The sequence below is a fragment of the Helicoverpa armigera genome, chromosome 8, assembly GCF_030705265.1.
Source record: "Helicoverpa armigera isolate CAAS_96S chromosome 8, ASM3070526v1, whole genome shotgun sequence".
In the NCBI taxonomy this organism is placed as follows: domain Eukaryota; kingdom Metazoa; phylum Arthropoda; class Insecta; order Lepidoptera; family Noctuidae; genus Helicoverpa; species Helicoverpa armigera.
Genome location: NC_087127.1, coordinates 12,736,752 through 12,808,840, shown reverse-complemented (window position 1 = coordinate 12,808,840; position 72,089 = coordinate 12,736,752). Strand labels below are relative to the sequence as shown.

The 72,089-nt window shown below is 35.4% G+C and overlaps 4 protein-coding genes across 4 annotated transcripts in view; all 4 read left to right on the top strand.

Annotated features, from left to right (window-relative positions):
- The first annotated feature begins 31,533 nt into the window (after positions 1–31,533).
- On the top strand, positions 31,534–38,854 carry LOC110379700 (O-acyltransferase like protein). Its single transcript, XM_049838155.2, has 13 exons — positions 31,534–31,761; positions 33,384–33,735; positions 33,987–34,175; positions 34,290–34,369; positions 34,702–34,901; positions 35,067–35,181; positions 35,453–35,667; positions 35,751–35,941; positions 36,178–36,313; positions 36,419–36,605; positions 37,693–37,835; positions 38,092–38,197; positions 38,384–38,854. The coding sequence occupies exons 1-13, from the start codon at positions 31,581–31,583 to the stop codon at positions 38,470–38,472; spliced, it is 2,184 nt and encodes a 727-aa protein (XP_049694112.2). The 5' UTR covers positions 31,534–31,580; the 3' UTR covers positions 38,473–38,854.
- A 2,725-nt stretch (positions 38,855–41,579) lies between these two features.
- Positions 41,580–47,392, top strand: LOC110379709 (putative inorganic phosphate cotransporter). The gene is made up of 11 exons (XM_021339470.3): positions 41,580–41,738; positions 43,167–43,306; positions 44,049–44,228; positions 44,913–45,051; positions 45,300–45,520; positions 45,718–45,870; positions 46,105–46,237; positions 46,344–46,468; positions 46,560–46,682; positions 46,777–46,921; positions 47,007–47,392. The coding sequence occupies exons 1-11, from the start codon at positions 41,672–41,674 to the stop codon at positions 47,066–47,068; spliced, it is 1,488 nt and encodes a 495-aa protein (XP_021195145.3). The 5' UTR covers positions 41,580–41,671; the 3' UTR covers positions 47,069–47,392.
- A 2,808-nt stretch (positions 47,393–50,200) lies between these two features.
- On the top strand, positions 50,201–59,968 carry LOC110379707 (putative inorganic phosphate cotransporter). Its single transcript, XM_064035992.1, has 11 exons — positions 50,201–50,419; positions 50,690–50,829; positions 51,170–51,349; positions 51,807–51,945; positions 52,544–52,758; positions 53,265–53,414; positions 53,738–53,882; positions 54,214–54,338; positions 56,736–56,858; positions 57,236–57,395; positions 59,811–59,968. Exons 1-11 carry the CDS (start codon positions 50,356–50,358, stop codon positions 59,888–59,890), a joined length of 1,521 nt encoding a protein of 506 aa, XP_063892062.1. The 5' UTR covers positions 50,201–50,355; the 3' UTR covers positions 59,891–59,968.
- A 3,268-nt stretch (positions 59,969–63,236) lies between these two features.
- LOC110379706 (putative inorganic phosphate cotransporter) overlaps positions 63,237–72,089 on the top strand; it is an 11,836-nt gene continuing 2,983 nt past the window's right edge. The window contains exons 1-5 of the mRNA XM_049838160.2: positions 63,237–63,394; positions 63,925–64,157; positions 64,404–64,583; positions 70,968–71,106; positions 71,980–72,089. The exon at positions 71,980–72,089 is cut by the window's right edge and continues 114 nt beyond it. Coding sequence (XP_049694117.2) covers positions 63,340–63,394; positions 63,925–64,157; positions 64,404–64,583; positions 70,968–71,106; positions 71,980–72,089 — 717 coding nt within the window. The 5' untranslated portion in view covers positions 63,237–63,339. The remainder of the gene's footprint in view (positions 63,395–63,924; positions 64,158–64,403; positions 64,584–70,967; positions 71,107–71,979) is intronic.

Genomic DNA, 72,089 nt, shown 5'->3' with positions numbered 1-72,089 from the left:
GCCGACACTAGCAAAACTTATTACGGCATTAGGCCAGAGGCCGCCAGGGCGCTTACCTACCCACCTAACTGTACCTACATACTGCGTTTATTAAAAGAACCATCGAAATATGAGAAAATAAGTAGGTCCATACTATAGGTAATACGGCAGGCTAAAAAACGACAGTTCACTGTTTATTGTTGTATTAAAACAACCGTCCACTGAACAATTACATATAATACGACTTTTTTTGTTACTCCATTATTACTTTTTCTTTTGTTATTACAATTAAAAATATTACAGTCAAATTACAGTTAGGTAGGTATCAAAACGCGTGCACATTTATCTACCTTGTGTGTGACGCGCGTATCTCAAGAAAACGGCAGCCCCGCTCGCACTGTTTTGAGTTGTTTTGAGACAGCGCGTCTGTGAACACGCACACATAGACACCTATGTCTGCGTGACTCGAACGCGCTTTATATGTAGATTGACTTCTGTACCTATGTATTTTGTGCTTCGGGGCTGAAACTATTTGTTCACAAATTGTGAACATTTTTAGCTAACGATGTCTACGCGATACTTATCAGTATTGCAACCATGTGGCGCAAGGCGGGAGAGGGAGGCTTTTGTAGTTTCCTTTCCACGTTGTTCCATACATGTTTGTTTTCCTGTTGGTAATAAAGCGAACCTGTGAGAATTATAAGTAGACAGATTACCGACTGGTATTTTTAATTACAACTGTTAAAATAAAATGTGATGAATAAAAAATACAGTCGATAGACCCATAAACATATAACTGTTTATTATTTTTTTTTAGGAACCTTTTATTAATTACGCCAAAGTTTTGTGTAATCTAGAATCTGAAAGAGGTGTAAAGGTGCGTACGGATTGCGCGTTCCTGTGTTACGCGTAGTTGGGAAGCACTGTCCACGCGTACATTGGATACGCGTACAGCTCCTGTACGGACCGCCGCGAACCTGTACGCGAGGTCAATCGATCCAGAGCGCTCCGCGAGCCCCAGTCATTCGCCATGACTCCGACAAGAACACGCGTGTTTATTCATTTTGCCGTCCAAATATAGCGTAGCCGGCCGCGTGCGTCCTCTTTGACGCGCGACCAAAAACCGACAGACGGTGGCTCGCGCTGCGAGTTGGCTCGCGCGGTACGCGTGCCCCAAGAGTGAACGCGTAGCTGCAGGTATGGACTAGGCGTTCCGGATACGCGTAAACTGAGTACGCGTACCAGGGTACGCGCAATCCGTACGCACCTTTAGGCTGCATTTTATACGGGTGCGGGTAGTAGTCCACACTCTTGAACTCCAGCAATAGGATTTAAACGGAAATTAAATGTTTTGTTTAAGGCTTAAGGCAAAAGAATAATTTCACAGATAAACGCAAGCCTGGCTCGGTTTTAGCGCCGACCATTCATAGCTGTAACAGTGCCAATGAACTTTGTTACACTTTTATATGAAAATGTTATTGTTATACCAAACATGGAAATGTATGAATATGTATATCTATAGACTTAGTTAAAGCGGTTCTTTGGACAAACACTGACCACATTGTTTTTATTCCGACGCTTAGGTAAATGATGTTTCTAGATTTTCCAGCAATAAATTGTCAAAAATAGCCTTATCCACGTCTATACATTGTGATACCTGAATTATTGCATGAGTTTTCATATAAAAGATTGATTCTCGAGGATTTCTTTTTATGTATAAGGGTTTTTATTTACATAGATATTTACAATACATATAAATTAAGGAAATGAAATGTATTTATGTATTGCATATCCCGAGCATTACTGGATAAGTTACTAGTATTAACTATCATAAAATCCTTTTTACGAGCAGGTACGCAACATAAAGTAAAATAAACTCCGCAATACCCATACTTTCTAATAACCACAGCGAGTGTAAATGATATTAGTTCTGCAGCCATGTTGAAAAAGTTTCCTACAAAAGTTGGTATTATTGCCCGCTGTGTGCAGCGTACAAAGAATTACTTGTGCTGCAGTATGTATGCAACTGCATATAAGCGCAGCTACATTACTCGCTGAAACTTTTACGAGTTACTAATGGTCCATGTAGGTGTGCTAGATATATTGAGTACGTCGATAAACTGTTAATGCGGACAATAGGGGAGACCGGGGTTGGTTGACTATAGGGGTAGGTTGACTAACTAGCAAAAACTCGTCCAACGCAATAGCCTTGAGATAACCAGTGAGATACGAACGTTCGACACCTCCCCCCGCTCAGTCACCGGGAACGCGGCGTCGCGCACGCACGTCGTTTGAGAGAAGGAACGGCTATTGCGTTGGACGAGTTTTTGCTAGTTAGTCAACCTACCCCTATAGTCAACCAACCCCGGTCTCCCCTACTCGGAGGAAATCTGTGTATTTGTAAGCAAAAAATTATAATCCAAATATAGAAGTTAGCTTTCAGATTTGAATTGAAAAATCATGATGAATGAAAAATAAAAAATATGGAAGTTATTTAATTACAACGCAGAGATACAAGATACTCTTGAAGTTAGAAAAGTTATGAGCCGCCTAGTACGTCGAACTTTGTAAAAATCTGTTTGCTTTTAATTTCAAACTCATCCGCGATACAGCAGACTGAGGTAAGTGCAAGTTTTCTAGGAATAATTAATTTTTAGTGGCTTCCTCGAAAAATAAAACTCTACGGAACCTCTTCCGGTGGCACACAGTACTACCAACTTTCAGGCAGATATTGAAAAATATGTAAATCGTTAAGCCCTGAGGTTGTACACTCAAAATTGGAATATAAAGTGGGGGAATTTTACCGAAACCGCTTCAGAAGTGTAGGCTTCTGTTTAACCAGTTACATATGGTACGTGGAAGTTGGGGACAGGTAATTGGCGTTTGGGCCCTAATATGGCGAAGTTTATTATTTAGATTAAAATTATATTGCGAGTATTTTTGTCATTTTATGGCATATCAAAATAGATTTGCGTACGAAATTGGTTATTTGTATTTATTTGAACGTTACAAGGACTAAAATAAAAGTAAAGATTAACCTCTAAGCTACGCAGATTAAGCAAATACGACATCAATTCAAAAGATAAAAGAAAACAGATGTCAAACATAAAACTTGTAAAAGCGATCCAATTGAGATTGTATCAAATAAACCTGCCATATATCTGTAGTGATAGTATTCTCAATGAGATTGCCTGAAAACGTAGCTAAACGGTAAATAAAGGTAATTTGAATTCCTGTAGGTACTCCAAGATCAGATTTACTTCACAATTTATTGAAGAGCTTCCTTTATAGGTCTGCCTAAAATTGATCGCTTCTCGAACTTTCTTTTCAAGTTTTTCTTTGTGCTTATTTAGGCACACAGCTAAAAGTTGAGTTTTGTAAGTCTCGTTATAATACTCGCGGAAATACTTAAACTTTGTATCAGTTCTCTTCGACGGTATTTTTTGTGTAAAGGTACTTATTAAATATGGATATAATATTGTCGTTACGTTTTCACTTCCTTAATATGGCACGAATATAAGGCATATTTTTATAATACCTATGGTAACAAAAATGTTCATAGAAAACTTACGTAGATACTTTCTTCATCTTTTCTTTCAACGATAAACGTTTCTTTATCCTAAGACGCCAAAGCTAGATTGATAGTCACCCTTCGATACAAGATCTCACCTTTATTGCATTCTTAACGCGATCATTATAATAATAATAATAAATAATTCAGCGTGTTGGCTTCGGCCCCACGTTCGCCTCCCAAAAATCCGGGACTCTATAGTCCCGAGGTCTGGTAGAGACATACAAGATAATAAATAATAATAAAGTTTATTGATCCACAGTTACATTAATGAGTCACGTTTATAAAATTAAAGTAAATTATTACAAATGTTCGCTGTAACTTCTCTATTGGAGACATTTTCATAGGTTCTGTGGTCCCCAAACTAGGCGCTGCCTGTATCTTGGGGACCTACGTTGTGATCACATGACAGTTTATACATTGAGTTTTTCTCTAGGTCAGATAATGTTTACTTTGTAATGTAAGAAGTGGACAATTAGAAGCTTGTAAAACTATATAACGAATATAAAGTGAGATCAAAAACTTAAACATAAAAATAGTTGTCTTTCTCTGAACAATTAAAATTAAATTAAATGAGATCAAAAACTAAAAACATAAATTGCTTTTTCATGCAAACAAATTGTGTCTCTCTGGACAATTAAGTACAGGATAGGAAAAAATCTTAAAAAATAATAATAATCAATAAAAAACAAGTTCTTGTATATGTCTGTTTTATAGACATTGAGATTTATTTGTGTGGGCTGTGTGTGGTGGTTGGTGTTTGAGTGTGTGTAGTGCGTGTCTGTGGGTTTTGATAGTAGTGTAGAGTTGTTTTTGTGTGTGATGATAGGTGTTTATGTTGGTGTGCGTGTACGTGTACATTGACACAGCTGTCGACCACAGTCTAAATAAATGAGAGCACTCTACGCCAGCTTATCGGCAGCGTGCTAAACTCACGCGGGCACTAATGTTCCAGCTATAATTAAGGCGAATACACTTACTGAATGTAAGGCAGTATTATGATTATTGGCGTGTTAAGTTTTATGTGTTAATTTCTTGGTCTCTAGGTTTGTTATAGTGTGTATTAAGTTAGATGGTTATTATTTTGAATGGCTAAGTAGTTGATAAGAATATAATCAAGGTAAAATTGTTTTCAGGTATCTGATGGATGGCGAAATGACATTTGGTCGCAATCCATATCAGTGGGAGGACCATAAAGAAAAAGTGAAGAAAATATAGATCTGACAGAAATTACCGGGATATTAGAACAGCAAAGTATTATAAGCACTAAAATTGAAATTATTTTCCTTTTCCAAATGATGGATTTAATTAATAAAAGAGTAACACAGTTTAATAAATCATAACGTGCTACAGTTTGCTAATTAAATTGATAAGGCGTTTTGCATTGTAAAATTTCTTAGTCTTGCATCTTTATACCGAATTCCCTACCATATAAAAAATTACATGAATCAATATAATTAGTTTTTGAGCAAGCAAACTGTGCCTTAACCGGTTGGGTAATGTCCGGATATTGCGGCCACCTCCGGCCCGTAATGACGGCAGTTTGCCCGTCATCCCTCGCCCGTGTGTCGCGGTCACAACACTATGCCATGTGAATAGATCAACTGTTTACTGGTTCTTGTTTAGAAACGTGGGAAGTTTATGTTAGTTTTCTTTTTAATGGTGATTTATATTGAAAAGTTAATAGGCTCACTTTTAGATATAAGTAGGGCTTTAAGGTTCGTACAGATGTTGTTGAGATCTTGCTTATGCGACGGTGGCTGCTTTAGACTCCATAATAGTAACAAAATGTATTAACAAAAGACTATTGCTGATGCTATTGATTGCTATTGAAGTTGTCAAATAACTGTTGTAAGTTGTCATTTATGTAAAGTTAATTAGCATGAACTACATAAATATTTATTTACGTGCATAAAGCATCCAACTTCTACATTGCAACACGTATGTAATTCTGTAGCGTAGAAATATTAAAGAAGTTTTAAAAGTAGGAGTAGGTTTGCAATTGTTTTGTTTTATGTTCTACTTACGTCATATTTAGTTACATAGTGGTACAGTTTGGATCTTAATGTTCTCTATTCTAGCCTTATTAGACGGTTACTATGAGCACAAGGATCTGGAAAAGTACAGTAGTTTTATACTCCCTAAGACTAGAAAGAAAGCAGTTCTTTTACTAACTTCTACAATGTAAAGTTATGACAAACGGAACAAACATTGTTAGTGCACATTAAAAGAAGTCGTAACAGGTAACAGTTTTATGTTACTACTGGTTAACAAGACGTAAAAAGAAGTCGTCTAAAAAAGTTTTGATTATGTTTTCTGCACTTAAAATATGACTTAAGCACTATCCGTCTTACCACAAAAACTTTTAAACGTCAGTTTATGCCTTGTCTAAAAAAATGACAAATTATGACGTTGACATATGGTTCATTTTGCAGCCAAAATTTTATTAGACAAGTGTAAAACAGGGTTTAAAGTTTTTGTAGTAAGGCCCTTAATATTTGCACTCTCACTGAAAAACTGTCGTAAAGTATGTATGTTTATACACACTTTTTATTTTTTCTCACAAATTCACCCGCGTCGCCAGGGCACTACTTTCCGCACTTGAATAAGAAAGATAGCTTATGTCACTCATAATGACAGTTTGTTTCAAACTTAATTACAACCTACAACCTACATATACAAACTATTGAAGTTGAACGAACATTTAATATATATTTTAATGGAACAGTTGCCTAAATAATAAAATAAATCCGGAATTGCGGATTGTGTCTTTAATACATTTTAGCGAACTCTGTATTTTTGCCAAAATATTATGAGATATAATTCCGAGTGTTACTTTGAGGATTAAACAAAGTAGGCCAGGGGGTTACGTGACATAATTAATGCAAAACTCGTGAAAATATACATAAAGTCCGTTATACTTTTATCTGTAACTTTTTAAGGGGTATAGACCTAATCTGAAAGGATTGTATTTTCTGTTTGAACGAGCGCATTAACTAGTATTATATTGAGGAAGGCTTTAAATTACTTTTTTATTTATGTATGTGCTCGGAATAGTCCCCGTGGGAAGTGGGTGACACTTTAGACCACTAAAACAAGTCTAAGCTCACCTAAAAGTGGCTGACCCATACAAATACAAACGCGGTTATGTCGAAAGTGCCAAAAATAAATGGATAAATCTAACCACAGATTTATTTGTTTCTAGATAACGCTGGTGCACCTAAGTTTAGTGAAAACTTATAGAGAAGTTTAACTAAAAAAGTCATAGATATTCTTTCTTTTGATTTTATATTTCTTCACCTTCACAAAACAAGCAGAAGACCATTATTAACATTTGCCCTTTCTAAAGCTTTCTAGTTCTATGTAGTGACGGTGTACAGACTACAGAAGCCACATCCGTAAACATTCAAAAAGGATTCATTACACGCTGCAATGGGGCCCATTCGGGGCCCCGCATAATTTCAACCGTGCGCCCCACTGCGGCCTAACCAAGGAGGTAATGTGCGAGCCATATATCCTCTTTAAACGAAATTACATTCTATGTGAGCTTGCTTTTGTATTTTACGCTTTAATTTTTCCAGAAACGAAGTTATCTTCCAGATTCATAGAGAAAGATTTTTCAAATAGGATCACACTGAAAAGTTATGGAAAGTAATAACTTTGATAACTCATTTTAGTAGGTAATAAGTTACGTTGTGTTTTGTCCCATAAGTAAACAAGTTGTCAACTTTCAGATCTTTGCTACTAATTTAAGTAGTCTCTCGCATTTTTTGCAATAAGTGCCTCAAACATTCGATTTAGCAAAGCACACGCAGACTTAATTCAATGCTCCATGAAGCAAGTATTACTCAAAATAAATCTCTCAAGCCTCCACAAAGTTTGATAGTATAAACTATGTGAGTAAACCGTTGGTGTAATGTGTCACAGCAGTAAGTTTAGGACACAGATGCAGCAACAACGACGAACACTCGTTATGATCTCGGAGTGCAACTTTACAAGTATGCAGCTCCAGACATGCACTGAATATATTGCCGCTTTAAGTTGTTTGCTATTTGTCAGGCTTGTCTACACTTAGACTGATTTTTAAAGAAGTGTATCTGATTTTGTAAACTAAGGCCATATACTGCAAACTTTTGGTCGGCCGATAGTATGATTCGACGCACAAATCAGTATGGAGATTAATATATTAGCTAAAAGAAACACAAGAATCAAATAGATCATTATGTATTGTGTGCTGTGTTTCATATATTGTTTTATTAGGACAGAATGCCTTCCTTTTTCAAAACATCTCACATTTATGTAAATTAATTTAGCACCGCTTAAGCCGACCTAAAAATGGGTTGCGAAAGTAAGATTAAAAGAACTGACAAGTGAAAAAGCTTAAAAAAGATCTCCCTGACGTGAAACCAACTGAAATACTTTTGTTGAAACAATTCGGAAAGTCCGTAGAATATAAGTATGACAACCAATTTGTTTATGAGTACAATTTGAGGGCGCTAGACATAAATCAGTTTGGTGAAATGTAATCATGGAATTCTCATTTGAATTCAATCAGAGTGGCTTATGTGTGCCCAGTCGGGACATGGAAGTAATTGCTTTCAAATTAATTTTGTTTGGCTTTTTTTTCAATTTGGACCTTTGGATACCATGGACTGCTGACTGACCTCTATAAAGCAGATTTTTTTATTTACAAAACAAAAACAAATAACCTTTTTCATATATTTTTATAGTTTTTTTTTTTTTTAAGACATTTAAATAGAATCTTATCTTACAATTTAGCCTACGAAAAGAAGAAATATTCACGAAGATTTTTTCCACATCCAAAAATTATTAACAGAATCTTTTACAAAAGCAAGTTATACATTGCATGCAGTTTATTGCATCTGCAGACTATTGTTTGCAAACAGTCTCATAACCAAAGACTATAAAACCACTTGACTGCGCATACAGTGCCCCGACGCTCGCCAAAAGTTAGTGATTTTGCGCGTACTATAAGGCTACGATCAGTACGATCCTTTAGTAGCGACCGTGAACTGACCAATAGTAGCCGCGGATTATGCCGCGTCCCCCCGCCCGCAGTGGTGAGTCGTGTTCTTAGAAGAAATTGGCGAGTGCGCTCTCTAGTGGTTATTTACTTTATGCTCATAACTTAGCTCAACATTTAACATTAAGAAACAAACGAAATTCAATTCCGCAACTCCTAGCGAATCATTTGTTTAGTTTTCCAAATAACTGCTTACATCCTCCACTAAGTTCAGATTTATTTCCTAATTTAATACCATTGGCATCTGCGCTTGCAGTCCATTGCCTGCTGAGCACGTAGTCTTGCAGCTGCCGCGGAGCGCAACCAGCGGTGTATATCGAACAACTTGTATTGCCAGATGCGGCCCAATGTGCTGCAGTTCGGCAATATTGCGACACTATTGGCTCATATATTATGGGGAGTCTTACTTTATTTAGCATCTGGGAATTTTCTGGTTTTCTCTTTAGTAGCAGGAGATTGAATTTCCTTGGGAAAAAGCTTTTCATTTTCGTCGGTAGGATGCAGGTGGATCCTATCAACATATTTTAGGTTGTGCCTTACAGATACTAAGTAAGGTTTGTATAAAAATGCACTGTAGAACGAAAGAAGGTAGCCTCAGAAACTTCTAAAAGGAAATAAAAAATAATTTTGCCACAACAAACAAATACATTTCATGTAGAGAAACAAACGTTTAGCAACACGTCACCGTTTATCTACATAGTTAAAACTTCGATACATATAAAACGTGTCACACGAACATACGATAATTGTTATTATTTGTTTGTATATCAACAAATTGAAATGACTTTATTTATATGCCAGTATCGACTGCCCATTACTTCCAAAAGATCTTTGTAATTTTGCTCACAACTTCATACACGCGAGCCCCTCTCGTCTAGTTTACGTTATCATGTTTTGGGTGAATGCTTTTCCTTGTCATCATTCTTAGGACTTCCACTACCTATCAATATGTGGCCCTTTCTCACTTATCAACAAAATGACATACAATATTTTGTTATTTTATCTCGGGCTAAAAATAAGCCTGTTGTTGTCAAAAGGTCATGCAAGAACGCATTTTTTATGTTATTTAAAAATGTTACATTTTAATGTTTCAATTAGTTAAGAAAAAAAATCTCCTTCAAAAAAGGCATCTGAAAACATTCTGAAAGACCGTTTAATTTTCCACAACAATACTCTGAAGGAAATATCAAACGCATTAATTAAATGAACAATCTCCCTCGTATCTTAAACATTTCCTAATTTCATTGTAATTCAGTTTCGTTAAAACTGAAACGCGGTATCAGACCAAATTGTATTATGAAGTTTTTCCTTTGTATGTGCCGGTAAATTAGCAAGCAAGTGTAATGGATTAACAATATCAACTTTGCTGCGTTAAGTGTAATTTTAATTAGCTAATTACTTTGTGTTTTTAATTAAGTTTTTGTCTTGAAAAGTTAAATAACATCAAGGTAGCCACTATAATTCTTACGGAATACTTGACGGTGTCAATAAAATTAGGTATATAAATAGAAATCATATATTAAACTAGGTGCCTTTACATACTAGACCTATTGAACTAAACATTAATACATCCCAGATTCAAGTTCCATTTAAACAGGTAGCACAATTACCGGAGTTACACAAGTACTACTCATTAAACTTCCTCAAAGGTATCGAGCCATCAATGACTGCTCGTCTCAACTGCGAGTGAAGCTGGGAACTCAAACACTAGCTTGTACGACTGGTAAGTAAACAGCCACTCGCGCCAGTACTCGACTCCAGTGCTGTATTACAGTACCTAATGTAATGTTAATGTTTTCTGATGTCCTGCGTGGTTTATTGAAGCTATGAAGATAGATGATGCGATATATAGCGGAAAGAAATAGGTACCTATTGGCTATGCATCTAAAGAAAAAGTTGTTTAGTAGAGGTCAATCGAGGAATGTCAATATTCAAAATAAGAAATCAACATTAGTAGTGTTGGTCACACATCCGTGAACGTAATAAATAACATTATCTTTATTTATCCCTCTTAATACCTAATTGCCTATTCAGACCCGGATTGTACGTAAATACATGTCATCACCTTTTAGCCGCTTGTGATCGCATCATATGGTCTACCTAGTCACGTAGGCCAATAGTCGAGCCGTGTTAAGTACATGTAGCACGTACATTGTATACGATAGCAAGTTAGTTCGCTACAGGTTCAAGATCATTCGCTATTGATATCTGATATACATAGTTGCTTGTTTGTTTGTTGGCAGCTATATCTGCTCAATGTTTAACTCTTTGCTTATTTAAGGTTTGATAAGATTTGTTGAATAAAGAAAATATTTAGTATGGCGTGCAAAAAGTACTCTCAAAAGATATCAGACTTCGCAGTTTGCAAATTACAGAAAGATTTATGAGATTTATAAAACAAAAAAACACGCTTGTCATGTATTGTCATCAGAACTCAGAGCGTGTGCAAAATTTCATCTTAATCGAAGACCGGGAAGTGTGTCAAATTAAGATTCCAAGATTTCCTTACATACATAGTTACGAGTGAAGCTAATACCTATAAGCTTGTTAAAACACCACATTCCAGACACATATTTTGTATTAAAATGTTGTATAGATGGATAGATTTAAGAGTAATTTAGATAAGGGCCCTGTAGATTTATGCGGGAGAGTGAAGTTACTCCCACAGGAGACGCCAAAACAAAAACCGTAAAAATATAAATTAAAACTCAGCTGCGTCGCTGCTCTTTGGTTCAGAAAAAACTTTGAAAGTCTTTGCAAGCCTCATAAGGCTGATGATGGATCCCAATTACGTCAGGTAAAAGTTTACGCAAAGTGAACCGAAATTAAAACTTGATTAAAAAACTCAAAGTTGTTGAATATATTACAAGGAAGACTTTGGATGAAAATTTTACTTAAAAATGTGCCGGAGATTGGAGATATAGCTCTTTGAGGCAAGTTTACGAGTTTTCTACAAGTGTGTAAATATAAAATGTTTTAGTAAGATTTTCGTGTATTGCTAAAGGAAATTCATAACGTTCATGAACTTTGTGCAGAAATATTTTCTAATATTGTTTCCTCGTAACAATAACTGACAAGATCTTTCAAAGAATAGTTCCTAGATAAAATATTCCTTCACAACAAAATGAAAATCTAACAAACACACCCTTCCAGATTTATAATGTAAGTATGACTATAAGCTCAAACATTTTCATATTCATATTCATACTTTCATATTCATATTTTTTCATATTCAGCTAATGTCCTGAACAAACATAAACTACTATACTAAAAACTGTTTATTTACGCAGCCGTGGGTGTAAGTTGGTCTGAGTTCCCAACAACACACAAAACACTATTATTTTGTTCTTTAGCAAATGTTTTGTGAAGTGTGTCTCACTGCATTGTGAGAGCTGTTGGCGTTTCATTACAGGTTTCAATGGAATGACAATACTTTGGTTCGTCTTTACGGGTCTTTACAGTAGTGTTTTGTATTTAAAGTAAAGCTGAGTGAGTGTTTTATTAGACAACATTTTTGTCATTGCATACTGTATGTGTGTTATACCATATATAACTGCGAGAGCAAGTAATTGCAGTACTTTAAAACTCATAAAGAAAGTTTGACAGAAATACCACACGAAGCTTACTGACTCTTTCAACTAAATATAATCCCTTATATCAAAAGTGTATTCATGACTTGTATTGTGGCTAATTTACAACAACATCAAATCCAAATTAATAAAGATACAACAGTTTACTTAATCACAAGAACTGCACAAACCACTACAAACAAACACGATTATTCAGTAGAAAATTAGCGCTTTTAGCCGAAACCGCAGTCTTTATACAAAATGTATGAGACGGGGACATTAAACCGGCTTATTACTGCAGTCGACGCACATACAGACGGTATTCATTAACGTATATATTTATTTATATGTATGTATATGTTTTACGAGTACAGTCGGGTTAGGCTTAATGCGACGCTTTTAGTAAGTATAGTCGCGTATATTACTTAATTCAGCGGATGTATGGATGGGGGTGGTTGGTCGTAAAATTTTAGATTGTTTACTGAAATCTTTTGAACAAACGAGGAAAGAATTAATGAATTTAAATTCTTGGAAAACTAATTTGCCATTGATAACCTTCATAGAGAGAGTTATTCGTATTTTTGTTACTAGGTTTTACAAAACCGCTTGAATATTTCAGTTTTTTTTAATTCTGTAATATTTTAAATTCTAATACATCTACTTAGTACCTATTTCTCTATTCCGGGTTGAACCGCTTGAAATCATTATCAGATAATAACGGATCTTGTAATATTAGTTCTAATCCAGGCTATTTTAATAATCTGTCAACAAATATGTTCTAACAAGCAACAAAATCACCAGTCATGCTACATAGTGTAATTTAATGTTCTTTAATATTAAATATTTGTTTGCAATATCTTTCAGTATCGACGTCGCTTTGTTCAAATATTTGGCATTATAAGCTATTAATAGAAGCTAAGTCAACATGACGAGATAACGTAGATAGTAGAAATGCACTTAGGCACGTACAGACATAACGGCATTGATTGCAGATTAGTTGTTTGGTGGATTACCTCGAAATACTCGAAGGTTATTTTAAGTCTTACTTAAAAGTTTCAGTCGCAGCTATTTAGATAGAAGATAAAATTGTGTTTGAGCCATCTTTACATTTCGTGGCGTAGTATCTTATAGATTTGTTGTATTAGTACTTAAAAACAATTACTGAGGTAGTATTAAATAATTAGAACTTACCAAGGAAATCAAAAAAACATACAATAGAAAAAATAATCCTGTTGCTGGCGCAGTAGGTTAAAAAAATATTTTTTGATGAAAACATTCGATGCTATAAACAATTACAAAAATAACTGATCGAATTATAAACAATCTACCTATGTAAATACATAACAATCTTAATTTAAGCGTAGAAGAGAATGTAGGTCAGAAAAGTTAATATCTAAAGTACTGCGAAATATTAGGCCTTGTTTGTGGCGTCCTCCATTACATCTCTATCTCGAAGTTCACGAAGTTATCTCACACATTAAACATTTCGTAATGTTGCTCATAAAAGCCTGAAAGCATTCATAATTAATTCTGTTTTATTAGCAAACCTTTATTATTTTAACTTCTATAAAAGTTCGCAGCAAATACGTAATGTATGCTAATATGCTTAGTTTTCATTTTGTGGTAAATATTTTTCTTTTACTTAGTAGTAATATTTTTCTTAGACAACAACAACAACTTTACCAACTTATTATTAAAGGTATTTTTTAGTTCTCGCTCGTAACGACTAATCTCTGGAGATATCTTAAAAGTAAACTGGTTTCTTGTGGAGAAAATTGTTCTAGTATAAGATTGTTACAATAATCTTGGCTAACCCAGTAAACTTGGAGTTACCATAACACCTGGGCTTTTCTCAAACAAACGGATGAATTAAATTAAATATGAAATTCAAATTTCAAAAAAAAAAAACTTCGACTTATTTCAAAAATGGTTAGGTCATAGGTTGAGAATTCAAAATAAAACCAAGCACATGAGGATGCTGTAAATAGCGATAAAAACACCAAACATATTTTACAAATATGTAACAATTTTTTCACAAAATCAACTTCAATTATGCGACCAATTCCTCAACTCTATCAACCGCGTCTCATAAATCAGCACCAACCGTCAATGGTCATTGTATCCATTAGGCATCCATCGCTGGGTATTATCGCGGCTAATGACCCCGTCACTCACAGCAGCGGGTGATGTATGGCGCGCAATTTTTGCGAGCCACAGATTTATTCTTGTCAGCACCACGGTTTATAAGACAACTGCTACTGGTTGCTTGAGACCGTGCGTTTGATTTGTAATAGATGGATTGGTAGAAAAGGCTACGAAGTAGAGAACAATTTTATTGAGTCGGATGTTTGTGAGTTTAGCAAGTTTTTTTTTTGTTTTGTGCACTTATGCTTTGATTCTAAGCATTTAAGGGTGGGTTGTGCCATTTAACTACAGTAATAATCAAACCATAACCTTGAAATAGCGGCTCATTAGCGAAATCGACTGTAATAATGATTTGGTTGTCATTATTACAGTCATATGATGTAACTCGTTTCAGAATTCTGCTCATCCTTGTTAGTATTATTATACAATAACACATACAACAGTACTGTATTAATCTGTTAATCACCAGCAGCCTCATCAAGCAACAATTATGAACAACAGTCGCAGCAGTAGTTAATAGTGTCATTATTACGAACACATCTTACAGTACAAACTAATCTGTATGTAAATCAGTAGCGTTACATTTGCATACTGATAGCGATAGTTGCAAGGAATGCATGATGAACTTGTGTGATGGTCGTGCAATTGTCGCATGATGATTGTTTTCCGTAGTTGAATAATATGGTAACTGTGGGAAATCGTTTTTAAAGTTTTTTTTTTAATAAAATTCCGTCGTATCTAGGTCTACTATTTTTATACATCCTCAGATTATTTCTATTAATAGGTTATACATATGTAGCTATTATTCAAAACATAGAAAACCCGGAGCTACATCCGATTAGATAATACAAAAGTATACAAATGTAACTACGTCTAATTCTGTATTTAGAATCTTATCAATAGCTTTATTATACCACTTAATCCTGCCCTTAATTCTACATATGTATGTAAAATAGTTTTTACGACCTACAATTTGCTCCAAACGTGTGTATATGACAGTAAATTGAAGCTACCTCATGAGTTCAAAGAGAGGAACATCAAAGTCAAATGCAACGTTATTTAGTCCCCGCCATATCAAATGTTAATACTGCGGATTTACTCGGCCCCGAGCACTGCAACTAACGACACTACGCAGATCAATTAAATGCGGATAAGGAACTTTTTAAATGGTCTCAAAATAATTTACATATGTTTGGCTTGTATATGATTATTTTAATTTGATAGTTATGTACCATTTCAAAAAGTAGTCAATAGTAACACTGCTGAATAAAGGGCTTCTCTTCAGAATACAAAAACAACCAAATCTAATTTCGGCCTCTTTTCAGTATTTTTGCAATGTTAGAGTTGTGTCTGGAATTTGAAAGAATACAATAGAAAATATAATCTAGTTACTTAGTAACAAGACCAAAGTTTGTTATTGTATTGTGTGCAAAATAAATTATGTTTTTATTATTCAGAAGTAGTGTGTATCATTTATCAATGTCGATCTGAAAAGAGATTGATTGCAATCGAATTTTACCCAAACAAAGCCCAATTAATTCATGAGATAACGCCTGAAAAAGTGGGTAATGAACACAACTATTGTCTGATTTCAAAACAACTTGTTGCCCCCCTTGATTTTTGTATCAATATTTACTAATTGTAGATACAAATCTTACTTATTGTTCAATTTGATAATAAAAGGGACAAACACTCGAGGAGGCTCTAAAATATTTTATTGTTTTTTTTCAGTATTTGTCCGTATAGCAGCAATTAAATAAGTACATCAACTGTAAAAAAAAATTGTCTTACTAACTGAGATACAGCGTAACTATGATGATAATGAATGATAGACAAATGGACAGTGTTCTTTTTTACCCTTTAACACCTAAAATTATGGCTGTAAACTAAACACAGTCGTATCCACATTTACATAATCTAAGCAGGAATCCCTTGAATTTCTTTGTACGGCAAGTTGCGCAGTGTGTTGGTGTAGGCTTTCAGGCGTAAGAGGCGTTTATTTCGATCTCCGTTCAACACACGCTTTGAGGCTTAGCGTTTCACCCACAGTTGAGTTCTGAGACCTGTAGATTCACTACTGTTCAACGAATGCACTTTAGAATAACTGAATAATCATTCTTCTTCTTCTTTCGAGTCGATGACATGTCATATGAGACTACACTATGTCAGCCCAATATTCCGCCACAGCGAGAGCACGTGGTATATCATCTGAATAATCATGTGGTATTGTTTCTGCTTCTGTCATTGAACACTTTTGGCAGTCACAAGACAGTAAGCCTGACAACCAGTGTTACCTAGGGTTATTGGGTAACTGTGTTGATGTGGCTCTTTAAAAGATACTGGTACTCTGCTGCATCCGGGTAGACTGGCAGCCGACCCCAAAATAGTTGGAATCCCTGAAAATCCTTGGCAGTCGTTACGGGTAGTCAGAAGCCAGTAAGTCTGACACCAGTCTAACCAAGGGGTATCGGGTTGCCCGGGTAACTGGGTTGAGGAGGTCAGATAGGCAGTCGCTTCTTGTAAAGCACTGGTACTCAGCTGAATCCGGTTAGACTGGAAGCCGACACCAACCTAGTTGGGAAAAGGCTCGGAGGATGATGACCGGCTCTTGAACTGACTTTTACTAAATGAATTCCATCTACCTTATTATCCTATATGGTGTAAGGGAGCAAACTAATATCGCCCTATGCCAATTGTCAACCGTACCTGTCCGTGGTGCACCCTACTGAAAAACGGCGGAAGCTCTGGTGGCTGGCCACTTTGGGGGAGCCCTTTGTCTGCATGGAAAGATTTTCAGCTGATAATGCTTATCATACCTTGCATGTTATTGATTTCCTATTTTCCTTATTTTAATTCGAGACAGAATATAATAAAATTATATATCATCACACGCAAATAACGTAAAGTACAAAGTTCGTTATTACAATGAATTGTTTTGCGTCATAATCATAAAGATCAGCTGATGTATTAGTTCAATGTTTAGTTTGAAGCTATGGACTTTGAATCCTACACTAATACTCACTGAAAATTTTATTGCTACAAACATACGTACTTAAATAATGGCGTACATATATGTATAGAGTGCAGGGAACAAAACTACTGTTTGAACAGTTGTTCTCATGCATGCGCTGCCACTTTTTGTGCCAAAAACTTTCGCAGGCTTATACAAAATAGCTCACCCACAGCTCACCACAACATATTTTGAGAATGCTTAGATAAAAACATACATATACCTACTTTATTTTTTAGAAATAGTATTTATTGGTCGTCCTTTTAGTATTCGGTTAATGTGTTGTTAAAGGTGTCGTAAATGCATTGAATGTACCTAAACGTTACTGAAAATCAAATCAGGAGGCCGTTAACATATGATGAAGATAAAATATTGAAAACCTGAACTTAATATATTTATGTAGATCTCATTAGAATATTTTAATAGCCTAGCTCATTGAAAACGACATACGTTATACCAGTAAAACCTGTATAATTATCTAGAGAAAAAATTTTAAAATCTTTTCAGTAAGTAAGTCCTAGCTTGATAGCTAAGTATTATGTACATATTTTTGTAAGTATCGACAATTGTTTTTAGTATTTTTGCAAATGTTTTAAATTATATTGGGGTTATCCTCAAAACCCCTTAACCTGGACTGGTTTTCAGGACATGGATAGAGTTGTAGGTATCCACCTTGTAAACACCAGATAATAATATATGCATGTAGGACATATTGCATGAGTAATTAGCGATTAAAACTCGCTGAAACATATTCAGGCAATAAATTATTCAATTTAGTTTGATTAAGGATTAAGTGATAAATGACCATTTTGGAACATCATTTTATACTTCCTGAACCCGGATATAAATAAAATAATAGCTCTCAAATCGGTTACGTAATGATGAAGATGATAACAATTGTTTGTACCTACCTACTAGAAATGGTTAATCGTTGCATGATTATATTTTATTTTTGACTTTGCTTCAAAAAAATTCTACAAACTAGTATTTGAAAAGCCACTTAGTTATCAATATCTGCTAAAATAGGCCTACACAAGATCTAGAAATTATGCCTTCAGTCTAATAATTACCAAAAAATCATTACCAAAAAAGAAAATGAGTCACGATTTACACAGTTAAGGCGAATACGATCCTACTCGACGAGAAAAAAAAAACAAAAAGTAATTTATTCAAAGTAGACTGAAAATAAACAATTTTTGAAGGACAGGGTTACAAATGACAGCCCGCCCTTCACCATTTTCTATGTATTTCCATTGGGAGTATCAATTGGTGGATCAGACTCCCCAGCAACACTAAATAAAAAAGCAGTGCACAACTAAATATAAATGCACAGAAGATCTCTGAACCGTTACACAGTTCAGATTATAATATTTATCACTTTAATTTATTGTTTTTTTTTTTGAGTTTCTTCCGGGATAATATATACACATATTTAAATACTGTATTTATATATTTAATTAACTTTCCTATAAAGCTGTACAAGATCTAGCAGTTAAAAGAGCGCTCTCATGGCCAGCCAGGATAACGGATAAAGCCAGACCATGTTATAACAGAGCCTTAACTAATTGTCGATTCGCGGTGCGTCCACCAGGAGCCGACAAAACTCCAGAAAGTTCGAAGCCAATGAGTATTCCCCGGACATTCCCATTCCTCCTTATTATGCTAATGAAGCTATTATAATAATCTGGGTTTTAGCGTTTTAAAGTCATTTGTAATTGAGTTATTTGACTTCCAACTGGAATTTGTAAAAAAAGATCGTAAAACTCTGAATTTAAAATAAAGTATTTTTTTCACTTGGGGTAAATATTAGGGGTAGCTAAAATAATATACCATGAAACACACGATCTAATAAATATAAAGAATCGAATGATTTAAAGTCACAATCGGAGTTGCATAAGTAAACAAAGCATAGTGGGTAATGTTTAAGATTCTTACAAGATAAAGGAATCCCTTTGAGGATTGTCCAGGCAAAGGCAAATGTAAAGGAAAGGAAAGAAGAATAAAATCTCATTGCTTTTCTCTTATTCTTTTAATAGAAATCAATCAATTAGCTCGGAACATCGGCTTCGTACAAAAAGTTTTAGTATCTACGTCGTTAAAATAAAGTTTTTCCCTGTTACAATTTATGCCTATTATAAGTTACGTGTGTAAGTTTCAGTTCGATACTTTTGTGTTAGCCTTGAAGGTCGGAAGTCATTCATGTCTCGACGTCAATCAAAATTCTTTGTTCTGTCGTAAGGTTTTATTTCAAGTAGACTGTGCTCTTATGAAAAGTTAGTCACGGTAGCATGGTTCCAAGTTCCAAAAGTTGAATATGGATGTATAGGATGAATATGTATGGATACAGAGAGTATCCTGGAAATTGTTCCATGGTTCGAGAATTTTGCGCTGAAATTGCGTTGTTATGGACAAAGTCTATGAAAGTGTTGAAAGTCTGATTTTATAAAGTCCAATCCTAACCTTTCCGGATGTACTCGGGTAACTTATTCATAACAATGTAATTACACCCAAACTTAGTAATACACATAAATATCCGATAATATCACAATTACAACAGAGGATTATAAACGTAATGCTCAGTTCTGACAGTCAGAATGACTGTGTCTTTCATAGTAGTTACCTAAATATGTGCTTAATCAGTTTCAAGAATGAATGATTCAATATACACGGTAATTAGAAGATAATGAATTTAAAGGTTATAGAGTTGCACTAAGAGTACTCGCACATTGAAGACTAAACAGCTGGCCAACTGTTGATTCGATGGTTGACCGATTTTTTTATAGAAAATCATAATCAAATCAGTTTTCAGGCAGCTGTTACTTAATCTTTCTAACGTAACGAGTCCAAACTAAAAACTAACTATCGGCTGGTTAAAAGTTGACAGTATGCGGAAGTTCTAACAATGCTATCCTCGGTCTTAAAGCCGTTTGTAAAAACTCATTTTTTTATTCTAAAAGCAGATTTAATCAAACTACCTGTTAACTAACTTGCCTATAGCTCCCAGAGTGTACTCTGTGTTTGATAAGCTTTCAATTGTTTTAAAGAATCACACAAGTTAGTTATTACTAAAGAAAAAGTAAAGGTAACATCTAAGAATGTAGGACATTTAAATACTGACGGGTAAATTATCAATGTTCAAACATAGATTGTATCATAATATCGTTTTTTTTTTTTTTAAGTTGACATTTTAGTTTTACAAAGAGGAGTACCTATTGTAGGTAAGTTACAAAAATTGCTAATACCTCTTCTCTTAGCAGGAAACAATCGCATTGGTATGCAGGTACATATTATACTGCTTTACGTGCAAGCATGATCTCATCCTATCCTTTGACATCACGTGTAACTGTTGTTTTAACATTTTGTGGGATTGTCATCCTACCTTGCATCGCGAGGACGTACATAGTGCCTTTATGTCTGCATATTTTAATTGAATGACATCATTAATTATGACGTAGCATAGCACGTGCATTAACACCTGTGCAAAAGATACAATTTTATGAGTAATTTCATCATCAACTAATCTTATATCCGTCTGGCTATGTGCGGATTAGTGTATTTTACTTATCGGGAAAACTGCTTGTTTTTTATTAAACTGCAGTTTTCCCTCGGTTTCACTCGCTTCCCGGGAGAGCCCGTTTTTGTATGAGTATAGAATATAGTCCACGTTAAACAAGATTATTTTAGCTTCTCAAAAGTGAAATAATTTTTCACTTTTGTGTTCAATAGTTTCGAAGCCTAAGGTACAAACAAAGAAAAATTGTTTCCTCTGTATTATATTAAAATAGGAGTACCTATCTATAGATTAAGTATGTATAAAGATTATTGATTAATAAGCGAAATGTATTTATGTATGTTTGTAGAAAGAGATATACATGTCTTGTCATATATTTACGGGTAGATTACATATTTATCTATATGTTCTATTGAATGCCTAGAAACTTTGTTTATAACGGTTATAAAACTATAATAGGAAATGATTATTCACGTCCAAATACTTACATCCTATTTATAGATTAAACTATTATGGTCTTGTTTTATTGTTACGAGATTATTTTTGCATGACTCATGACAACAACAATATACCTACATATTTTATAACAGAAATATTTTCATGAGTTAGATAATATCCTACGATTTCTTGTATCTTTTTGTACATAAGTTAACAAATAGTTTACGATCTAGAAGGAAAGTTACAAATTAGCATCGAAAATACGTTGGGTACATACCAGATTTATAAACAAAAGCCCACACAAGACGCTTTGGACACCATTTTATTACACGTTCTACTTTCAGCACTAGTTACTTACACATGTTCAAGCCTCATAAAGAAATTAAGAAACTACATCAATAAAATATAGAAGTTTACTAGCCCTGTCTGAAACTTCATGGAGCACACAAAATTCACAAACTGAGAATCGAACTCCACTATAAATTAAAGTATGCAACGATTTCCTAGACGGTTTCCGCCATTAAGAATACATTATGACGTAGCCAGCATTCCAAGTTCCAACTTCCTCATATTTATGGAAGCTAAGCTAAAGTTATTGAATCTTTAATCATACTTAGTACCGCTATCGTTATTTAATCTTAAGACTAGCTTCTATCTGTGGTTTCACCCGTGAACTATGGGAACTACCTACTCCGCGTATCCGGATAAATGGGCTATCTAAACACATGGAGACTTTTTTGAATTGGACCTGTAGTTCCTGAGATAAGTAGGTTCAAGCTAATAAATAAATATACAAACTGTTCAGCTTTATACTACCTATTTTAGTACCCGAAGGAGTAAATAATGGTAATAATTTTATATCCTACAAATTGTTGTAAGTGGTTTTAATTTTAAATTATTGTCGTTTTAATAACGAAAGTTTAAATACTTGGTTCAAAGTAAAAGATTTGAATGTTTGTTCAGCTTTGATGGAACGGCTGTCCGTTCCAATTTATTTACGGTGTTTCCTTGTACACTGAAATTAATTAAATTGTTCGAACCACTGAATGTCTGAGATTTAATTGTTGTCGCCTTTGTAATGAAAATAAAATTATTTCAAACGAATCTGTAGGGTTGTTTTTTTTTTTATACAAGGTAAAATATTTTAGGAGGTGTAGAAATAAGAAAAAAAACACTCATTACACCCATGTGGCTAAGTCGACTGTGTTATCATGAAAACTTCCTACGTGTTTCGGAGTAGTCAGAAGCCAGAAAGTCTGACAAAACTAGTTTTAACAAGAAGTGTCAGTTTACTCGGGTAACTGGGTTGAGAAGGTCAGATAGGCAGCAACTACTTACAAACACTGATACTCAACGGTATCTGTATAGACTGGAACCCGATGCTAACATAATTGAGAAAAGGCTAGGCAGTTGATGATATAGTAAATGTTTACAACTTGATACTATTGTTTACGAATTGAGATACTACTCACAGTCGATGTATGTTACTGTTTGTGTATTACATGTGATTTCTATGTTTCGTTCCGCCTCGTGTCTTTTATCTCTGTATTCATTTTCTCGGCATTTCCCACACGTTGAAAACCATCGTTTATTCAACGCGCTCGTCATATTCATTACCTCTGAAAGGCGCGTACATTTACTTTAATACCTTTGTACGACGCTTTAATATTTTCTGTTTATATTTTAGGATTTCGTAGCTTCGTTTACAGTTAATTTGAGTCTGTCAGCACATCACGTTGTTCTAAGGGGAACAGGTTAAGTATGGCTCTCTGAGGAATTGTTTCATTCGGAATTAAACTGTATTATATTTCTTTTTGTGTGTACGTGCTTGCTTTTCTTTTGTTTACAGTTACAAGTACACAAGTGAGATCTTATTCTTGCACTGTTTAATTTTAAGTACGTACATACTTAATTGGTTTATCTACTTTCGTCATACATTGCATTCTTGAAGTCACGTAATTCAACCTTCAAGGTTGTTGAACAGAACTTTGATCGTTTTTTATGAATTCTGAACAGTCATAAAAAATTCTTTGAAAGCCGCGTCATCATCTATATCCTTAAACAAAAACCTACAATCTATACATATAATAAATCTGTAAAAAAACTTTGTCTGTACATTGAATAAAATAAAAAAATAATAATTGAGTGGGGTTCAGAAACAGTAATAGAGCATAAATCCAAAAAAAAAAATTATGTCTGTTTGTCTGTATGTCTGTATGTCTGTATGTCTGTATGTCTGTTTGTTTGTACACGCTAATCTTCGGAACTACTGGACGGATTTCAATGATTTTTACTTTGTTGCATTGGTATAAAGTCGGGGCAACATATAGGCTATAATTTATCTTCGAAACTTGAAGACCTGATGCAGAACTTCAACAGACCAACAAAACTATAAGAGATACAAAATTGGTGCCATGGCAAAAATTGTTTCATGTGATGACCATTTTCAGCTGAGATAATAAATTTGAAGATCTGGAACACCTGATGTGGAACCCCAAGAGCCCAGCTTCTCGGTACCATATACAGGTATGACGTTTTAGCAAAAGTTGTTCAATTTGATAAGCACTTTCTATTGACTTATACAAATTGAAGATCTAAAACACCTGATGTAGAACTCCAGGGGCCCAGCTAGACTATAGCATATAAAGGTATGACGTTTTAGCAAAAGTTGTTCAATTTGATAAGCACTTTCTATTGACTTATACAAATTGAAGATCTAAAACACCTGATGTAGAACTCCAGGAGCCAGCTAGACTATAGCATATACAGATCAGATATGACGTTTCAGCAAAAGTGGTTCAATCTGATAAGCACTCTCTGTTGACTGATAAACGAGGACATGAGCGGCTGAAGGGTGAGGATACCTCGGCGGACTTTAAACGCAGATTACGCGCTCCCTGTGGGTCCAGCATCACCGGCCTACCCGCCACTTACTACGACGATCCTACCCTCCGAGCAGGGCTACTAACCCTGCTCTAGCGACTTCACTCTGGACGGCAAACCCCCGTCATGGTTCACTCCGGCCGGCCGGAGATGGGGGACAGTATACTCTCTGGAGCACTCGGTATAATAGCCCCGCGGGGTCGCTACTCCCCGTCATCAGCCTCAGATGTCCTGCGGTGCTTATAATCTCATTATTATTGTCGTTATTATTTTAAGAGCCTTTGTCCCAATTATGTTAGGTCTTCCCTTATCTCCTTACTACAAGAAGCAACTGCCTATCTGACCTCCACAATCCGATCACCCGCTCAACCCAACACCCCTTGGTAAAACTGGTCAGACTTACTGGCTTCTGACTACCCATAACGACTGCCAAGAATGTTCAATGACAGCCGGAACCTACAGTTTAACATCCCCTCCAAATAACGGGCATTGGTACTCAAAATATACGTATAGAAAGTACATACGAACTTTTAAAAAGTTGCATTGGAATTGGAACGTACTTGCCAGACCTGGAATCAAACTCAGACGCTCATACTTGAGAGATTGGTTCTCTACCCACTAAACAACCACGACTTCCACTAAGTCACCACGACTTTGTCATCTTAGTAATATTTAATGTTTTTTTTTTCGTAATAATACGTGCAATATTTTTGCCACACACAACTTAAATGCGGGCTAATTAGAATCACTACTTTTATCCCTGTGGTCACGCCTATTGCACTTCAGTTCTCAGCGTTTTGTTTAGTCTGCTGTGCTTTTGCCGCTGAAGTACAAAAATTAAATATATGGAACGTTTCTAATGGTTATACGTATTCCGTTGTTTTCAAGTCAACGGGCCCTTAAAATTCAATATCAGACAATGAAGATCTTTGATTTTGCTGACCCCGTAGTCGCTGGCATAAGGGATAGGATCCGCGTACGAAGTCGCGGGCAGAAGCTAGTTTTACATAAAATACCTAAAACAAGAATTGAAATTGTGTAAGCGTTTAAAGTCCAAACTAAATTTGTCACTAATCAGTATAGATTATCAATTATTGGTAACATTTCAGGAAATAAAATGTTAAAGAATGTGTACATAGTACCTACATGATTTTTTACCTAAACTGATGACAAAGACAATGATGATTATGAACCAGATTATTAAATAATCACTTTAGGACTAGCAGACCCGGCGAACTCCGTTTCGCCACCAGATTCGTTTTATGTAACATTTCGTTTGGTGATTAAAAGATAAAGAAAAAAAAAATTTTTATTATATATTTGAAAAGGAAAATATTTATTTCATTTAACGACAATGTCTCGTGATTTAGTTGGATCGCCAACAATAATTGCAGCAACATCATTAACGGTGGGTGCATTGAATCTTCGCACATGTTCACCTGTTGGGGTACAATCCGCTCTTATGACAAATTTGTGCGTATCCGATGGCATTCGTTCCAATGCTGTTTTGAACATATTAACCACAGCATTATTAGCGTGAAAAAATGCTTGAAACTGTTCAATAATTCGTCTCTTTAACTGTTGTGCTCCCTGTATATTGCACCGCACATTCAACTGATCCACCATTGACGAAATGAAATATATTTGCAGAAATTGATGCGGTTCATCTGGTGTTGGCACCATTGAACCATGCAAATGATACATTTGTCCTTGTATCTGTAATTGCAAATAATCATTAAAATTTGTTGAAGAATACGTTGTAAATCGTTTGATGGTGTAGTGTGTGGTGTATATGCAGTTGTTATGTGTTGCAATTCATTGTGTTGGTGTGAGTGATTGGTTATGTGTGTTGTATCTTTTACCTTGCAAGTCGGCATGAAGCCGCCTTCTCGAATGATATTAGCTCCAAAGGAAGTCATGCGAAAGCAGTTATTGTATTCAAGGATGTGTTGAAGAAAATGGCTGGAATCGGGATCACTTCCATCGAACAATGTTTTCAGTGGCTGTGGTGGTGTAAGTAATGGATCCAGTTTGACTTTTCCACTTGCGCAGCACAATCCAGCCGTTTCTCTTTTGAACTTTAACGCATTGCAATATCGGCATATAGTCGTCATTCGTCCAATATCTAAATTTTCATCATCACTGTAGTTTGCAGTGGGATCATATTGGAATGCCAAGCGATTGTATGATGCCAATGATCTTCGTGTGCTCACGCGATGTCTCAATCGGTCATTTTCTCTTATTATATTTTGTCTTTCTTCGCTTAAGTTCCTTGAATACACTTGTTGCTGGCTTGCATGTCTTGTGCGGCGGCCGATGCTCGCACGTCGTTGTCTAGGCATTTTGGACAATGGACAGAGTGTTGAATTTAACCTCAAATGCACGATCCACATAATTTACACTGAGCTTGAATGAAATTAACTGAGCAGAGACAATGAGTAGCTGTCAAACACTCGGCGCCATCTACTTGAAGTGTTGGATATTGGTTTGTAGTACATGCTATGTATCAGAGATGGCGCTGTATGTGAAAAACGATTTACCCACTTTTCTGTTGAATTATTCCTGATTATTCCTGAATTTTCTTTACTATAAACCTCACGGAGCCCGAGACCTTTCCAACGAATGCAAAACCGTGGAAATCGGTTCGTGCGTTCTGGAGTTATAGCGTCAGGGAGGAAAACCGGACTTATTTTTATATAGTAGATTAGTAATACGATTACAGAATAAGGAAAAAAGGCTGGCTTCCAAGAATACTGAAAAACAAATGCGTAGGTACTTTCGATTTTACACGTCTTACTGAGTTTTACCGTACTTATTGCTGCCGACTGTATCGACTTCTTGAAATAAATGAGACGAAATGAAAAACTTCCCTTTTACTTCCAGTAGGTGTTTAATGAAATAAAATCAGTTTTCTACTGCAATCTGTACCTACTCGTTGCATGTTTTGAAATTATACCTATCTGAAGTTCCGTTCATGAGATAGTCAACCATAGTAAATGTTTACAACTTGATAGGTACTATTTTATTACTGAATTGAGATACTACAAACAGTCGTAATTGTAAATAAATTGATTATCAACTCTAAATATAGTATCCAAAATTTAAAGAAAAACAATCGATGACAAATAAAATGAGTCAGCCTATTAAGGTTATCACAAAATAAAGTTTTATGTATTTTATTGATGGAATTGAGTGTAAATCCATTACTTGATTACTATGTTGATAAGTGATTGAATCATATGTACGTTTCATAATGATTATGTAAAATTCAGGCTTGTCAATTGTAATGATCTTTGATGTGATTTCTTGATTGTAAATGAAAAATATGATCGGCTTAGGTGCTGCTCAATGTGTCATTCAGTTGCTGTGACCTATAAGATTATGTTTTTTAATGATTTTAATTAAGGTTCAACTAGGGATAACCGAAATTTTAACGTACATAAATTATTAGCCTCAGTATAAAATGTTAGTCATTTTTATTAGCCACTCAGCGCCATAGTGCCTTAGATCCAAAATTCCGAAAATGCCACCCCTTTGTAGTAAGGAATTTGTTTGTACACTACTTTCACGGCTCATACGCTTTAATCGCAACACAAGAATTTCTTCATCGTTTTATATTAGCAAAACATTCAATATTTTAGGTACTTTCTTACGGACATTGGTACTACATAATAAATTTGTAAAAAAAATTGCTGTATTTTATATTCCGTAAACTCAGTTAAAACCACGAAATCACAATAAAACATTTCACTGACAGTTGGTTTCGTTCGTTTTTTTGAGTTAAAAACAAAATGTAAACGCTTTTATATTCCACGTCAATGAATGCATCGACTGTGAAACAGAATATATTCATCAAAAATTCACAGAACAATTTTTGAAATAATTTATTTTGGTTCGTTTTTTATGCAACTGATTGTAATTTCGCGCACGTCTGACTTGCCCGATTGTTTTGCCATTTCCACTTAGTTATATTTTGGCCACGGAATGGACAATCAGTGCGGAATGTCAGAAATGGGAGAAGGGTTCCTTTCCGGGACAAATCTCGCTTTGTCCCGGACAAAGAATACTAATCTCGTGTGTCGTGATTTATTATAGGGTGCGGATGTGAACATCTGTCCTTTACACGAAGACATAAACTTTTTTCAGTACATAAAGTCTGAAAAGTCTTTTTAGATTTAAGCTGATAAATCTGAGAACCTATTCTCGTATTACTCAAACGTTACTTAATTTTAAATATTACAACGTATTTCTGTTGCAGAAGGGTGGCCGAGGTATAATGCTGTAAGCTGTATTTAAAATTGAGTAGCGTTTCAACACTCGGCCATCAGTGAGGAAAAATCAATTCTAAATAGTCAAATGATAAGTATATAGTAAGTCTAATTATGCTTGCAGATTTATGTATGGAGCCTATTTTAATTGCTAGTTAAATTAATAACATATTAAAATGGACCTTTATCAAGAACTATGATGGCACACGTCGATTAGCGCTCGAACTATTGATACAAATAGGTTTAACTGATAAAGGCATAATGCGGAATTTATGTTTCGCATTTTCGTAGCAGGAAAACCTTTACGACTTGGTGTTACCTAAGGTGATTAGAGTTATTCTTGTAATTCAGATAAGTGAATTATTTAAGTTTAAAAATATAAATTTTGGTCCACTTATGACACACTACATTTCAGTGTCTGAAAACTGTTTTTCTTCGCCTATGTTTTGTATGAACAATTGCACAACAATTATAGAGATATTTTAATTCAATTTACTAGACATTGTTTTACAACGATTTTGATGCCTTTTTGAAAGAATTTCATAATTCAGTATTGAATGCAGTCAATTAACGTTCTAGGTTAATAAGAGCCAACGAAAGCCACGAGTAACAGGCTAAAACTATCAAACATAGGAACTCATCAACAATAACACACAACTTGCTAGTTTGCTCTAAGCGAAATATATGAGCACAGAACATAAAGCTACAGATTATACGCCGCTATTGAAGGAAATAATTCCTTCTAGGAAAGCACAAAGCTGAAGCTCATATGCTTATAATAATATAATGTATGAAAGTCCTTGATCTCATTGTTTTTGGTACACATACATAGTAACTTAGGATTAAGACTTACACGTGTGTTTTGTTATACGCACTTACAATAATATTGGTATTGGTAAATATATTCAGAAACTTCACGTACGTATATATTTTGACTAGGTAACCTGTAGTTTCAAATAATAATGTATTCAATCGAGAATTAACTTTACTAAGTACATAGTTATGTCTTATCTAGGATTAAAAAATAACTTAATGTCGAAAGGAGTTTAAATAGTTATTATGAAAAGATCTTTTACAATATTTAAAAGATATTCTCGTAACACCTGGTATAATGCGTGGCCATGTGGCGTGGACGTTACATAATACTTGTAATAACATTTGCACACAACAGGTGAAGATTAGTGTTTTCCTATAGATTAAATGAATCATTCAATCAGTGGCTGATCTTCCAGTAATTGATAAGATAAATACATCGTCTGGAGATAATTGTATTTGCAGCCGATTGTAATTAACACTCTATTTACTGCGTGTACAGTTCATGATAAAATCCAATCTGTAGTAAGCAAATAAACAGATGATAGGTTATTGAAATCCACCATTAATCAAGAAAGAGTTACAATAAAATATTTATTTTTATATTATGTAATGTTATTTTTGTTGTTTATTGAGAAAACACAACTAAGTGGCTCTGAATTACGTTATATCAGTGTTTAGGCTTATTATTTTATTAGCTGATAATTTGGTATCTTCTCAACTTATTTCTGAAATCGAATTATTATTAAAGACAAAACAATACGTTTAAATATAAGTATTATTCTATTAAATCTCACTTTATTTATTATAAACACATATAAATAAAAATACATGATTTAGGGGGGTAGTGATATCGGGCATAGGGTCTAAGGTACAAGTGTTAACCACCATGGATCGTTGTTAAATAATTATTATCAGATTTCTTCAGAGTTATGCCTTTGAAATCAACTAAACACCCCACTGGTCTATTGCCACTTCGTGACATATAATGAAATTTTTAAATCAAATTCAAGACAGATTAGATATGATACGTCAATTGTCATTCACCTCTCTATCTATTATTAGAACCATTCGGTTTCCTAATTCGAAAAACACCTTTGTACAGTTACCGGCACGGATGTAGAGCCCTGACCTTCACCTGCGCACAAGCGATTTACTGCCTTATTGCTTTATGCGTACGGGTGCGCAAAGCTATCCCCACTCTTCCGCCGAGAGCCCGACATCCGTGCCGGTAACTGTACCTAGTTTTAAAAATAAAGAAAATGACTCACCATCGGTAAAAAAATCATCAATTTATTGAAAAACAATAACAAATAAAGCTAAAGACAATAAAATCCTAAAAATAAACTGTCGACTCAAATTATAATCTTGTGTGCAGTAAAGATAATGCATATCTTTAGTTTAGCTGATTAAGATTAACGAATGATTCATTCAATAAATTGATCTTTTTAAAATTATGTCTTTGATGGTAGACAAAATGATCATAATTTTTTGTTGACACTATGCGTAGGGAATTCCTCGTGGATATCTCAATATCAAGATTGGCATATTGATTTGAAATAGTAAGCTGATTGAATCGTGGCTCAGGCTTAAACACAAACACATTATTTGTTTTATTTAAAGAGTCATATTGGCTTATAAGAGTTAAGAGCTTTTAAGAACTCTTTTGAAACGTCAAGCTATTTGAACGGTTCCAAAAAGAGTGATAATTCAAGTATTGTTTACTAGAAGCTAACCTAGTTGCACATGTTGATGCGATTTAATGAGTGATTTAAAATAAAAAAAAATAGATGTTAGGCAAGCGGCAAGAGCAACGAGTAGCCTGAAGTGAATTTGAATTAATCACTGGTCTATTGTATCGCTTGGTGTGAATTTTCGAATTTAAATATTTTTTCTCTAATTCAAATTGTTACAGTAGTCATGTAGTGAGTGATATTGTTACTTAGTAATTTGGCATCTCAGTACAGTGCTATATGCAATCTTTATGAGGTTATAGGATAAGTGGCTGAATATCGTATTTGACGTCACGTACGCTTTGATCAATTTAGTGCAGCTTTGCAAAACTTACTTTTTAGTATAGGGAAACACCATACAAATTAGTCAGTTTTTTCATGCCTATTGAATGATAATCACGACTAAATGATAAGTTTCGAAGAAATCCCTCATCGAGAGATAGCAGTAGCAAATTATACGTCACTCAATAACTGCTATGATTACGATAAATTAGCGAGATTACCGGCTTATCTGCTAACAAATAATCTGATATCCGACCCGATAAATTAATATAAAAAGTATTTGTAAGCCATTATTCCTCATACTAGCTGTAGAATTCGAAGAGACTTGGACGCGATGGGTGCATTAACTTATTTTATTGTTCTGTTAGTAGTAAATGTAGTGTTTGGTAGGGAACAAGGTCGTGATGTTAACCTCAGGAGTGCGTTTGATCAGGATTTGTACGAGAATGTGCTTGATTCAGAAAAGTGTATCAGGCAGTTGACGATTTTGGCGAATAATAGCTTGGCTAATCAATGTGAGTATACATATTTTGTAGTGTGCTGATTAAGTTACATTATACAATGTGAACCAGCTTAAAGGTTTTAAGATATCTTGGTTAAGATCTTGAAGCATTTTGTTTTGTGGGTATATTTACGATTTATTGACTAACTTAAAATATATTTTTTATTTTGGTTTCATTAAGCTAGGTATCTATCATGTAATGTATTACAAGTCAATAACAATATAATATAATTTTAAACACCAAAACAATTGAAAGAGTAAGACATATAATAAACCTTATATATTACGTTAACTAATAAATAAGCTACTGCCAACTGATAAGGATGTGATTCCAAAATAAAGAAGCAATAAAATCACTTCGGAACGAATTCAAATCAAAATCAAGTTAATATGCCTCAAAAAATTTGTGTAAGTAATGCAAAGTTTATTCAACCTAAATAGACTGAGTCATTATTATCATTTGTCTCGGAAATACATGAATGGTGAAACCGATAAAATGCATTTCTTAGTCTGTGTAATGTGTTTATTGATGACGACACAAAGCTTAAAGTTTATTACTTTGTTTTGAAAAATCATAGTTATCATAAAACAGGTGTATGGTATTAATATTGCATTACAAGCTTTACACTTTTTGACTTTTTGATTAGATTATTGCAATCAATGAAATTTTGTAAGCGAACAAGTATGGTAGTTACCTACTACCACTTAAATTGATAATCTTACAGGTGTGCCGTAATTCTTATAAGCTTTAATATCGTATGATTCAATCAAATTATTTACTTCATCATCATCAGGGTTTTTTTTTTTTTAACAGGCAGTCCATTTTTCATAAACAAAGTACCACGGATTGTAAATTTTAAGTCCAGTTTTTACATAGCTTTCAAAATATTTTGCAATGTTGTTTAGACTGAAAAATACACGCTACATACACGTGCTGTTCAGCTGATTAATTCGTCTAATCGATAAAATTATTAATTATCTGAAATGATTCACTCGCTTCAGGAACTAAGTAGTGATTATGATCTACACGACAATACGTTCGTGCAAATATGGGAAATCACACATTTTTCACCTTTGTTCGGTGATTAGAAGATTACAGAATAGTGCTAATTAGTTTTTGATAACAATCAAGAATCTAATGGGGCATGAAACTAAAACGAACTTCCCTCAACTAAAATAATACAATTTTATTAAACCTGCAACATTTAGAGGTAGTAAAACAGAAATCCCACATGAGATTTAAACATCAATATTTAAGTCCATTAACATATTGGACAGAGCTGTATCGAAAGTATTTGTATATAATAAGTTTCATTAATATTGCAATTAAGTGTTGGTAGTTAATCACAAGTTAGTTGTATAGCGACATAGTTTACTACTGAATCATTACGCGAAGTACCGATGGCCGCGTTAATGGCCTAACTTTACTCGGATATAGTTCGGTAGTTAGCACAGGAACACACTACATTTAGCTTCCTCAAACATCAAGGTTTCCAGAACTATTCCTGTTAAATAAATTACTAGGTAAACAATAAATGGGACCGAATGGTTTTAAAAGCTAGGTCTTTTGTAAGCTAAGAAGATTCCATTCAGACTTTGCTTCTGTATTTCTCAATAACAAAAATATTGTTTCAGTTCTCGATGCCAGTGGAAGAATCCCAAGTGGTCTCCTTACCGGCAACTGGAATGACCTCGGAGATTACCATCAATGTCTCAGCATCCACCAGTTCGTCAACAACACAGAATTCCAAGGGAAATACTGCACGATCAGAATCCCTATCAACCAGACGTACATTGACATCCCCGAAGGTTTCCCAAGACCTGAGGACTGGCCTGACCTAATACCTGATGAGTGGCCCGAAATTGTCTTCCCACCCGGTCTATTCCCCCAAGCTGATAGGAAAACACTCCGTGAAATGGAAGACTATAGAGGACTGCAGAATTATGTTATGGGAATAACTGGCATGGGAGAAACTCCGGAAACTAGGTAAATACATCACTGTCCATTTATCAATGAAAATGATAACGATATAATTAATTAAGGAAGTGAATGCAGGTGACCTTCAGTGATAATAAAGCTCTCAGTAATCTAGTAAATTCGGAAATCGTGCAGACTGAAGGTCCCATTTTATTCATGACAAGCTACTTTCTTTAATCGTTAAGAAAACACCTTCAAAATCAATAGCTTGTACAACTGTTGGACGAAATAATTTTAAACTATTATTTGTTTTGTTGCAGATTCTTCCCATTGTTGATAGCAGCGTCTCAACGTGCCATGTTGTCTGTCTGCATTCCTGAAGCGTGCAGCCCCACGGAAGCCGTAGACTTCTTCCAGTCTAGAATCCCCTTCCTCAACTTTACTTTTGAGGAGTACTACTGCAGATTGCCCAATGACAAGCCTTTTGTTGCTGCCGATTATGTTGCTATGTAAGTTGTTTTGTTATCCGTATTGTTTCTTTTAAATGCCGTCTCTATCTCCCTTTTGATCTTTTTTTAATTCAAGATTTTGCAAATATTCATTTGTTATTTTTTCCATTTCAGATCTATACTCTCCTTCATCGGATTGCTCGTCTTACTCAGTACAGGTTACGACGTGTATCAAAACAAGATCGCTAGACGAGGTAAGTTCATTGACATTTACAAATCAATCAAAGTCAAGACCCACTGAATGCGAAAATCGAATAGTCTATTGTTACTGCAGTCTTTGTGACGTTTACTTAGTTGTTTAACAAAACACATGAACGATAACAAACCTCGTGATATTAATTACGAAATCAACGTGACTTGATTTGCAATACAGTTTGTATTTATTATCTGGTGTACAAATCTTAATAACAAGTGATAACAAGGTTGCAGACATCTGGAATACGATTTCTTTAAAGATAATACGTATAGACCTTAAAACTCACAATATATTTCAAAGCACTCCTAATAGAAATAATTGTCTTCACAGCTCCATCACGCATCAACGGCTTGTTCGTCTCATTCTCCGTCTACACAAACACCCGTCGGTTTCTGAACTTCAAGTCAGCACCCGGAGCCCTCGAGTGTGTTGATGGCATCCGAGCCTTCTCCATGATGTGGGTCATCGTTGGCCACACCTACAGTATGACGTTGCTTGGCTTCGTTCATAATGTTGGCGATATCATGAACGTGAGTATCTTTCAAATGTCTTTTGTTTATTTGTAAATTTTCACGGGGTTTACTCCTAAAATCAGTAACTACTTTCTCACATGATGAGTGATATGAGTTACATAATGGGTTACAACAAAGACTACCAAGTCATAGACTTAATATAACTTATCGTTTTCTTTACAGTGGTTAACCTCGTTCGGAGGCATATGGATAAACTCAGCACCAATTACTGTGGATACATTCTTCATGCTCAGTGGCATTTTGGCAGTTTACACGTGTATTGGAAAAATCACTAGAAGTAAGTATCATAATCTGGCCCTTTAATCCGAATGGAAAAATATTATTATTTGCTTTATACTTCTACAGTGTTTTATCTTAATAAATCTGGTTACGAAATCGATCATAGTTTTAAAGTATTAGATGTTATCACAATAATGACCATTAGGCATTAGATACGATTGTTGGATGATTAATAATGGCAAGCTCATGTTGATTTGTAAATTCAAAACATCAATGAATTCTGTAATAATCTTCCCATATAATTCTAAACAAAATTATTTTACTTACAGCTCGGTTCATCAAGACCATCCACCTATTCTACTTAAATCGTTTGCTGCGGATGTTCCCACTTCTGGCGACGATGGTACTTCTCCAGGCTTCTCTCTTCAACCACGTCTCCGATGGACCCTACTGGATCAACCAGGCTCATGCTGCAGAAAACTGCAGGCAGTACTGGTGGGCTGCCTTACTGCATATCCAGAACTACGTCAACCCTCTTGAAATTGTAAGCAACGTTATATTTTGACTCTTTGTAATCTTCTTAATTTTTATAAACGTTCAAAGCTAACTTTATTCTCTTCTTTTCAGTGTCTAGCTCAAACCTGGTATCTATCAGTGGACATGCAGTTGTACTTGATCTGCCCAATTATCCTCGTGTTTCTGTTCGGACGTGAGCGCATCGCTTGGTGTGCGCTCACCGCTATCGTTCTTCTCTCTCTCGTCTCATCTTCACTGTACAGCTTCTTAAATAACTACTCTGCAGCGTTAGCTAATCCAAGGTAAGCATTTCATAATATTTTGGAACTTATAAACCATAATAAATTATTATCAGTTGATATAAACGCACAGTCATATATTTTGTCACGCATAACAAACATGGTATCATTGATTTCACTAATTGCGATTATGATAATATCATATTCGACTTAACGAAATTGTGCCTCGTCCTTGATATTATTGTCATACATTACTTATTCTGTATTTACTATATCTAATCAGATCCATTTGTTTTCAGGCGTTTGGCCCAGTTCCAGGAGTATGTCCAATATTATTACTTCAATACATTGACCAGAGCTCCTCCATTCTTCGTGGGAATGATTTACGGTTACCTGTTGTACTTGTGCAAAGACAAGAAAATTAGGATATCTAAGGTGAGTTTCATGTTGAACACTAGAGATCTTTGCAATATTAACTCGACTGCTTATTTATTAGAGCTGCATGTTGAAGGTTAAATTAACATTGTCTCATTATTTCAGTTCAATGTGGCGATTCTGTGGATGCTATCGTTCGCAATGATGGCTTTCTGCATCTTCACCATTTACCCTGTGATGCAGCCTGATCACACAGCCCAGGTCTTCGACAACTTCCTCAATGCTTACATGCGGGCTATTTGGGCCATTGGCTTGGGGTGGCTCATTTTTGCATGCGTACATGGCTATGGAGGTAAGAATCCATTTTTATTATCAAACTCTAACTTCTGTCAGCGGTGCCACCTGCATCCCGTGGGAACTTTGTCACGTGTTAGAATAAAAAGCCTCTCACAATGTGTAAATGTTTAAACCAGTAGTTCCTGAAACGTTCAGTCAAACAAACCAATACCTCAGTAAATAAATATTTATATAGATAATCCAAATTTTAATGTAGCCTAAATAATTACAAAGCATAATTGTTTTTGGAATCAAATATTTCAAAATGTAAATACAAAATATGGAAATGAATTTCCTGTTAAACTTAACTAGAAACCAATTAAATTACAGTTAATTTGAAAATTAATATTTAATAAGCTGGACTACATTTGATATTGTGTTGCGTGCAGTTTTGTTAATGAATATTATGTATTCAGTATCGTGGTTAGGTTATTAGTTAATTGTAAGTTATACAAGTACACGTAGGTGTAGGTATGTTACACGTCAACAACATGCAAAGCTTCGCAAAATGAATGTTTAATAAACGTTCGGTTTGCGTGGGTTAAGTGTGGTCTTGAAAACTAAGAACAAAGAAACTGGTTTTAATTAATTCTGGAGTTTAAAAGCCTTTTTAAACAGTTTCAAAGTCGTTGTTTCTTTTTGACTGCATTAATTAAGAAAAAATAAAATGATGAACAATTTGAATATAAAATAGAAATGTACTAACTGCTTCTATATAGTGAGTATTTATTAGACACCCAAACAAAATAAAACAACAAAGGATCAAGTAAACAAGCTTGTATACAACGAAGTTGTAAATAAATTATTTGCTCATTATCAGCAGCCATTATTCCTACGTAGCCTAATGGGGAAGTCGGATTACGGGAATTCATTAGACGAAGCTAATATTGTAAGCTTACGACGTAAAAGGCTTACGTAAAGTTTACTTTTCTCACTAGAAGAACAAAAACTAACTAGTACACTAACAATCATTAAACTCTTTGATGTTCAGAGAGTACTTTTTCTTTGTCCTCTTTCTCCATTAAAGTATCCCTTTCACTTTTCGCGTAGTCTTTCTTTTGCCATTGCAATCAGGTACTCAAAGTATTTCTCTTTTTTCTCAGGTCCTATCAACTGGTTCCTCTCTCTTCAAGTCTGGAAGCTTCCCGCTCGTCTCTCGTACGCCATGTACCTGATCCATCTGCCCATCATCTACACCTCCACCGGTACCTGGATGAAGACTTATTACTTCAGTGAGGGAAATAATGTAAGTATCTTTATTAAAAAAACTTACTACAACAGTTTTTGTTAGTTCAAACTCTTGGTTTTTCTGATTTTTACAATGATCTTTAAATTCTGTACCTGCCATTTCAGCTATTATTTTAGTATTATCAGGCTAACCATTTCTATTTATTATTGTTTTAATACAGCCACATCTCAAATGGGTATGGCTCACTAACGCTATCTTCAGAATACTATTTAATCAATATATGTAGTAATGTAATTGTTTCTCTTCTCCACAGTTGTACAGATTCATGGGTGATATCTCGATTTCCTTCATCTTTGCCTTCATCCTTTGCGTTTGCATCGATGCCCCCTGCTCTACACTACAGAAAATGTTATTAGGAGGTAAGCTATGACTACCATTCTTGTTCTAAATTCTGCTATAGTTCATTGTATTTGGTTCAGTTTTGTATCAAGAGTTTTGAATTCTCATTTTGGGTCTAATACTTTCAAACCTTAAAAAATCAAATGATACTTTAAAATCTTAAGACATTTATAACCAAATTCCTAATTTCAATTTATTCTTCTCAGGTGGCAAGAGACCGCAGAAGCCAGCAGTGGTAGAATCTCCAGAAATAGTCAGTGCAGTAAACGATAGAATCATAAAGACATCCTTATAGAAAGCAAAAGTACAGAAGAATCAAGAATAAGACTGACCGACTGACTGACGTTAGTAAACCACCATCAAACTATGAGGTTTCTTAAACGATGGTGGAACAGTACTGAAATATAATAATGTAGGTATAATTGGAGATTTAAAACATTGTTCCTGAGTAGATTTCTATAAGATATTTCAAGTGATTTGTTGTTTCCTTAGATATTGAATTTTCTTCTCTTATTTATTGTAGTAGATTATAAATTAGGATAGATAGTTAGAAAACTCATTTTTGTTAGATTTAAGTTGTATTAATTTATTAATGTGAGAAGCTTATTAAGATCTTTTAATAATTGTAAGTAGGTATTATAAATATTATTTTGATGATTAAAAAATGATAATTTTAATTTGTTGTTTTCCTTTTGAACATTTCCTCTCATGGCTTTAATTAAACACATGCAATCCCAGGAGGCAGATCTTGAAATTTGCCTATAAATTATTTATTAAGCACATCAAATGGTTGCTGATTTTCAGTAAATACAGACTTGCTTTCAACTCAAGATGTTTCTGTCAATCTTCGGATATAGTAGCGATTGACACTGTAGATGGACATCAGTCATAGATTTTCTAAATATGCAGAGTTCCTGTGCCCAAAATCGTACGTCATTATACAATTAAACTGCAGAAGACTTATCAGTTATTTACTATACAATATTTGTTGTAATCGCGCCACACCCACGAGTTCATAAGGTAGTAGATAAGGTAGACGATAGGGCTTAAGAAGGAAAACATACGATATTGCGTAGTAGCATTAGTGGTAAGACTATTAGTACCGTAAATGAGGTAGAATTGTTTTATGCCTTTATTAAACTAGGCATTTTTTTCCTAGAGTCTAGTTTACTATAATGCCGCACTATTACAAGCAGAAGAATTAGTAAGAGGCTTTTTGCAAAAGACGTCTTAGAATATTTTCTTCGAACCCTTCGCTCATGAGTACATACATTGCCTACATTAGAATATACCAATATTTACTTATCCCAAAACGAACCCATGACACTACAGAACTACTTTACGAAGTATGTTCCACTGAAGCTGAGGGTATAAAATATACCCTTTTATTATGTAAGTATCTCAAAATAACCACTAGTCGGTAAGTGGTCTAGCCATTTTGTGGGAGAGCATATTGTAATCAGCATGATTTCTCCCTTCCATTAGACTAATAGTTTGGAGTCAAGTTGGTGCTTCAAGCACTTGGTAAGTTAAGCTCATATTTGCAAGAAATGCGATCGTAGCTAAAATTTCCAATTTATTAAATTGAAATCATTCGTTTTGGTTGTAGATGAAGTGATTTATAATCTTATTTTCTTACTTATGTAAATCTTAAAAGAAGAAGTTTCTGTTGATATTTAGAAAGTTAATGTTCGTAACTTTGAAGTAAAGGTCAGTCCATATTATTTCCAACGTACTGAGTATGTACTACTTTAATTTAGGAACGAAGTATAACATAAATAGGTTCATTTTAACAAGAAATAATCAAACAGCTACATATATATTATACAATTTAAAAGTTGATTCACCTCAGTCCCCTAATACCCGTGCAACATCATGATGACAGGTATAACTTATTCTGTTCACAGGGTGATAGCAAATCATTCTACAAATAAAGTGGTCCGCAACAAAAATGCTTTACTGTTTATGTATAATTATGTTTCAGTTGCAGACAAAAAGAAATAATGGCCTTTGAGTGAAAATGCCAGAATTGGTTTTTCATGCCAGGTTCACTTGTTTAGAATAAATCAACTTAAAGGATGCATAACCAATCTTGACAAGGGTTTTCATCCAATAAATTCCTACAGGCAGACTTCAATAACTGAAATTAATTTGAATAAGTCAGGTGACTTGATAAGACTTTACACAATGGGAGCTATTGTCTACATAAATGTATAATTTGTAAAAATATATTATCATACCGAACTAGTAATTTCACATAAAACCCATTTATTAACAGTGCCTGTAACAATAATAATGTATATTATGTGGACAATGCACACATAATAATTATCTTTAAGTTTAAACAGGTTACTGTGACGGGAGCACAGAGCAAACATTCAGACAAATACAATCTTAGCGATTAGCTTCTAAATATATACTTATCTTTTCACTATTATGAACACTGTTAACTTGAGTGTTTGTCCTCATCTCATCTTTTATGCCATGAAAAAGCAAACAACAAACATGATTTTGCAGTAATATAATAGTTCATACAAGAGTTCATGAAGAGAAACATACTGTCATATCCAAAATAAGTTTGGAACATCTATTTTCAAAATAAAGTGATAGAAAAAAAGTATTAGGATGCATTTAAACCAAACACGCGTACACTCATTTACGCGTAAACTAATAATTTTAGACAACAAACGAAAGAACGCACTGTATCAGTTTACATAAAACGAATTTGACAAGGAAATAATACCAGTATTGCCTAGTTTTTCCCCTTTCAGTCTAGATAAAAAGGGAACAATGCAGAGCAGAGCTAAGCCTTCAAAGCAGAATCCTTTATCAGCCGTCCGATTTACTCAGACCCTCTTTTCCTGGTCACTTACAACGATTTCACTTCAGCAAGCTTTTCTTTTACACTGAGGTAATGTAGCAAGAAATTGACGCCTTTTGCTCTTCAAGGGAAATTCCGTTATAAAGATATAATTTAAAATAAAGAAGGAATCTTCTAATTTGAGGAATATTGTTCTCTGTTAACTTTCTTACAAAAGTGTGTCAATATTTGATATCTACAAACTAAAAATAACAAATACCGAACATCTTTTTCAGGAATCAGTAAACTACTATGACAATTTTGATCTCGTAGAAGATCTAGTCATGGGTTGTAATCGTTTTTTTATCAGCCATGGGATATTTTTATGTTTTTATCAAGCAGACCCATAAAATATAACAAAAGACTTGTCATCACAAAATATTCCATAATAGTGACGATGTTAAATACTCATTAATACCGCTATTGTAGACTTTCTGATAGAAACTTACAACATCTGTCACTCAAATGTATAAACTCTACGATCTACTACCATTCAAACATCAACCTTACACCCTAAGGAATAAGGTTGCAATTAGTTTGAGTGGTAATATTTACTATTTCATACTAATAAGTTAGTTGTGCTCCTGGGTTGTCATTCCTTGCCGAGGAGCGATGTGAGGAGTCAACACCACAGATGACGAAAATGGCAGAAAATATGGACAAACTTGCGAGAAAAGCCTCAGAAGGCGGGACCCATAAACGTAAATATGTTTTTTTTATTATCAGTCATTTAAAAAATCAATTACTGAAATAAATTAATTACTTGTTATAAGTTAAGTATTTCTATGAAAAAATAGAATTAATTTTTAATTTTGTGAATAAAACTACTCTAATTTTAAAGCAATTAATAGTTTTTATTAAGTTAATAAACACAATTCAATTAAACTTTACATCTGAATTATGCATAAATCTAAAACTGAAATTCTCAAAACTGTAACAGTTCCAATAATTGATTAAAAATCTCAATACTCTGCACAGAACTTTATAATCGATCAATCCTTAAGAGAGGTTCGATCAAACAATGCCAATCACATTATCCTCTCGTCGATATTTTTGAGGAACAACACAACATATTACAATACTCATTCGAGCAAACGGGATAAGCCTGGGATCGATTACACGAGCCGAAGTAAACACGAGTATCGATTACAGGTCCTAGGCAAATAATCGGAGTTCACCAATCATTCCATTGGGTAAACATCTGTGGTTTACTCGACAGTCATGACTTGAGTTTTAAATGATTCCGTTACCGTATAAAATAATAAATAAATAAAATTAACTGTTGATCACCATCGTCATCATTCATCTGTTAATATCTACATGGCTTTTCTTATAATAGTATAGTTCCTTTGAGAAGGAATCTTTGTCATTTAAAGGTAAAAGAAAATACTAAACACTTTTTATGTTAGTCCTAAATATACTTGAAACTTAACTCATTACTGCATTAGCCATGCATTCGAAAACAAAATACCTTTATCACACAACAACATGCAATTTTTGCTTCAATAAATAGAGCGTTAAAAATAATAACCTCTGCACTAGAAGCTATCGAAGCAACTCAACGCTTACTTAACGATATAAAGTCCAATACGTGACGGTTCCCCGATACCCAGTAATTAAAAACTAATCCCTTCACACTGGCCGCTATTTTCTCTCATATCGTTTATTGGATTTCCTTTAATACTCGTAAGTTTATTCTCACTGGAGGATTATTTAATTTGTTTTCAATCGTTAGTGCTTTTTGTAATAGTTTTGATTTTTACTTTATTACCTTCATGAACTTATCATTTACGTCGTCATTATTGGTACCTACTACTAAACAATAATAAATATCTACACTTACCTAATGATTTAAGAATTTTTAGTTTAGTGAGTTTAGAAAGCAGAGTATGGTTTAAGCTGCCTTCGAGGATGCTCCTAGGTAACCTTATTTACTGCTGCCACCTTAATAATCATGCGAGCATGGGAATCTTCCAAACCAATTCCAAAAACTGCTGCACCTTTTAAAATGTTGGTCTCCATCACCCTCTTCACCTTGATTATCAATTTCTGCTATTTCAAGACTTTCAACTACTCTATGATCTAACCTTATATTTCCATCCTAATTCTTACCATTCCTCCCATTCCAGACTACGGCTTCGGCGTCAGACACGTGCAGATGATCTGCATGTCATTCTGCATGGTGGCACTACTGCTGGCTCGCAGCAGCATGGGCGTCGCCATCCTCGCCATGACAGATCATAAACACCATAACGGTTCTACGGCCGAGGTTTGTTTGTTTGTCTACTGCTTTAGTCAGAGTTAGAGTATGGTCATTGACGCACAACAACCTTAGGGCTTGTTGACGATGGTCCATCCTGCAACAGTTGCATTTGCTTCACGTTGCCTCAATTTTGTTGCCTTTTATGTAAGCGTTTTTAAAATTGACCAGCACCAACACGTGTTGGCATATCGGCTTCCTTCGGCATTTTTTCAGTGTACGGACTTATTGTAGAAATATCATCGTCAAAACCAAATTGCGCTCTGATAATTTAACATAATTACTAATTATGCCATGTGAATTAGATAAAAAGTATTACCTAAATCTTTTCATGCAGTTTGTTACACTGGCAGGTACTGCATACGCTATTTTTAGTATATTATCAGTTTATAATGACGCTTAAAAAATGACAAAGTGATAAGTTTGTTATTAAATAAGTCTGTCCAAATATTTTAATGTGTATCAATGGTACGTGCGCAAGATATCAGGAGATATTATTAATTACATATTAATATTATCTTTTCATTTACTTAAATCTTTCTATTTACTAAACGTAATGTAAATTGTGGAAAAGTTTGACGATGGGAAATATCTACTTCTGTCGACATATTATGTAGTACTTTTATTCAACGTGTTCTACGTATACTATGTAGTTTTTGCTTGTATTTAATTTGGAAATGCTCTATTTCTTTCAAACGCAACATTTTTTATATGTGACCTCAATATAGTAAGTTTATTTCTTCTTTTCTAGGTGTACGATTGGGACAAAAAGATCCAAGGTCTGATCCTGTCATCATTCTTCTGGGGCTACATGTGTATGCAGATTCCTGCTGGTGTACTGGCCAAGAGATTCGGAGGAAAACCCATCTTATTGGTCGCTTTGTTGGCCAACGGGTGTCTGACGGGACTCTTTCCAACTTTGGCTAGTGTGGTAAGTTCATTCGCAATTAGTGTGCGAAAATATGGGTCTTGGTACGTAAGAAAAGCATTACTACCAAGAAAAGATTATGACAGAAGTTCTTATTATCTAAGGTTTACCATTCAAATCTTAACATGTTTGTCGAAAGGTCTAGAAAGGAATATAATTAAGAAATGATCACATGACTATATTCTATTTACCATGCGCTATGTTACGTCCTAACATGGGACCACAACCATAACTTAGTTATAACTCCCATAGCTACATAATTCGCTCGTTATGTCACCCGGCTTGGTCACTAAGACGATGCATCTCGCAAAACTAATTTGAGCGATCCCTTCCTTATTCAATTAGAGCGAGTTGCCAAGTCTTATCCTGAAGTTTGAAACTATTCGGCATTAAGGATAGTTGGGATTGCGACTCAGATTCTAGGGTGATTGTTACTGAAATTTTAGAGTGAGTAATATTAATTTGATGTAACTTGACTATCTTTATGATTTATGGGATATTAAAGCGTAATTGGGCTTAAATGTCCAGTGGCCAGTTTTGTCATTGTCTGTCAAGAATCAAACTATCCTTCGGATGACAGGAGAACTTACATGGTTAATGTTTTTTTCTTTATAAGATAAATATGCACTTACCAACCAGGACAATTACTTCTAGTCTTAGACTATATAATAACGCTACCTGTTCCAGGGCGGCTGGCCTCTAGTGTGCGTGACTCGCGTGATGATGGGTCTGACCCAGGCCTGCCTGTTCCCAGCCAGCCACACACTCCTCGGCAGGTGGCTACCAACCAGTGAGCGAACCACCTACACTGGTATAGTTTATTCAGGTGAGTCTTGAAGTTGCACAAAGTCTTTCTTGTAGGTACTCATGGAATAATGAGTTATGTTAAACAAATCTACTTGCATATTTGCAACAGTAATGTAAAATGAATTTAAAGAAGACTTTGATAATTCATACAAATTGCTAAGCTTATTGTAAAACAGTGTTGGAACAGCTTTCTTAACATACAACAATTATTATTGTACTCCTTTACTACTTCAAATTCCTTTACCATTTATCTATTTAAACTTCCAGGTTCCCAAGTAGGCACAATAATAGCGATGCCTCTATCAGGACTGCTAGCTGAGACAGCGCTCGGCTGGAAGATGATCTTCTACGTGACATCTGCCATCATGTTCCTGACTGCCGCCATGTGGTACTGGTTCTCAGCCAGCACTCCTGGACAGCACTCCATGATGACTGAGGAGGAGAAGATGTATATCGAAATGGGACTTGATACTAGTAGTGAGAATAAAGTAAGTTTATGCAGAAATTTTGTAAATCCTTTACTTTATATTAAGACATTCTAATGTTTTGATACTACGTAACACTCCTCAAATATTTTTGCCTGAGGGAATAGGATAACGATTTTTTTTCATTATATTTTTTCATCCAACAATAAAATTCTGTGAAGGAAGAACTATCCTTTTAATAAGAAAAACTCATGTTCCAGCGTCGCCAACCCACACCCTGGAAGGAAATATTCAAGTCTGGAGCATTATGGGCCATTGTCGCTTCACACGTTGGCGGCAGTGCTGTGTTCATATTGTTCTTTGTCGATCTTCCCACTTACCTGGAAAGAGGCATGAATATTTCTTTGAGAAATGTAAGTATGCTGCATAAAGGTACAATGTCTTAAAAATCACTAAGAAGCTATGTCTGTGCCGAATAATTGTTGTTACTTTGTAGCCTTTGAATCGGTTTATTGTTGTATAGATTTTATGATATCGCCTATTGCATATACTCACTCATATCTATTTGTTACCATATTGGTCCTACTGGAGTTCAGTCTGTGCATGACCATTACAATATTACTAATTTCGAATGTATTTGGTTCCAGAGTGCCACATTATCAGCATTACCTTTCGTGGGCATGTGGTTTGGCTCCATAGGATCTGGTATACTCTGCCAGAAGATATACAACAGAGGCATATTAGCCCTTGGTACCTGCAGAAAAATCTTCAATTCATTAGGTAAGTTAGAATCATAAGTTTCCACATTATTTTTTCCATAATGGTCTACTGGTTCCTTAATTTGTTCTTTACAATATTTAAAATGTTTTTTTTTTTATTATTTCAGCTATGTTCGGAGGTGGACTCGGAATTATAGCACTCGCGTTTCTGGGACCCGAACACAAGAACATAGTTGTAGCTTTATTAGTTCTTGTGTTCTTCTTGGTTGGATGTATTTCTGCTGGATTTATGGTAAGCAACTTAGTTCCAGCCAGATTGCACCTATTTAAAATTCATAAAAATATTTACTTCTTTCTTATTCATACTTAATTATTTTTTTCAGGTAAACCATTTAGATTTATCACCACAATTTGCTGGGGTGTTATTGTCGCTAACTAACTTCGCTGGAGGCATTGGAAGCATTATAACTCCAGTTATCACCAGTTTTATTCTCAGAAATGATCCGGTAAGTTGGGAGTTTTTAATATGTATGTTATGCTCAAATATTCAGCTTCATTATTATATGTACCTCTATTAATGTTCTTAAATATTGTTTGCAGACGGATATCTCTCGCTGGCGGATAGTTTTTCTTCTGTTTGCGTCAATAGGCATCGGATGTAACCTCATCTACGTTATATTCGGGAGCGCAGACCGACAACCCTGGGATAGTCCCGACTACAAAGACAAGAGGAAAGCTGATCCAGGTAAACTTCGAATCTATAAATATCGTAAAAAATTAAGATAATAATAGCGTATTTACAAAATACTAACTTATTTTTGCCTTTGCAGAGGAAATGACTCCAGTATTAGACAAGAAAGAAGAAAAAGAATTAGAAGCGAGCAAACATTAAATTAAAAATCTTCAAGAAGTGTTGGTTTAAAATGTTTTCCCAAGATGACTGAAAATCAAAATGGATGAAGGAACGAAGCTTAGAAGAAACCCACCCGATTACTCTTTATAAAGCTGAGGTAGCAGACGGAATAATAAGATAAAAGCTTGAAGAAGATTTTATTTATGATCGTACATAATTTTCTGAGCATTAGCTCCTTTGTAAGATATTGTGACTTTGATTTATTTTAAGTTTAGTGTATAGGATTTGTACAAACTAGTCTTTATGTATATGTAGGTATCGATGTAGATTTTAAGCCTCTCTTGTTTTATAAATATTTGAGAACAAATAAAGATATATTGTAAAGAAATAAAAAATGGAAACATTATTCATTTGTTTTTTCATAACCTTTTCACTGTAGAGTAAATAATATTGTAGAGAACATAACAATAAATCCCAGTTTCCACATAAAAGAAGCAGAGAGGGATACTACTTTAACTATAAAAGTAAATCCAGTGAAACATAAAAATGTTTTTGCTTTAAACGGAGTGTTTAATGGTGGTGCTAAAGTAAAGAGTGCGGCTGCAGCTGTAATTAAGAGTAAAAACGGAGCCGCGCATAAAATGATAGTGTTAATGCATAGAAATGTAAACAAAGTGGAAAACATTAACATAATTGAAATGAGAATTCTTGGAGAATACGTTGACACTTTTAACTTTGACATAGAAAAAGATGGGACGGGTAGCTACCTACTGTATTGTTTTCGATCCAGTCCGAAACAATCTATTAGAGAGTTTAAAAGTCTTTGAAATACTGCTATTATGTAAAGACATTTTAGTTTTCCTTTTTAGGGTTCCGTAGCCAAAATGGCAAAAACGGAACCCTTATAGTTTCGTCATGTCCGTCTGTCCGTCTGTCCGTCTGTCCGTCTGTCCGTCTGTCACAGCCGATTTACTCGGAAACTATAAGTACTACAGTGATGAAATTTGATGGGAATATGTGTTGTATGAACCGCTACAAAAATATGACACTAAATAGTAAAAAAAAGAATTGGGGGTGGGGCCCCCCATACATGTAACTGAGGGATGAATTTTTTTTTTTCGATGTACATACCCGTGTGGGGTATCAATGGAAAGGTCTTTTAAAATGATATAATGTTTTCTAAAAAACATTTTTCTTAAAGTGAACGGTTTTTGAGATATCAGCTCTCAAAGTCGTAAAAAGTATGTCCCCCCCCCTCTATTTTTATAACTACGGGGTATAAAATTCTAAAAAAAATAGAGGTGATGCATGCTAATTAACTCTTTCAACGATTTTTGGTTTGATCAAAGTATCTCTTATAGTTTTTGAGATAGGTTGATTTAACTGTAATTTACGGAACCCTTCGTGCACGAGTCCGACTCGCACTTGGCCGGTTTTTGTTATTAAGATTCAAGAGGTCAAAACTTGAGACAGGTAATACTACCTATTGATTTTGACTGAGATTATGAGTAAGATAAATCGATAATAACCACAGGATTTAATTCAGTCCTCAATAACAGTTTAATGCTTTAGCAATATTTAATTCACAATAAAGAGCTTTACAAACTCTCAACGACGAAGTTATTACTCAAGGTCTCTCGAGTCTTTAGTACTGCTCATAGGAACCAATCCAATCATACTTAGTAAGTGAAATTATTTCGCTAGGCAGTCACGACAATACTCGAGGAAAGGATTAGGCACACCTGTCGATTTTAGCCTTATTTCTTAGCTAACAATTAATTATTTCTAATTATAACAACAAAGTCAATTTACTTGAAATAACATTGTAAATATTTACCTACTACAAATTTTTCCCATGGTTCCACCTACTGTACCTGCTTCCCGATAAAGCTACTCCCAGCATGCGGTTAAATAACTTATTGTCTTTTATAGGCTCTAGGCTATCTGTGTAAAATATTTAAATCAGTCTCAGAAGTGGCAGAAAGCATTTATGACATTAAGGAAAGATAAACGCTAAAATGTTTGTTTGTACGATACTGGTATTTTAGACTAAGCAACCTATTCAGAAAAACAAAAGTAACTCATATGAATTGATATGGGATCAAGACAAAAGCCGCGAGATTAAAAGCAGGAAACTTACCAATATATTCAACTTAGTAAAACCTATTATTCCCTTCCACAAATATGACTACAATGATTCTAAACAAGAGAAGCCAACACACAAACACAAACAAAAGCAAGTCTCACAGTCTCAACAAAATTAATATTTTACTCATTTAATTATAAGCCTTGTAAGTCTATTAAGGTTCTCTCGTGTATATTACAAAGGAGTCTGTGCAGAATCCAGCATCTTTACTCAATGTTTCCGTAACGAACTGTTAAAGAGTTTAAGGATTTGTTTTCATACAACAAGCGTGAGGAATCAGGAACAATGTTATTGTTGTTAAAAGCTAAGTTATAGCAAATTAATTATACAATGAGCTAGAAATGGCATTGTGAACTGTGTAATGAGAACTTCTCTTCATATTTTGTGTGTTAAATAATGAAATGCATTCTGAGGCTTGAAAATCTTTGTTTGAATGACTTGATGCTTATGAAACTTCTATCAATATTTGCTAAGTAGTATGTGTTTCGAATACAACAAATAAAGTTCATTTTCTTAGGGATTTTAACATCACTGTGTTTCGATTCAGACTTTCTCAGAGAAGTTCTGAAAAATAATGAAAAGAATTTTATACATTCTATTATTGTAGACAATTTTCGTTTATAAGTTGAAGCTGATATTTATTTTGCTATTCGTCTGTCTGATATGGTTTTATTATATTGTTAAGTACACGTAGAATAAACTTCCAAAACAATTTAAAAGTCTTTTGTGTCTGACAAACATTTGTAATTTTTAACGTTGTAGCATTTTTATAGAACAATGACTAAAAGTTAACGAACGCAGTTAGACGTCACTGTGTGGTATTTGTCACTCCTCACGTCTGCAATTAAATCACAAATTACACACTATCATTTAAATAGAATATACTTTGACATTCTGCCTTCAAACCATTTACGGTTATTTAACAACCAAATACAAACCTTAACTCAACGATATGAGGTGCAAAATTGAGTGTATCGAAGAACTAGAAACTAACTTTGAAAGATAGTTTTATTTACGTACAAAATCAGCATTATTTACCCAGAGCTAACAATTCATTGTTTTAGGAATAGTCTGGGAGATAACGAAGATAATGATGATAGATGTAAACATATTTTTTTCAGCTAACAGTGAATGTAACAGTACGTTGTTGTAATTTGATATTATTTTGTTGTCGAACAAAATGGACGTGGAATTTTTGAGGTTTCAATTTGAAGATGGGTATCAAGGTGTTATTACGAAAAATGGTGAGTGAATATTCGTTTTTATGCATATTGAAACTTAACAATGCTGAGGAAGAAACTCACAGGTATTGAAAGCTTGGTAAAATTATATGAGAGAACCAGAGGACCATAAGGACCTTCCTCACCATAATGGCCCTGATCTAGATTTAGGTCTGAGTCTAATGTGCTCAGAAAAACTCAGTTCTATTCATAAAACCGTTAGGTTGATAAGATCTGATCTCCTTTCAATGCCAAAGTCCGTCCTAGTAATAAAATGACTGTATCTTTTTCCAGGGTTCAAGATAGGCGTCAGGCATTTGCAGATGATGTACATGCTGGCCAGCTCCATCACTATGGGGTTCATCAGGGGCAGCATGGGGGTTGCAGTTCTAGCAGTTACTGATCCAACGAGACGGGACGATACGTATATTCAGGTAAATAGAAACGTTGTAGCCATTGAAAATAAACTAAGTAAAACTAAAGAAATATTAATAAGTCGCATGAGTCTAAGAAATAAGCAAAGATATAATTTTAATAGCTAGTTATAAAAAAATACATGACCTGAATCTATAAGCCACATTTTATCTACATTCTTATGAATATTGTACATACCCACCAAATTACCCACATAATAATATGTATAAATCGTCCAAGACCTAAAATTAAAAGATTCTTGAAATGACTCCCATGATTTCGGAGTAAAAGATAAGGCCTTAATTTTTTTCATAATTAAAAAAAAATAATTTCTACCGTTTATGTATACTCCAATTCCAGATTCACAACTGGGATGGCAAAATCCAAGGAGCAGTTCTATCATCCTTCTTCTTCGGCTACTCCCTGATGCTGATGCCTTCAGAACTGCTCCTGAGGAAGATTGGAGGGAAACTGGTGACATCTGCCATACTCCTCGTCAATGGAGCGCTGTGTGTTGCGTTGCCGACTATTATCAACAAGGTTGGTAGTTTACATTTATTTACATCGTGCTTTTGATGGAAGGCAAAACATATGCACCTGAGGACTGCCGAATAACAAAATATAGGAAATACAATTAAGTAAAACGTAGGGGTAAATAACTATAATGATAACAAAATAATAACCAAAATAATTAAAAAAAAAAAAACAAAATAAAAATGCTAATGGCCGCTAATTGGTCAAATCAGCGATTCTATATATGGTTCTTGGTAAAGGTACATAGTGCAATCCATATATAATGGATTCTATGGTCTATGTATCAGAGGACTCATACACGCTATCGGGCTACTTAAGCTTTTCACATTGCCTTAGGTAAAGAAAAAAGTTGATAATAATGTGAATTCAACATAACAATTCGCCTTGTTTGATGAGGATAGATAAGTTTAGTATCAGAGGTTACAAACCCCTTCTTAATGAGATCCTTTGTATGTAATTCCAGGGAGGTTGGGTGGCTGCCTGCAACGCTAAGCTGTTCATGGGTATGAGTCACGCTTGCTTCCACACTGTGAATCAATCACTTTTCGACAAGTGGCTGCCTCCCAATGAAAGAAGGATCTTCAACTATGTGGTTTATGGAGGTAAAGCTTTTATTAATAAATATTTTACAAATTATTTAAAAGTCTACTTATGTCATTGCCTTTATAAGTGAACCAACTACTATATAATTCTTAAGCTCCGATAAAAAAAAATACTTAGCTTTGTTTTAAAAATGTGACTCGATTTGTATTCGTTTAATAAAGACATTGTCAAGCTCTCAAGCACTCCACTTTAACTTAAAAACACAGTTCTTTTGTAATTTCTTTGCACTCTGCGGAACTACATTAAACTTTGCCGTCATGCATACTAATTCATTGAATACAGCTTAAGGTTCTTTCTTTTATGTTCACGTAATTAAGCATACCTTCATTAATTATTTATTATCAAAAGACTTCATCATAAAAATTAATTACTCGGGTATATAATCACATTTTCCTCCCTTACGCTTACTTGTTAGCAAAATTATGAAAAAAATAACATTAGAAGAATTTCATTAAGGTTGATGCTTATGAAGAAACATTTATTATTCTTTTATGTTATTATTATCAGTAAAATCTATAGCTATCGTCCTTATTTTGATAGTATTCATTAACTTTTAATTACCTCACCATTCTCTAATATTCCCATATCTTTTCCCAGGTGTACAACTAGGCATAATCATAGCCCTACCAATATCAGGGCTCTTATCATCGGCACCGCTTGGCTGGGAGCTGGTCTACTACTCGTTAGCTATGCTGGCACTCTCCATGTCCATCATATCGGGGACCCTGACGGCCAGCTCACCGGGAGAGCATCAGGCTGTTGGAGACGCTGAGAAGGAGTTCATTAGGGAAACTTTGAAGAGTTATCAGAAGGTAAATAGAAGTTTCCTTGATATCTGATAAAATATATGTGTATAATATAATATACCAGTAATACCTACTAGCAACTGCTCCTATATTCAATGCTTTTACTGATATTAATTTGATGCATGCTCAAACAGTTTGAAACAATATTTGAAAATATGGTGGACGAAAAATCCAGCACGCAAAAAGGGTATCAAGATGAATTTTATCCTACTAATATTATAAACGCGAAAGTTTGTATGTATGGATGTATGGATGGATGTATGGATGTTTGTTACTCTTTCACGCAAAAACTACTGAATGGATTTTAATGAAACTTTACACTTTACATCAGAATAACACATAGGCTACAATTTGTAAACATATTGTTCGAAATACTAAACCTGCGCAGACGAAGTCGCGGGCACCAGCTAGTTATGCTATAAAAATAAAAAAAAGGATTCAGAAAATATTTCCATTTTTCGAGAGGGATTGAAATCAGATCGTTACTGATCCAATTGTTTTTCCTGTTTCAGAAAGAAATAAGCCGCCCATGGCGTGACATTCTCAAGTCACCCCACTTCTGGGCTGCTACTGCAGCGCATGTATCCAGCAATGCCCTCTTCATCTTCTTCCTTGTACACGCTCCTGCTTATTTGATGACTTATGGATTATCTTTGCAAGATGTAAGTACATACTCGTAAATACCTACGTAAATCAATATAATGCTTATGTAGTTAGAACCTTAAAATCGACCACAGTCTGTTTAACCACGTGGTTCAGGTAGCTCCGTCAACATGGAAAACTCAAGAACACACTTAAATATACACACAATTTATCATCTTCCTGCCCTGTTCCCAAGTCATTTGGGGTCGGCGCAACATGTCTTTTTCTTCCATTCCTCTCCAAATACACACACAATTGAAGTGTAGATAATTTGTAAGTTTTTTCAATCTGTGTATTTATTTTCTTCTTTACTTATCTTAATAATAACTGTGTCTTATTCCAGAGTGCATGGTATTCCATGTTTCCCTTCATCGCGATGGCTGCTGCGTACCTGGTGATGAGTCCATTCATCGACTGGGTTTATTCCATCCGATACCTCCACTATATCTTCAGTCCAAGTTTCTTCAGAAAAGTTATCAATTCTCTGGGTTGGTATTGCATTACTTTTTAATACTTTTGAGATGTCATCAATATTAGCATCATCATGTGGCTTAGTATTTCTCAAAATAGCTATATTTTAATACTGTAAATGCGATTCTGTATTTTATGTGACCGTGTTGATTGAGATTTTTCGTATGTTTCATAGTTTATTTCAAGCTACTTTTTATTTTAGTGCGCAAAAAACCAAGGCAAACTGATGTAACTATCTGCTTCATTAAAATTAAGTAGTCTCTCAAAATCCATCCACAAATCTGTACATACTTACCTATATATCATTTTTTTAAACTAATTGAATGAAGTATAAATTAATTTTCGCAGGTGCTTTCGGGATAGTAATGGGATTAACGATGCTCCCGAATTTTCCTCGCGAATGGAGCTGCCAGGCGATTATCGTGTTCACAGCAATATTGGCTCAGCTAGCTTTACAATATTGCGGATTTTTAGTAAGTTCAACAAGATTTATGTTTCTCATTAGTTTTTTGATTGAATAGTTTGTTTGAAGGCTCAAAATTGGATTTAGCGATCAATTTATTTATTAGTCCCCAGGCCGGCGAACAAATTTTTTTTTGATACATATACATTTAAGACTTTGTGAGTGCCTTCCTTACGATGAGTCCGACAAATTTTTCGAATGCGCAAATTTTGGTCCCGCTGCGTTTTTTAATGCTTGACTCCTGAAATTGTCGATATGACGTTACTATGGCTCTTCGTACATACACGCTTCATTTTTTGAGATTCGTTTAATAAAGTTAACTAGAGAATGGTGGTCAACTTGTCCGATAAAGATCGTGCTGCGTTTGGAGTGTCCACCATCCTGAAAATGTCGGTATGACGTCACTACGACTCTTCGTACATACACGTTTCATTTTTTGAGGTTTGTTTAATAAAGTTAACTAGAAAATTGTGGTCAACTTGTCCGATAAAGATCATGCTGCGTTTGGAGTGTCCACCATCCGAAACATGTCGATATGACGTCACTGTGTCTCCCCATACATACATATCGGACAAATACAACAATGATAGATAATTCTATTCTTATTGCAAATATCGACTTGTCCGACAAATGTAGTGAGTCAAATAGTCAAGAAAATGAGAAAAAATATTACAATTGGAAGAAGTTTATTCTTTTTGTCAATTTCTGACTTAAATATTCACGTGCATTATTTAAGTATAGTATGCCAATTTAATAGTAGCATTAAATTGGCATACTACTTACCAATTTTAATTACTATTTTAGAAAAAGTAGCCTGACTAAGACGTATTGTTGATAGTTTATATTATGTTATGGAATAATATCCCACATCTATTAATGGACTATATATCAATCAAAAGGTCTTTTTAAGTGCAACATTTTGTCTCAACATACCATTCATCAATTCTTAGTATTTTAGAAGATATAGCCCAAATAAGGCGTATTATCGATAGGTTTTACTATGTTAGGAAATAATGTCCCACCTCTAGGTATGAACCATATGTCAATCGAAAGATCTTTTTAAGCGCTATATTCCGTCTTAACATACCACTTACTGATTCTTAGTATTTTGGAAGACATAACTGACCTAAGGCATATTATTGATACTTTACATTGTGTTAAGGAACAACATCTCACTTGAAGTTATGAGCCATATTTCAATCAAAAGATCTTTTTAAGCGCAAGGTTGTATTAGCATAACTCCGACAAATTGTTAGTACTTTAAAAGCTAGAGCTTTTCTAAGAATATATTATCGGTAGGTTCTGTCAAGCTAATCCATTACTTCTTTAGTAACAAATTATATATTATTTGAAAAACCTTTCCAAATGAAACATTTCGTGTTAACATACTTCCGACAAATTGTTAGTAGTGTAGAAGCTAGAGCTTATTTAAAATTATAATTATTGATAGATGTTTTCAATTAAATAAATCCCATCTCTAGTAATGAGTTATACATCATTCAAAAGACGTTTTTAAATGCAACATTTCATATTAAAAAACTTCAGCGAATTGTTAGTATTTCAGAAGCTAGAGCTTATATAAGATTATTTTATCGATAGGTGTTTTCAAGTTAATAAATCCCTCCTGTAGTAATGATACATATATCATTCGAAACGACTTTCTAAATGCAACATTTACTATTAACATACTTCACACCAATTGTCAGTACTTTATACCAAATCTTAAAATATATCTATATTTTCCGGACGGTGGACACTCCATATGCAGCATGATCTTTGTCGGACAAGCTTACCACAATTTTCTAGTTAACTTTATTAAACAAATATCAAAAAATGAAACAGGTATGTACGAAGAGTCGTAGTGACGTCATACCGACATTTTCAGGATGGTGGACACTCCAAACGCAGCACGATCTTTATCGGACAAGTTGACCACCATTTTCTGGTTAACTTTATTAAACGAATCTCAAAAAATGAAATAGGTATGTACGAAGAGTCAAAGTGACGTCATATCGACATTTTCAGGATGGTGGACACTCCTAACGCAGCACGATCTTTATCGGACAGGTTGACCACCATTCTCTAGTTAACTTTATTAAACGAATCTCAAAAGATGAAACGTGTATGTACGAAGAGCCATAGTGACGTCATATCGACAATTTCAGGAGTCAAGCATTAAAAAGCGCAGCGGGACCAAAATTTGCGCATTCGAAAAGTTTGTCGGACTCATCGTAAGGAATGCACTCACAAAGTCTTAAATGTATATGTATCAAAAAAAAATTTGTTCGCCGGCCTGGGGACTATATTTTATGATTTCGTTTTTTAATTTTGAAATCCGAAAATAATTGTATGGTAATTCACGAGATTGCCTTGCCACTTTTTTCACGTATCTAATTATCATTTTCAGAGTTCATACAGAGACATGTCTGAGAACTACTCCGGTACCCTGATGATGATATCCTGTACAATCAGCAGCGTATTTGGAGCCGCTGTGCCCTTCGTTTCTGGACTTATTCTTGGTGAAGATATGGTAAGTCCTTTTACGCTGGCATTGATCTAATGCTAAGAGTGGTTAGCATTTATGTAGGTAGTATTTATTTGAGTTGGCTTAATTTTCATGTAATGTTGGCGGTGGTCTTTGTCCTGAACGTTACTAGGACATTTCAGGCTAGGAAAAATAATCTGTATGGCAAGAGGCTTGTACTCTGTGGTAGGACAGTAAAAAGGCTGATGAACATGATGCCAAATATCTTGGTTACATATCAGCTTTTGAGGATTACTTTATTGAATAGAATATTCGTCTTTGGTTCAGTTCTAGTCTGTTTGTATTAGAATTAATAAAACTTTTTCTAAGTTAGCAAAATAAATATATTTTTTGCATTATTTAATTATACCCTTCTCTTCCAGTATAACCCTGAACATTGGCGTGTCATAATGTTGACCCTGGCGAGCCTGTGCATCGTGAGCACCGTCATATACACGTCCTTCGGGAGCAACGAGCGCCAGGAGTGGGACCACCTCAACAACAACGATAAGAGGAGATTGGGATATTATAATGATGTTATGGGTATGTTAATATCACTACCATAAGTATGAGTAGCATGTTTAATATTAGATTCCTGTCCTGCAATTCTATAAAATTCGATCAACAACTCGCATTTCACTTCGATTCGTAATGTCATTTCATACTTTAGGGGAGGTAGGGGAGGGATGGGCACTTTTTCACATTTATTGCATAAAAAATTCAGATTTTACAGATAATCAACTTTTATTGCCATTTCTTATGTTATTCTTATGTTTGGCTAGATAAAATCAAAGAGCTATCCTAAAAATTACAATCAGTTTCAACATTACGAGATATTTAAACGGTTTCAATAAAACCGTCGACACGTCAAAATTTTGTTTAGTCTGACATGCTTTAGTTGGTACTTACGTAGTGTTTAAAGTTACTTTTTGCTTTTTATAGGGTTTATCGTTTATAACATTTTGTCATAATAATTGCGTACTTTTTTGGGTCGGGGTTTTTTTTAAATTTATAATTTTATTTTATTTCATGGTTTTTTAAAGGAGCTCCTTAATTTTTCCTTCTTTTTATGATGGGTTCGCTATATGCGATCTCAGCCAAAGGAAGCTGTTTAACAATCCTCATGACAAACTGGCTCTGGGAGAATTGCACAGATTGAGAAACAATAAAGATGGACCTTTGTTGATCCAGGGTTATATATCATTCTAGGGTTTCATCCGCCACATCCCATTTCCAGCATTAGGTTCTCGTCAATTAGAAACATGAAGAAAACTAGTCAAGACAAATTAAACGAGCCCAAACTCGATGGGTTTACTAAAAGGCAGTTCAGGATTACGTCTCCTATCTTCGTGTCCTAACAGCAGACCAGCTCAGTGGTTCCAGAAGACATTAGTATTTCAAATTTTAGATCCCACATATGCTTGCAAGTAAACTGAGCGTGTAACATTCCTATCACACCTAACAAACGAGCTGATGACCTTGAAGACCTGAACCGATTTCCACCAAACATAGCTAAGAACACTCCCGAATGACATTCCTTTTAAACAAAAACCGCATTACAATCGGATCATCCGTTTGGGAGCTACGATGCCACATACACAGACACACACACAGACACGTCAAACTTATAACACCCCGTCGTTTTGCGTCGGGGTTAAAAGAATGGTTTGCGACGGGAAATTCTTAAAGATTTAATATAACGAGCAATACAAGAGGTATCAAAAGGTTAAAAAATAAAATTAACAGCTGATAAATATGGAGTCCCTAGATCAAGTTGGCAACGGTACCTGAAACAAGATTCTATAAAGGATTTTTAGCGCAGATTTACAACCTCACAAATTTTCACTGAAGAAGAAGAACAAAAATTTACAAATTATACATTACATGGTATGTCCAAGCCTCCCTACCATAGGGAGCATTGGACACTTTTGACTTAGTTTATAAAAAAAAATCGGTAAAAAAACTTAACTAAAACGGTTTTATCTTATGTGCACTGAAAACTAGAAAATAAAAAATAGTTACTTACCTGTCAACCTACGGAGGTCCCGGTCATATTAGACTAAAATAAAAACGTGGGGCCCATAAACTATTGCCTCTATTGCCTTGTACCTCTTCTAGAGGTATAATAGGTGTGGATTGCATCGACTTACTATAATCGTAACTGGAGATTTTGACAATCAATCATTAATAATAGAAAATACACATACCTTTCATTAGTTTTCTCTTTATAACGATCCGAAACCGCAACAAAATATTTAAGTACTTTTACGAGTGTTTGTTCTTGACAACTCACAGAAATGACAGATAGTCTATGGATGAACACCGTTACCAGTCAGTAACGTAAACTACCCAATAAAAAAAAAAACTATGATCAAATCAGAATAAAAGGACCCCCCTTTTATTCTGATTTCATCATGTCTCCCAACTGTCCATCTGTCCCCTACCTCCCCTATAGATAGACAGATTTTGGCAGATCTGTCAAAATCTCGACTTTAATTTAGTTCAACTTGTCAACACGCTCGATAGTGAAGCGCTAGTGTAGTTTGACAATGTCAATCACGAAACTTTAAGGTAGAATTCCGTGGGTCGCGATTGTCGCAGCCGCGCGCGACAAAAGTCAACCTATGAAAATGTATGGCACCGCTGCCGAGGGCCGCGACAGTCGCGCGCGGACGACGAATTTCGTGAGCCGCTCGAAAAGTTAAATACATCTTTGATGCTTGTCTTTTCTGTTGACTTTACCGCTTACCAAAAAAATTTACAGTTTGACAAAAATAAAAGAGCCTTAACTAATAAATGGTAGCATGTTTGATCTTTACCCGTTTAAAGAAAAGCTATAAAAAATTAATAAGATCTACGACGGAAAATAAAAGCTATATATAAGGCATCTACTACAGAAACACACTAATTAGATCCCTTCACATTGAAGACCTCTAACACATGTCATTTCTTCCACAGATCCCCACCAAGTCCAGCTAGATGACTACGGGCACATAAACCTAGCACTACAGAGACACGAGATCGACACCGCCTTGTGACAATTGACTAACTTGATGATTTTCTATGTGATACTCATTGACGACTATTATACTTTGAACAATTTACATGGCCTCTCATTTATTCTCATGTGGTTGAAACATTTGGAGATACCTATGTTGCATTTAGGTACTCTAAATAAAGTGAAGGGTTTCTCGTATCATGTTTTAATTTCGAGAAAGCTTTTAATATGGCCATCATAGTCTCACCTTATATGAGAATGAGTACCTATAGCCACCGTGGCTGATAATCAGATATGAGAACATCATAAGTCTCACTACTGATGATTTTTACACTAGGCTACAGTATCTCAAATATTTGTTAGTCAAGAATAGGATACAGGTACATTACATTTTCTGAATAAGTCCTCGCTTTAAAATTTTCACATTTTAATTGGACTGGACTATTAAGTCTGAAATCACCAACCCGCAATAAGCAAGCGTGGTAATTAATGCTCAACCCTTCTCCATGTGAAAGGAGGCCTGTGCCCAGCAGTGGGACCATAAAAAGGCTGTAACAGTAACAGTAATTGAACTTATATTACCCCTAATGTTTCTGTTCCATTCAATAAAAATCATAGCCACCACTATTTCTACCTTCTACCTTCTTACTACAAAATTTGCTTTACTTTCCAAAGAGTATGAAAATAAAACAGTTTTCTCACCAGGTAGTTAATCAGTATGTCTAATCAAAGCAACCAACAAAATGAAATAAAAAACGTCTTTAATAAACCTGAAATGTTGAACATTTTCTCACCATTTTCCTGCAACAGTCTGTCTTTTACTTTCCTAGGTATCGTGGAAAATCTGCCTGACAGTGTATTTATAAAGCACGGCTATGCAGGTTATTTTAATTACCTGCTTGCTTCGGATATATTTTAAGCTAAGCTCAAATAGTATATCTTTGACTTAAAACTCTTTCTTTTTGAGGTATTTATTAACAGCCAGTTTCTTCATCAAAAGTAAAAGCCAAAGTAAAAGTCAAAGTAATGTCTAAAGTAAAAGTAATGGTCAAATTCATTTTTTCTATTAGTTTTGCTGTCACTTTAGCCTTGAAAAAACGAATTTGATCGTTACTTTTACTTTAGACATTAACTTTTACTTTTGATGAAGAAACTGGCTGTTAATAAATACCTCAAGCAGTTCGACTTATAGACTCAATTATGAAGATAACTATACGAATCATCATAATCAAACTAAAGATCTGTTGCACAATACAGTTAACACAATCCTATAAAATTAATTAGCACAGCTGACAGATAGACTTTAAACTACTTTACAATCGACCATATTGTTCAAAATCGTTCCATTTGGTAGATAGTCATAAAGCCACTATAACATAGGATTAAGATTTTAACAGTAGGCTCTCAAACTAAGCCATCGCAGGCTTCTGATTTCTGAAACTTACACTGATAGTAATAAAACTATATCGTGTTCAGTATAGCGCCGTATTCGATAGAATAAGCTTATTTTAATCCTTGAAACGAGTTGCTATTTGCTGCACGATAATAAACCTTATCACCTTGTAATAAGGTGTGCATTATAAATGGTCTCTGTCAAAGACAATATTTTGCGAGGTACATGTACTTGCTTCGTCCTCGGGGATTTGTTAGCTAATCCGCAATAAAGTGAAGATCCTAATCATTGGTGTTGTGAAGAAATTGGTAACTGCAATCATTTTGCACTATAATATAGGTATGTGAAAGAAAGGAAAAATTATTATGGCAATAGTAAGGACAAGATATCTGAATGGTTGGTAAAATACTTATTACTATAAAACGATTAAATAATACCTGAGATTTCATTCAAGTGAATTGCCTCTAATACCTATTTTAAATAACGTTTCTGAAATAAAAAAATTGAAAGCTAATTCATATGCAACTAAATGAATTTTATTTGAAAAGGAAATATGAAATTGCCAATTTCTATCGATGTCCAGTAAAATGTATTAGCGAGCATAATATTGAGATTTAGTTGTAATCAGATTTGGCGATAAGCTGGCTTGTATCGATCCTATATACTTAGTTAATGATATACACTCAATTTCCTTGATTCGGATTAATGACAAGGTTACTGGGTAACATTATTATTTCTGAAGGATAAATCAATAAAGACATTGTTTATTGTAAGTAGGTGACATACATTCCAATTCATAAAGATTTTGTTTACTGAAAGGAGTTGACAAATACCAACATTCTAATACAAAACTTTTTCTTCTAAATGTATAACTTCTTAAGAAATAAGCATTATAATCTTTCTTTCCTGTCATCTTTCTCTATTATGTGTGTGTACAAAAATTTGTAAATAAATAAATAAATAAATAAATAAAACTTAACTGTACATTTGAGATTTTACTAGTAACGACATATTACATTAATTATTTAAACTCACGAAGTGAAGATGGTGTATTTATTTAACTTATGTCTGTTGTGACTGCGTAACAACTAGACAGATAAACAATTATATAATTACTCTGTATGAACTAAAAATACCTAAACGATCTCTTCACAAAGATTTTTTGCGCAATCTTACATCTAAAATACAAGACTTATCTTAGAATGTCGCTATATAATTATATTTCCACGCATGTTGATATATTTCAGGCTTTACATAATGATAAAGTTAAGCTATTATCAAACACACATTTACATTACTTGAACAATTTATAATGGCGCTACTGTATTTAAACTAGTTATTTATCTAACAGTACTTCACCTTGATATGAAATTGTTTTCCTAAAGTTTTGCTGGTTATTTTAGCAAACTTCCTGAAATTTTTGAGAGTATATTGTTTGCTTTGATGATTGAAAATAATTTTAATTATTTACACTAACATACAGGGTGTTTCATATTCATGAGGTACTTACTTCAATTAGTATTAGGTATCACTAAGTTGCAAAATAAGGAATAGAAAACTACGTTTCAGGTAAAAAAATATGGAGTTAATCAAAACTTAATATTTCAGAATCATGTCGCGACAAATAAACACGCACACTTATAACTCAAGAACGGCTGAACCGATTTAGCTGAAAATTGGCAGGGAGGTAGTTTAGAGCCAGGAGAAGGAGATAGGACAGCATTTTTGTTTCCATCCGGGACTCGATTGAAACCGCGGGTAAAAGCTAGTTTTAAATAAATAGGAATATTTCGGACTTCCGTTTTTAGATAACTGATAATAATTTTGTAACCACTATTTTGAATTCATATAAGTAGATATTTATACGTCATATAAGTCATTCATATACGAATAATATGTACTTTGGAATAAAAATTTGTAGGTAAGTAACTAAATTAAAATCATCTTTGCAAACAAAAGCCGAGCAATTTTCGGAATCCAAATGAAAGAACTTCTGAAGAGTATATTTAATTATTAGCATATGATATAACTGTTGTACAAATGAAACTATCTGAACCGCTGGAGGCTGGTCGAGATATCTATCATTGATACAAGCAATGGCAGGCGATAAGGCAGTGTACGCGGCGGTGCCCAAAACTGAGAATAATGAAGGTAAGACTTCGATTATTTATTATTAAGTTATCATTATAATTAATATGGATGTAAGGGCAAAAAAATATAGGGTCCTCAAAGTGAAAAAATTGCTAGACTGATTTAAATTAAACAAGCTTTGAGGCAAAGTTCCATTCATACAAAGTTGCTAATAACACTGGTACTGTTAACTCACCTTATGTTTTTCCTTATTATAATATTAGTACTAATAATTTCAATGCCAAATGTTAGCCAAGGATTATAAATGAAAGTGTATAGAAATTGATCAATACTTTAGACGTAAAACAAACTTGCCTGTATTTAAGTTCCTTAACCCCAAGAAGCTTTATCTTCATTGCGTGTTATTAAAAGCGATCAATGCTTATTGTGTTTGTACTGTTGCTAATCTGCATGTTATTAAGATAATTTACTGTTGATATTAGTCACCTTTATACAGTGCATTATTACTCACTAACGATCCATCATCTCCTTTTGATCCAAACATTTCGTTAAATACTTTCAAAATTAATTTTATCTTCTTAAAATTTTAGAGGTCCGTTCAAAACCGGTTCGACCAAAAGGTCTTGGGATAAGGCACTTACAAACTGTAATACTTTTCGTAAGTCTAACCATCGCATACACCATGAGGTCCCAACTCTCCGTGCTAATGGTAGCCATGGTGAAGGTACCAGACCCTCACTGTTTGGAAGGCAATGGAACCAGGAATGTGACTGAAGGCTGTGACGAAGGCAATACCAATATGAGCAGCTGGAATATTTATCGCGTGAGTTTTGTTTGTTTTGTGATATTATTTGCGTCTCGGTTATGACGAAGTTCTCCGTATTGAAAAAAGAAAGTAACTTTAAGAGTTTACTGATTTCGAAGATAAATCAATCGTAAAAAACTCATAGACAAATTCAAAAAATTATTAAAAAGCTTTAACTTTGATACTTTTTTCTTAAATACTTTCGAGAACTTTAATTTGACCTTTTAAAAATATTTTTCTATTTATTATCCTTTCTTTTCCTAGACATACGAATGGAACAAGTCAACTCAAGAAATGATAACATTTTCGTTCTTCGTGGGGTACACCAGCATGATGATGCCCATGGGACTCCTAGCGCAGAAGTTTGGCGGCAAAAGACCCATCATGTTTGCTTTATTTGTCAACGGGATCATTTCTATTTGCACACCCTGGATAGCTTTGTTTGTAAGTAAATATTTCCTGATTACTGCGTACATTGCGTACCTACCTGATTCACAAAACTTGTGCTTACATAACAGACATCTAAAAATATTATTTATCAGCTGAGTATAACTAATTATGTAAGTAAAAATATTTGCATGCCAAGTTAAGCACAATATAGCTGGAACTTCTAACCTCTGTAAAAACTGGTGCCACCTATTTTCTATTCAAAGAACTGTTTCTTTCTTTTATGTTAAAAGTTTCTGTAGCTTATACAGCTAATAATGTATTATACAGTTATAATAACATAGAAGAAAATGGTTTTTGGGTTTTACTAGATCAATTCTGTGGTGTTAAGGCAAAAGGGGATGAGTCAGAAATTGTGAAAAATGAGTTAATTACACAGTTGGGTACAAAATTTTACGAACTATCCTGGTAAAAAGGAGATAGGTCAATATAATGTATTTTATTTCGTAAATCTCCAATAAAAAATACGAGTCTAGTCATAAATAGCAAAACCTAAAAAGTAAAAAGGAGTTTTGTCTAGTTATCTTCTTATTGCATACGTGATCCTTTACTTATAAAATTAGGTATAATGAGATAAGTCGACTTGTGCCTAAATTCATATTCGTCGTTCCGCGTTAGTTGCATTTCGCGCGCGAAGTTGACGTCTTTTTACTAGTGCAACGGTGCAAAAAATCCTAAAATTATGGTTTACGTGGGTAATTTGAGTGTTGAAACCTACAGAAATGAATAGGATTAACAAGTTCGATTTAACGTAAGTATGATGGATTTAAAACCTTTAAATTATGAGCTGATTCGGATCTGGAGGACAACCAGTATGGTTTCCGTAAAGGGCGTTCAACAGTTGACGCTATACTGCTTCCTCCACGCATGCGCGTGAGGGTCCTGGCGGTCCTGGCGGAGGAAGCAGTCGACCGGGGCGAGGTGGTTTTGGCGGTGTCGCATGACATCGCAAACGCGTTCAACACCCTGCCTTGGAATATAATAAAGGAGGCGCTCCGTTATCATGGAGTGCCAGGGTACCTCCGTCGCATAATCGGGGCCTATTTATCCGAAAGAGCTGTCGTGTACCCGGGTCGAGAAGGATGGGGTCGTCAGAACATCTCTTCCTCAGGGGTCGGTTCTCGGCCCTCTCCTGTGGAACATTGGCTACGATTGGGTCCTGCGCGGTGCGCTTCTCCACGGCGTCAGCGTGATATGCTACGCTGACGACACGCTAGTCACAGCACATGAGTTGACGTACCGGCAGCCGGCCATTCGGGCCACAGCCAGTGTCGCGCAGGTCGTGGGTAGGTCTTGGCCTCGAAGTGGCCTTGCACAAATCCGAGGCCCTTTGCTTCCACGGGCCAAGGAAGAAGCCACCTCCGGGGTCCAGTATCGTGGTGGGAGGGGTTACCATCGCTGTGGAGCCGACAATGAAATACCTGGGACTCGTTCTCGAAAGTCGTTGGGACTTCGGGCCACACTTCCAGCGGCTCGCTCCTCGGTTGTTGGTCGCAGCTTCAGCGCCCTCACGCTTGTTGCCCAACCTCAGGTGACCCAATACCTCCTGCCGGAGGCTCTATATGGGGGTCGTGCGGGCGATGGCGCTTTACGCCGCGCCAGTATGGGCGAACACTCTGACGGCCCGCAACCTTGCAGTGCTGCGAAGACCACAGCGAGCGATGGCCATCAGGGTTATAAGAGGATACCGCACGATCTCCTTCGAAGCTGCATGCCTCCTAGCCGGATCCCGGGACTTCGAGACCGACAGCCCTCGCGTCACTCTATACATGGCGCGAGGAAGCGGTGGGGCGGGCCGAGCGCCTCGTGCCTCAGCAAGTTGAGGTGCGCAGGGCAGAGCTCCGCCAAGACCTCATTGCGGAATGGGAGCAGCGACTTGCGCGACCCACGGCAGGGCACGCCGCTCTCGCGGCGCCCTCAGCTTCCGGCTGACACAGGTCCTTACCGGACATGGGTGTTTCGGAAAGTTCCTGTGTCGCATCGGTCGGGAGCCCACGCCCGAATGCCACCACTGTGGCATCTGGGGCAACGCAGCGCCGTGACCTAGCGGCAGCAGTAGACGCTGCGGGAAGTCTTTCGCTGCCGGCTGTCGTGTCCTGCATGGTCGGCAGCTAAGATGGATAGAACGCCGTCGCCTCCTTTTGTGAGGATGTGATGGTTTTAAAGGAGGCGGCGGAAAGGGAGAGAGAAGCTGCTTCCTCTCTCCCCGCCCGCAGCAGACGTGGAGGACGTCGCAGGCTGACTGATCTCCGGCCCCCATAGGGCGCGGCCTGCGGTCGACAGACTAGGGGCGTCTGTCGTCCGATCAGAAACAGGCCTCAAAACGGTGGCGTTGTGTTGCGAGCGCCTCTTTTAGTGGAGCTTGCTGTGGCCGCTGGGTGACGGCCACAGCGGATGACGGGGCCCGCCTTTGAACATCTGGGGGGCCAATACCTGTCGGGGGTGCGGAAGAATGCTTTGGCGATACCCGTGCCCTCGACAATAGGTAATTGAAGACAACACTGGGTGGGTTTTTAGCCGGTAAGAGTTCGACACAACCCCTCCACCGACCCCAGGTGGAGGGAAGTCCATGAGGATTTCCCCCCTGCCAAAAAAAAAGGTATATACGTAAATAATAATAGCAAATAAAGAGACGAGTCGTTCTAGGATTTTTTTTTAATTTATACCGTGTTATGGAAAAAGGAGATATGTCATTTATTTTAATAATCTATACATATAATAAAATGATAGGAAAGTCAAAACTGTACATTGAATATTTTTTTTAAAGAATACTTGGGGGGTGATCTATTATCGATTCTGAACCCAAATATATAGTTTTTAGAATTTTTGTCTGTTTGTCTGTTTGTCTGTATGTTTGGTCTCACTGAACTCGAAAAGTACTGCATAGATTTAAATCAAATTTTGCATGAATATTACCTGGGGGCCGGTTCAACATATAGGATATGTATTATCACGCTATCACCTACGGGGGATGAGCAATGAACGATAATTTCTGTTAACGTTTCTGCAACAGCGGGTGCAATAATGACACATATTTGAATGTTGAACTTTGTAAGTTTATCGGCCTATTATCAATCTTTACATAGAAAATAACGTTTTTATAAGTAACTTGAGCGAAAAACTGAATTTAAAGAAATGATATCCTAAAATTATAGATGAAGAAAATCATGCAGAAACAGATGAGCCATAAAACTGGTAGTAGGTAAAATATCAATGAAAACAGACTTCACTTTGTCATGGTATGTTCTTACTTTCAAGAAAAAAATATATGACAACGTGTATATTTCGCTACTATAAAAACACTACAAGAAATATCAGCGCATCACCAGGGACATTTTTATAATTCTTTCACCATTAGAAAGCTACATTATCTGCGAGTAACATAGGGTATATTTTATTCCGGTGCGGGTAGTAGTTCCCATGGGAAGCGGCACCCACGTCCCGAAGAAATTATGAACTTCCCCACATTCTTAAAAACTCTACATATGTTGTTCTGACATATTATAAGCTCTCATAAACATGAATATCCATTCATTTCATCCAATAACAAACATGCATCACACTGAAAGTGCATTGCGAGTCTAAGATTTTATTATTATAAAAAAAAACATTGTAATTAATATTCAAACATCCTTAAAAATAAGTTCCTGGTTTTAATATACTTTTTGAGTAATGAAGAATGTAGGCAAAATACGACCGAAAACATTGTGTCATTTCTAAAATTAACATCACTGGTTATAACTACCTGTCACAATACGTCAACAAGATGTCAACAGAAGACAAGAGTTCGTTCGTTCTGAAAACGTACAAATTACGCGTCGCAGGCCAGAGACATTCTTGCTTTCAACTTCTGATCACAAATCATCGAGCTAAGAATTATATCACAAACTAGCTTTTGCCCGCGGCTTCGCTCGCGTTAAGAAGTATACAAACTTTCATCCCCTATTTTATCCCCTTAGGGATGGAATTTATCAAAATCCTTTCTTAAGGGTTGCCTACGCCGTAGTAGCTTTATGCATGCAAAGTCTCAGTCCGATTGGTTTAAAATTGACAAAGTTTCATACAAACTTTCATCCCCTATTTTATCCCCTTGGGGGTAGAATTGATCAAAATCCTTTCTTAGCGGATGCCTACGTCATAACATCTACCTGCATGCCAAATTTCAGCCCGATCCGTCCAGTGGTTTCAGCTGTGCGTTGATAGATCACTATGTCAGTCAGTCAGTCAGTCAGTCACCTTTGAGTTTTATATATTTAGATACACCGTTCACAATTACGAACAGTCACAGTCACACGTTTATATCATTTATATTATTCAGTTACAAAGACAGAATTACTATCAAACGTGTTTTCGCTAAATGTTCTATTAGTTTTTGCAAACATACATTCCCAACTCTGATCTCATGGAGGTGGCGCCCGGGTGTCACCACTGTGCGGACTGTGCGACCTATCGCACCCGGCCCCGGTTTAAACCATGATCTGAAGCGAGAAGAAATGGGATGACAAAGAATGAGGCGGCGGAGCGACTGAAAATTCACAACTCTCATCCCAGCCACTGCGGACACCACGAAACCCGGATGTCGAGAGACGACTCCCGGCCACCGTAGGCGTGAGCGATTAGTTTTGAGTGGGTCATCGACCTTCCGGCTTCTGGGAGACCCGTTATTTCACGCGCCCCTCAAGGAGATTCAGCAAACCCCTGTGAGGCCAACTAGGGCCAAAGCCTGACACTCCCTCACGCTGCTCAAACTGATGGCTGAGAATTACGTAACTTTCCAGGATGCTATGCAACGTGTTGCAAATGAGGGGAGGGGAGCTTGGTAATCCTTTTCTCCACCTTAATTTGAGTTTTGTGGTACATGAACAAATTAGAATAGTAATGAATTAGGTCATCTTCATCACGTATTTACCAACTCTTAATGTTACCCGCTTCTCTAACTTTATTGAAGGATCACTAAAATTGTTTCAGTTAGTTTAACTACGCTACTATAGCCCGTTGTCAAACCTTTTAATATCAATTCTGTAGAAGTGTGAATATCGAATGTGTAATATATCGAATTTCAGTTTGTGCATTGCACAAAAACCAACGTTATGATTTTCGAGAAGTCAAAAGATTCGGCCTGCTAAGAATTATATTCATCGTTGGTTAATTGAATACATTTTCAGAAACCACAATAACAGTAGGAACCAAAGCGAATGATCGCTTCATAGAGCTCTGATTTTCTCGAGGCGATCAAGTCAGTTCTGGTCTGTTCGCTCATCAGATCTTTGAAAGCGGTTCGATGATAATATACTGTTGTCCTGTTTTCCTACGTGTGACACATAATATGGTATTTAAACGTCCTCCGCAAGAGAGCGAACGTTTGTGCTATTTATAAAGACGAAATTTTACCGTTGTGCAGTAGTGACGCACAGTATACACAGCACTTATGTTTCTTCTGATCTGCTGGCTCCACCAAGAAATGACAAATTGCGAGCGTACATTTTGAAAATCTTGGAAGAACTGCAGGCTTCAAGTGCCAACACACGAATTGGACTTACTCTCTCGGACGTATACTTTACCTGATCGAGAACTAATGCAAACATTTCGGTGGAATTCCAACATAACATAGTGAGTGCACAGAAAATCCCCGAAATACAAGTAGTGAAACTATGCGCTTGCCTGATGACTCAGTCATCATCCACCCAGCTATTCCTCAATTGTGTGGGTGTTGGCTTCCAGTCAAACCGAATCTTTTTGATTACCAATGTTTACTTGGAGAGCCTATCTGATCTCTTCAACCCAGTGAACTAGACACCGCGTTATCTATGGTAAGTAAAACTGTTTGACAGACTTTCTGGCTCCTGATTTGTCGCAGCTGCTGCAGAAAAATATACAAATGACAACTTTGTCAGACCTTTGTTTTCTGTGAGAATTACGTAATAATTTTCCAAGTTGGCTGACTAGATCCAGAGATTTCCACAACGTCACAAACTTTACTTCTTTTGTTTAGATAAATAGTCACAAATCGTCGACACCACCTTGATTGATCAACCCGTGCTGCTGCTAAGTGGTAATCCTAATTATACTGTTATGTAAAAGAATACACCTACGCTACAGCATAAGTAGTATTTTGACAATTCCAAATTGCCCACGCAGACGACGTCGCGGGCAACAGCTAGTTAAGCAATAAAAATATTTTTCGGGTACATATAAAAGACGACTAAATTAATAAATGAAAATTAAAACAGAGTTGTGTTAATTATTTCTATACACTTTTGATTAAACTGCATTTTTATTACAAAACAAACACGCGTTTTTTTGATTAGCCCCTGGTGAAAAGTTGTGTTTTTTGACTCATCCCCTTTTGCCTTAACACCACAGAATTTACATGTTCTTCAGGGTGGCTGGCTGGCTGTGTCAGCTAGCAGATTGGTGCAGGGGTTTACTCAAGCGGCTCTCTACCCAAGTATTCACACCATGTTAGCTAAGTGGGCCCCTTTGTGTGAAAGGGGACGCCTTAGTACTTACATTTACACAGGTAACTAATTGCTTTGTAATGTTTTGCACAAACAAAACAAATACTTATAATGATAATAGAATGAAAATTATGATCTTTCCAATCTTATCAATTTCCTGTTCTGGAAGTTATCTAAAGCTACACTATAAGCTCTAAAAGTGGTAGAAAGAGTAATCCATTCTAAGTATGTAAAAAAAATTAAACTTAGTTATCGATGATGACTAGGATTTTTTTAACAGAAAAACGTGAATTTTATCAGTTTTTGTTATGTGCATATTTCCATTCATTTCCGTATTGATTTATGAGCCAGAACAAACTAAAAGTTTGCAATGTGCGGGAGCTTTTTACATTAAACAATTGTATTTTTTACAAGTCTCCTTTTACCCCTATTTGACCCCTTTCACATTATCATCCCTTATCGCCCAAAAATTAACAAGACATAACTCCCGTTGTGCCCCCTTGGGCCGTCACGTGCAAATTACATAACTTTTATGACGCATCGTTTCAAACAACCACAACGTAATCTTTTGGACATGTATTACAAAATTAATATATCTTTTGACGACTTTGAGTTGGAGTTGAATTTGTTATGTTTATTCTCTTCAATGTAGATGGATCTAATGTGAAGCATAATCATTGGTTTGTTTATTTAAGTTATTAAAAGCTAACCAACCCACATTGAGTAAGAATGGTGATTAATGCTCAAACGTTCTCTTTGGAGGCCTGACCCTCTAGGCAATGGCATGATAAAATGCCTGTGCTGTGTGGCTAAAAAACTAGCAATTTAAACTTTTCAAAATATTTATTTATTTATTTGCTAATCAATGTAGGTAATACTTTGAGTTCAAGGACGTAGGTATTATTAAACTTTGACGATTAATTTTTAATTTTCAGGTTCACAAGTAGGAACAATTATAGCTTTCCAGCTATCAGGACTGTTTGCTGGTAGTCCAGTTTTAGGCTGGCCAGTATCCTTCTGGCTATTTGGAGCTCTCAGCCTGGTC

What these genes read in the sequence shown, in the direction of transcription:
- LOC110379700 (XM_049838155.2), top strand. Translation starts at nt 31,581, where the DNA reads ATGGGTGCATTAACTTATTTTATTGTTCTGTTAGTAGTAAATGTAGTG. An exon ending in GCTGCCGATTATGTTGCTAT is followed by an intron (nt 34,176 to 34,289) that starts GTAAGTTGTTTT and finishes TTTCCATTTCAG; the next exon opens with ATCTATACTCTCCTTCATCG. An exon ending in GCAGCGTTAGCTAATCCAAG is followed by an intron (nt 35,942 to 36,177) that starts GTAAGCATTTCA and finishes ATTTGTTTTCAG; the next exon opens with GCGTTTGGCCCAGTTCCAGG.
- LOC110379709 (XM_021339470.3), top strand. Translation starts at nt 41,672, where the DNA reads ATGACGAAAATGGCAGAAAATATGGACAAACTTGCGAGAAAAGCCTCA. An exon ending in AGAAGGCGGGACCCATAAAC is followed by an intron (nt 41,739 to 43,166) that starts GTAAATATGTTT and finishes CTCCCATTCCAG; the next exon opens with ACTACGGCTTCGGCGTCAGA. An exon ending in AAAAATCTTCAATTCATTAG is followed by an intron (nt 46,238 to 46,343) that starts GTAAGTTAGAAT and finishes TTATTATTTCAG; the next exon opens with CTATGTTCGGAGGTGGACTC.
- LOC110379707 (XM_064035992.1), top strand. Translation starts at nt 50,356, where the DNA reads ATGGACGTGGAATTTTTGAGGTTTCAATTTGAAGATGGGTATCAAGGT. An exon ending in CAACTATGTGGTTTATGGAG is followed by an intron (nt 51,946 to 52,543) that starts GTAAAGCTTTTA and finishes ATCTTTTCCCAG; the next exon opens with GTGTACAACTAGGCATAATC. An exon ending in AAAAGTTATCAATTCTCTGG is followed by an intron (nt 53,883 to 54,213) that starts GTTGGTATTGCA and finishes TAATTTTCGCAG; the next exon opens with GTGCTTTCGGGATAGTAATG.